General features: G+C 38.7%; 6 protein-coding genes and 1 non-coding gene across 8 annotated transcripts; 1 reads left to right on the top strand and 6 right to left on the bottom strand.

The window, feature by feature from the left end:
- Positions 1-7017: 7017 nt before the first annotated feature.
- On the bottom strand, positions 7018-7097 carry TRNAL-UAG. Its single transcript has one exon. It is a non-coding gene; the product is annotated as a tRNA-Leu (tRNA).
- A 267-nt stretch (positions 7098-7364) lies between these two features.
- On the bottom strand, positions 7365-11187 carry LOC112180859 (serine/threonine/tyrosine-protein kinase HT1). 2 transcript variants are annotated; one of them, XR_005802626.1, is made up of 4 exons: positions 10354-11187; positions 9431-9886; positions 8432-8599; positions 7656-7794 (listed from the first exon to the last, which is right to left on the bottom strand). XR_005802626.1 is itself a non-coding variant. In XM_024319424.2 (3 exons), the coding sequence occupies exons 1-3, from the start codon at positions 10711-10713 to the stop codon at positions 7567-7569; spliced, it is 1044 nt and encodes a 347-aa protein (XP_024175192.1). In that variant the 5' UTR covers positions 10714-11178; the 3' UTR covers positions 7365-7566. The 2 variants fall into 2 exon arrangements, 1 of the variants encoding a protein (XP_024175192.1); XM_024319424.2 differs by lacking the exon at positions 8432-8599 and having other exon boundaries at positions 7365-7794; positions 10354-11178.
- A 6183-nt stretch (positions 11188-17370) lies between these two features.
- LOC112176236 (CASP-like protein 4A3) lies at positions 17371-19642 on the bottom strand. The gene is made up of 3 exons (XM_024314073.2): positions 18931-19642; positions 18440-18575; positions 17371-17774 (listed from the first exon to the last, which is right to left on the bottom strand). Exons 1-3 carry the CDS (start codon positions 19485-19487, stop codon positions 17580-17582), a joined length of 888 nt encoding a protein of 295 aa, XP_024169841.1. The 5' UTR covers positions 19488-19642; the 3' UTR covers positions 17371-17579.
- Positions 19643-20701: 1059 nt separating this feature from the next.
- On the bottom strand, positions 20702-25056 carry LOC112176235 (protein EXECUTER 2, chloroplastic). The gene is made up of 11 exons (XM_024314072.2): positions 24664-25056; positions 24221-24337; positions 24072-24137; positions 23834-23940; positions 23673-23754; positions 22720-23406; positions 22134-22260; positions 21876-22045; positions 21713-21787; positions 21357-21449; positions 20702-21230 (listed from the first exon to the last, which is right to left on the bottom strand). The coding sequence occupies exons 1-11, from the start codon at positions 24994-24996 to the stop codon at positions 21129-21131; spliced, it is 1959 nt and encodes a 652-aa protein (XP_024169840.1). The 5' UTR covers positions 24997-25056; the 3' UTR covers positions 20702-21128.
- An 851-nt stretch (positions 25057-25907) lies between these two features.
- On the bottom strand, positions 25908-29244 carry LOC112180022 (E3 ubiquitin-protein ligase SIS3). The gene is made up of 10 exons (XM_024318512.2): positions 28939-29244; positions 28812-28850; positions 28650-28716; positions 28477-28550; positions 27983-28121; positions 27806-27898; positions 27640-27705; positions 27434-27550; positions 26802-26915; positions 25908-26531 (listed from the first exon to the last, which is right to left on the bottom strand). The coding sequence occupies exons 1-10, from the start codon at positions 28965-28967 to the stop codon at positions 26157-26159; spliced, it is 1113 nt and encodes a 370-aa protein (XP_024174280.1). The 5' UTR covers positions 28968-29244; the 3' UTR covers positions 25908-26156.
- Positions 29245-30397: 1153 nt separating this feature from the next.
- Positions 30398-32495, bottom strand: LOC112178762. The gene is made up of 5 exons (XM_024316975.2): positions 32060-32495; positions 31540-31785; positions 31091-31172; positions 30714-30928; positions 30398-30620 (listed from the first exon to the last, which is right to left on the bottom strand). Exons 1-5 carry the CDS (start codon positions 32419-32421, stop codon positions 30500-30502), a joined length of 1026 nt encoding a protein of 341 aa, XP_024172743.1. The 5' UTR covers positions 32422-32495; the 3' UTR covers positions 30398-30499.
- A 2273-nt stretch (positions 32496-34768) lies between these two features.
- On the top strand, positions 34769-37177 carry LOC112175413 (polygalacturonase 1 beta-like protein 3). Its single transcript, XM_024313087.2, has one exon. It carries the CDS (start codon positions 34989-34991, stop codon positions 36897-36899), a length of 1911 nt encoding a protein of 636 aa, XP_024168855.1. The 5' UTR covers positions 34769-34988; the 3' UTR covers positions 36900-37177.
- The last annotated feature ends 20875 nt before the right edge of the window (positions 37178-58052 follow it).

Genomic DNA, 58052 nt, shown 5'->3' on the forward strand with positions numbered 1-58052 from the left:
TCAACACTTTGGAAATGTAATTGTGTTGAGACAAGCCTAGCACACCTTGTGTTTTGTCCCTTTGAATCTCAATTCCTAAAACATAGGATGCTTCGCCCAAGTCTATCAAAATTATTTGATAAGAAGGCTTTTGTGTCTTTGAGTAACTTCATGTTAGTGCAAGCCAATAAGATGTCATCTACATACAGTATGAGGAAAATAAAATTATTTCGAACTGTCTTAATGTATACACACTCATCTACAATATTTTCAGTGAAACCAAATTTAGAGATTACTGAATCAAACTTCTTATACCATTGCCTAGAAGCTTGTTTAAGTCCATAAATTGATTTCTTGAGTTTTTGCACACTAGATTTTCTTTTCCAGATTTTACAAAACCTTCAGGTTGTTTCATGTAGATGACTTCATCTAATTCCCCATTCAAAAAGGCTGTTTTCACATCCATCTGATGTAATTCCATGTTATAATGTGCTACAAGAGCCATTATAATCCTAAATGAGTCTTTAGTGGAAACTGGGGAAAAGGTTTCTGTATAGTCAATACCCTCTTTTTGTGTAAAACCCTTAGCTACTAACCTGGCTTTATGTCTTTCTATATTACCCTTTATATCCCTTTTGGTCTTAAACACCCATTTACACCCTATAGGTTTGTGGTTTGGATCAGGTTTGACAAGTTCCCAAACTAAGTTTTGACTCATGGATTCTAATTCAGCTTTCATGCCCTTTTTCCATTCTTTAAACTCATTGCTTTCAACAGCTTGTTTAAAGCTTAACGGATCATTGTCTTCTACAAGATTTTCATCAAGTTCTTGCATGTACACAATGTACTCACTGTCTTGCCCTCCAAAGGTAGGTTTCCTAACTCTTTGGGATCTTCTAGGTGGAGGAATTTCTGCATTTTCAACATTATTTTGCACTGCAGGTTGAATTTGAGGTTCTTAGTTGGCTGGTTCAGCTAAATGGTGTGGCGAAGCTACTAGACTTATGACGTTTTGGTTCGAAACTATATTTTCTGTGGCAGTTGCAGTTAAGTCATGATCTTGTATCAAAGGCAGTATCATACCTACATTCACATTTTCTGTAATTTCCTCAAAATCTGAAGAAAGATCTTCAAAATTTGTGTTACATAAATTTTCATCTAGAAATTTTGCTTGATTTGTTTCAAAAATCTAGGTGAATGGTGCGATGCATAAACTTTATAGCCTTTTAATTTCTAACAATAACCAACAAAATTACAACTCACTATTTTTTATTCTAGTTTTTTCACTTGTGCATTTGGAATTTTTGCCTGAGGTGCACATCATGCTCCTCACCATGTTAAGGAGGGTTCTATTTTTCCTTTCTGCAACCCCACTCTGTTGGGGACTGTATGGAGTTGTATACTGGGCCTTAATGCCTTATTCTTGCAAGAACAAAGAAAATGGTCCCTTTTGTTGACCTCCCTTTTGTTGAACAAAGCAAATTGTCCCTTGCTATGATACTAATTTGTAAAGCAACATGATGCAGCAACAACTTTATAGGCACGTCAAGATCAATTCATAAGCACACAAAAACATAATCTGCAGAAGTATAAATATGAGTTCAAGAGCATCCCTAATAGAATTAGAAGTTCACCTACATCCACACTCTTGATCCCATCCAGAATGGTTTGGCCAAAGGAGTACATGTTTGACATTGGATTAGCAACACAGCAACAGATGAAGGAATGGTTCTCAATAGCAAAAGGTAAAGGAAGCCTTCTGCAGCAAATCACCAAAGAAATAGTCTTCTGCCTTCTACCACTGTTTAACCTCACGAATGGAAATGAACTGAATGTTATGGCGTAGTAGAGGCAGGGACTATCTCCTGCTATATATAGGCAAACCTCAAGATGAACTCAAACCATCAAAGAATCCAGATAAAGCCTAAAGCTTATCATTTAGGAGACTAAAGTTTATCACATTAGCCTAATGTTAATCAGGTAAGGTTAACTTGAATTTCCAACTCCTAAAAAGAGACATACAATCTCAATAGGTAACTAGATAGAGATAACTCATGTATTTCTTGTTATTTATCTTAAACTAATTAAATCAATTGTTATTTACTTAATGAATATAGATAATGTAAAGTCCACTTAATTCTAACAATCTGTAGCTAACATAAATCAGTATGATTAAAATCAGTGTGCATTGATTGTTTTGCTAGCAGTGAGAAGTGATATTTTACTGGGTTTGGGTTTATCCCCACCAGCCGTGTCTATAAAGTCCTCGTTATGTTTCCTTATCTCAACGTACTATTCCAGAGAAGCAAACCAAAAGGTTTCAATAGTTGGCTCCGAGATTTGGCAAAGCATTGGAAATTATGAGGTGCCTGCTTGCATGTAGAGAACATATGATTTATCTGAATGGATAATTCATAAAGGCCAAAGTTGTTCTCTTCTGATACATGCCTTTGATGTTGAAGGCGAGCAGTTCCAACAGCTAACACCTTTTGCTTTGTCTAGTCTTTGAACTGGTCTGACCTCGGAGTTGTGAGAGATTGCCTAGCCTCTAGCTTTTATTTCTTAGGAGTGGGATGATTCATTTCTGGGTGATGAAAGATTATGGTGTAAAAAGAGTCTTGGGCCACAGAGTCTACAGTCAGTTACGCATGTAGTTTAAATATGACTCGTCACTCGAATAGTGAAATTTACAGAGGAAGGCGAGCATTGTTGTTAAGTGAAGAAATAGTATTCTTTGATTACACTGGGGAATGGGGCCTTGAGAGGGTTAATATTAAATGGTTCCCATCAGCGTTGTATGAGTGTATATGTCCTTGCTCCTAGCTTCGTTTCTTATAATGATAAGATCAGGTTTAGAACTTGAAGGTACTAAATCACTTAGCTTGCTTAATTATTCCGATCCAACTATCTAACAGTTTAGGACAAGCTAGATTCTATCTTGAACTACTTAGTTTTCTTGTCCACATATAACATGAGCAATTGGACATCAGGTTGCATCTAGATCAACATGTTACTCACAATGAGAGATCTTAAGCTCAATTGGGAGTCATAAGATAAATACATTGCCAAAACCTTGTAATTAACTATTCAAAATGTTGGAATGTAAAGGTCATGGATTCAATTCTCACTGACATATGAAAGAGTGAGGTAGATTAAGAGTTTTTTATTTAAAAAAAAAATTATGCAAAATTAGACGAAGAGTGCTCTTATTCATACCTCCAAAAAATTTATTTGAACCTCCAAATTTTACTTAATGATAGTTGACTTTATCAACTCTATTAAAATTACCAATAAAAACACAAACCATAAGAACAAAAAAAAAAAATTCTCTTCCTGATCATCAAACTCATTCAATTAAGCTCTTTAGTTTTTATCTTCAAACCAGCTTCACCTCAAATCAATCCCTCATGCCAAATGGTACCCCAATTATGTTCAACAATTGATTTGAATCAAAGTTTCTTTTCGGATTAAATATTGTTTAGTCATTAAGTTTTTGACTAAAAAACACTTTAGTTTTTGACTAAAAAACACTTTAGTTTTTTACTAAAAAACACTTTAGTTTCTGACCTTCTAATTTCACATGTTTAGTCCTTGTACTTCAAAATTTTGAACCAAAAGTTCCTTTCCGCACAAAAACTCCGTTAAGTCGCTGATGTGACACTCTTTTTTAGGTGAAATGTCTATTGTACCCTCACTTTTTTAATTAATTAATTATTTTTCTTTCTTTCTGTTTGTTTCTTCATCTATTCGATTCCTCCTTCCTCATATCCCTCCCCCCCTCCCCCCCCCCCCCCCCCTCTCTCTCTCTCTCTCTCTCTCTCTCTCTCTCTCTCTCTCTCTTCCTGGTTCTCAGAAAAGGGAAAAGCAGATTCTCTTCTCCATCTTCCAACCCAACACAGCTAAGACATCTCAATCCCCAATCTCCAAATTTCCCTCAAAATTAACCTAAAGCGGCAAAAGCCCAATTCATTTCAGGGATGAGGCTGAATTGGGGTGAGTCGATTTGGTGGAGTTAGGTGATTCAAAGCCTCAAACAATCAAACTCATCTCGATCTCGATTCAAAACCCAGAAACTCACCTCAAATACACAAACTTTATTAGTGCCTGCCTTCATCCTCCGCACTCTCTCACATTCTCACTCTCGACCTCCAACTTGATAGCTTGCATCAGCGTGTTCTTGTCCAACGACAATCCCTTCTTGCACAAATCAGTAAATTGAGCTATCTTTCTCTCTCTTTCTCTCATTTTTTTTTTCTCTGCGGGTTGTTTTTTATGCTTTGGAGTTGGTTTTTTTGGGTAATGATGCTCTATGTTTCTGGAGGAGAGAAAGAGAAGAAGAGATAAGCCATGCCAAGAGTTGCTCTGGAACAGAGACGAAGAAAGGCTGAAATGGGTTGCCGGAGTTGAATTTAATTCGATCTTTCGTGGCTTTGATGATAGATAATTGCTGTGAAGGCATGGAGGGTGGGTCGGTGACAATTGCGGCGACAGAGGGACATGATTTGATCTTGTTTTTTGGGAGCTGGGTTTTGGGCGGCGGAGCAGTGGCATTGGTGATGGCGGTGGGGATTGGGGCATGGACTTGGAGGCAGCAGTGAGGAAGGTGAGTAGTAAATTTCTGGGTTTGGTTCAAGAGCATGAAAATGCTCAGATTGAAGATGGCAGGTGTTGCCGTTTCAGACAGCATGGTCTCCTATTCCTCCAACCCAAGCCCACCGCATCTTCCACCCCATGTGATGAACGCCATATGGGTAGGAGATTGGGGAGGAGATGCCGGATTGAGTTTGAAGTTGCGGAACTTGACGGCGGAGATTTCGTGGAGCTGGAAGAAGGAAGAAGAAGAGATAAAAAGGAAAAAGAAAAAGAAGAATTAATAGAAAAAAGAGAAGAAAAAAAAATGTATATATATATAAAGAGATAAGGGCATAATAGATATTTTGATGTCAAAAAATTGCCACGTCAGCTATTTAACGGAGGTTTCAAATGGAGAGTAACGGAAAGAACTTATTGGTCTGAAATTTTGATGTACAAGGACTAAACGTGTGAAATTAAAAGGCCAGAGACTAGGGCTGCCACTTGGTTTGGTAATTACTAAACTGACCGAATACCAACCGATACTTTAGGTTTGGTAAACCGACTTTTTAGTAACCAAGACCGATAAAACCGAAATCGAAAATTACTGAAAAAGTTGGTTTGGTTTTGGTAAATACCGAATCTACCGATTATCTAAATATTAGCTTTATATATTATGGTTTTCAATACACATACATCTATATTAAGAAATAAACATAAAAGTTTTCATAATAGTATGAACATTACTCAATATACTACATAATTAATAGTACATGTATTTTGAGTAACCTAGTCCAAAATTGTTAAATAACCTAGTTTTATTGAAAATAGATAAAATTTGATGTCATATATACAAAAGAAAGCTATGATTAGTAGATGAATACAAAGTTTACGGTTATAAAATTGAAAAACCTAATTTTGTTCATTCTAATTTATATTACAAATAATTAGTTGTTCTAAAATTGGTAATATCGAAAACCGAAATACCGAATTTAATAGATGATTAAAAATTGAAAATTTTGGTTGGTAATTGGTAGCTCAATTTTGAAACCGAAAGCTTTGGTTTTGAAGTTGGTAATACCTATAACCGATTCGAACCGACCGAGTGACAGCCATACCAGAGACTGAAGTGTTTTTTGGTCAAAAGCTCAATGACTAAACAATATTTAATCCTTTCTTTTATAATTTTTAGAAGTATAACCACTCATAATTTCTTTTTCCTTCTCTTCAAAAAAAAAATATTGATTATCATTCTTGATTGTTTACTTCATGTTTTAGTTTAGTTCTTTCAGAATCTTTCGTTTGCCTTGCCCTTTCAGTGATGTTCTAACCCAATTCTTTGGCTAAGGAAAAATTGGTTGGGAGAGAATTCTAATTTTGGTTTAAGGCTTTAAGATAAGGGTATTTTAGGGAGATTAGAGAGGTGTAGTTAGCATTTTGTGTATTTGAAAACGTAATTTGGAGGTCTAAAGAGCACATTTAGCAGACTCTCTATCGTGGCTCCTTAGCCATTTTAGAATGCATGTTTAGCTTTTTATCTATTTTAGCAGCTGCCCCAGACTCCTAAGTGGCTCTCTATTATAACTTTTAGCTATTTCGCTCCTAAATAAAGAGAGCGGGATGAGACTCTCTATAATTTAAAACATTAATTTTAAGTTATTTTATATAATTTATAAATACATTTAAACTATTTAATATTCATTTAAAAAATAATATAAATTCAAAACTAGCTAAAATAGAGAGCATTAATGTAGATGTAATTCTAAAGTGACTAGCTAAAATGACTTTTTAGCTACTTTAGCTAAAATTTGACTAAAAAATTGCCAGCGTTGCTAAAGATGCTCTAAATACTGATTTTGGAGGTATGAATAGAAATGGACAAATTGTAAATCTAAACTTTACTCATTAAAAAAGTTAGCAAGAGTCTATTCTAAACAACTTTATTTTTTTGTACGTAAGTTCTTTACCACATATAACATGAACAATTGAGAGTTGATCTTCCTCAGGTTGGATCTAGATCAACATTTTCTCACAATGAGAGATCTTAAGCTAAATTAGGAGTAAAGATGAGTAGATTGCCAAACCTTTATAGTTAACTATGCCGAGGTAGACAAATTGAAAATTTGAACTTCATTTATAAAAAGGTTAACAAGATTCTATTCAATATTACTTTGTTTTCTTGTGCGTGTTTTTACCACATATAACATGAATCATTGGGAGTTGATATTCCATATTCCCCACGTTGGATCTACATCGATAATTCGATATGTTATTTACAGTGAGAGATCTTCAATCAAATTGGGAGTCAAGATGAATAGGTTCCCAAAACCTCTTCAGCTCATTTGGAACTTCATTCATAAAAATTTGTCAATGTCTTCAAAAAAAAAATTGGGAGTCGAGATGAATAGATTCCCAAAACCTCTTCAGCTAAATTGGAACTTCATTCATAAAAATTTGGCAAAACATTGACAGCTGTGGGATTTGAACCCACGCCCTTTCGGACCAGAGCCTAAATCTGGCGCCTTAGACCACTCGGCCAAACTGTCGGATACATACTATTTTATTACTTGGTCCCGATTTCATTCTGTTGAAATGCACTTGTGCTTTTTTTTCAACTACTTGTTAAAGACTTTTAGGATGAAATATGCCACCCTCTCTTTTCAGAAGGACAATGCAATAATCATTATAGATCAAGTTCAATTATGGTGGATAGGATCTAGGTTTAAGAATTGGCTTCTGGACTTTGCGGTATGTCACATCAAAATTGACTAAAGGTAGAGCAATAATAGGAAGATATGCTAGTACAGTAGCTCTAAAACACAGATAGAAGGAAGTGCTTTCATTTCAATATTCTCAGAGGAGATGGTTAACAAGACATAAAGAGAAAGGTTCATAATCATAATCGTAATCAATAATAATTGTATGAAGATGTGAACCTAGACAAGAAAAGCTCATGGTATTTAACATTGATACTTGATTTCTAGAAGAAAGAATTCCCAGTTTTCAATATGCAGATCAGTGGCGACCGATCCATTTTGGAAAGCATCGGGAAAGGGTGTGATCTTGGGGAGACTTGTAGGATGAGAAAAAATCTGGGTCCTGCTCAAGGGACTCTGCATGACCTTCCAAAATGTAAACTATCTCATCGAAGTGCGGTCGCTTCTTCGGACGACTCGACCAACATCGGTTGATGAGATGACTGAATGCCGTTGGGCATGTGGGCGGCAACGGAGGTCTTGCATTCTGCACAATATAGCAGATATACAGCACATAAGAGAAAAAATTGTTGATCAACTTTGAATGCTTGCTCTTTAGTCTTTACTCTATGATCATAGGCACAGTGAAACACTTCACTCATCCAGGTGGATAATAATTTGAATAAAACATTTGACTTTTATGTTAATGAATCATTGGTATCATGACATTTCATTCCAGTGTTTGTTCAAAATAATAAACCAATCAAAGATAATTGAGTGTACAGACTACAGAGATTCATAACCTACATTCTCCGAATAAAGATCTCACTGAAATCATGGGTTGCGACACAGGCACAGATACCACATATTGAAAAAGGTTGGTTGTTTCTCTATCTAATTATGAATTGTCAAAGGAGATATGAGCATCTCCAAAAACACAAAAGCTTTGTGAAAGGTTTTAAATCATAGCTATGAAACCCATTTTACATGGGTGGCAAGTTTGACTTTCAACAGCTTTAAAACAAAGTAGTGCCCATTTGTTCCACAAACTCATAACAGGTGCAAGAAGATGTTGACTGCAAACACTGAAACACAAATTTTAGATGTCAATGTGTTCCTATTTGGTAGAACGTGATTATAAAAATCCTCAAGTTACTCTTCCTATGAGTTAGAAATGTTCATACTTCTGGACTGGAAAGGTAGAACCGTAGAACATGCTTAGTATAATTCTTCGCTTTTGTAAATGATCTGTGGCTTTAGGATATATGGATTTAAGATAATTCTCTGATTTTGGAAATATCATTTCCTGCAAAGATAAGGATGATGACCATAGCAGCAGGTCCCCACATGATCTGCAATATAATACCCCAAGGACAAGCACATAAATGACTGTCGCTCACCCTACTTATGATGCATGTGAGGAACATACAGGTGTAGCAGATGCATCAAGAAGAGTAGAACCACTAAAGCATATGCCAATATGGTACTTGGTATTTTGATACACTTCATTTCCAGTATGGCAATATATACTTTTACTGCATCAAAATTTAAGATTTTTATCACCTTGTTGAAGGACTGATATATAAAATGTTCCAACGCAAATAGAGAGACTACTTCCAGAAACTATTGCTGCTCGTGAGCTATTCGAGCAGTCTGTGAAACAATTAGAAGCTCTTAATAGTTAAATGAGTGACTTACAATATATATGTATTTTAAAGCAGTTAGTAAATTTTATTTAATTTTTATGAAAATACCTCCTATTCAGTTTTCTTAGAAGTTACAATTGTGCAATTTGGGTAAAGGACATATTAGTAGTCATGTTGATCTTAATTTGAAATGAGTTGGGATAACAATCTTGACTTTTACCCTGTTATTAGGTCTCATTTGGCTATAGGTATGCTGAACCTAGTAACTTATTAACAAATAAGGTCTGAATTGTCTGTATCCCTACATCAACATTTGAGTTAGTAGAATAAGAAGAAAGAAACAAAATTATTTTCAAATATATAGTATCTACAGTTATCGAATATAATCTATCTTTATGTTTTGTAGTAATTTTTTTTTATAACACATTTAGCCTTGTTTTCAAACAAATTCTTATTTTGAGATTATTCCTCCCAAATGGAGCCTTTTCATAATATACCATTGACGATACCCTAAATTAAAATGTGAAGAGGAGATACCTTCTGTGACACTGCAAATGCAGCCTGTTCCGGAGTCATGTTGTCAAATGGTGTCAGTGCTGTTAAAAGTTCCCAAAGAACTATGCCAAAACTGTAAACATCAACTTTTTTCGTATGGTGTTTCTCTTTTATCATTTCAGGGGCCATCCAACGGTAAGTCCCGGTGAACCCCTTAGCACTGCCGCACTGTGATTCCAAGCACGAGATACCAAAATCCGCAACTTTCACAGACATATCTTCTCCTAGCAATAGATTTTCCGACTTGAGATCCCTATGAAGTATACCTTGAGAATGAAGATATTGCATTCCGCGTGCAATATCAAGGGCTAATTTGAGAACTAGGCTGAGTGGAAGGGAGTGTGGCTCCTGCTGATGGAGATACTTTCTCAGCGATCCCCCGGATAAATACTCGGTGATTATGCAGAACACAGGAGGCTTCTTACAAGCTCCAACAAACTGCAGAATCAAGTAGCCGTCAACAAACATAAACATCAAAATGTGAAGAACGCACACTCAGTCCAATTGGAAAATTAGATAGACAACTCTGTAAGCAAGGAATCTTTACCAACCATTCAAAACCAATGACATAAGCACTGTATATGGCTCGCGAGATGAGCATATCTCTCTAACACTAGGCAGAACAGTTTCTTTTCTTAAACCGTAATCGAAATTCTTATAGGCCCTTTTTTAGTATTCTCTTCACTACAATCGTGGATGCAAGGTTAAAACGAATCAAGAATCCGGTTTTGATTAGACCAAAGAACACAAAATCGAAAAAGCAGACAGATGACTGCATATCAGACAAAGATCACAAACCAGTGAAACCACACAACCAGGACCACATTTCTTCTTTTCCATAAACCTGAAAAGCCAATAAAAACCGCCACAAACCCACTAAAGAGATGAAGATTGAGAAAGATTACAGTGAGGATATTCGGGTGTTGCAATCGAAACAGCAAAGCCACTTCTGAAGTGAACTGGTTTTCGAGCAAAACAGCCAAGTCGGCATCCTCCTCCGGCTGGCTTATAAGCTTAATCGCTACATCCTTCTGCTTATAAACCCCTCTGTAAATCCTGCTATGTCTCCCTGAAGCAAATTTGCAGCCAATGTACAATTGGGACATGTCAGCACCCCAATCTTCCTCTGCTTCGCCTTTAATCTCAGCCCCTGGAGATACCAAGTACTTGGACCACGAAACCGCCCTATTGTATTCTCCAAGTGACAGCCTCCCCTCTGGTTTGCCATTGTTGGAAATTTGCTTATACCACTGAAAATTCTTCATGGGTTTGAAGCAGTACTCATCAACACCATGAACAAAAAAAAAAACCCAACCCCAAAGTTTCAAGAGGACCCAGTACACTACATTTCAAATAGAGCTGCAAAGATCAAAGCTTTAAGCAGAAGAAGATACAAAGTTCATTTCTTGTGTTTCAAAGTTTCTGGGTCAAAGGAGGAGTCTTTTGTTTTTCAAAGGCTCATAGATGAGTTCAGACAAAAGTAAAGCACCATTTGAGAGAGAAAAGCAGCATTGAAAATACAGGTTTTTTTCATCAGAGAGAAGTAAAAAGGAAGTTGAGAGGTTTGTAATAATGGGGAAGCTAAGAAACAAAACTCAACTCAACTGAGAGAGAAAGAGAGAGGAAGTAATAGGGTTGGGTTGGGTTGGGTCGAGTTGAGTTGAATCGGGTTGTTGTTGTTGTTGGAGCAGTGAAAGCATATAGGGGTAGAGCTGGCGCCTCTTCACTCACTCACTCACTCGATTTCTCTCTTTATACGAGAAACACCACTCATAACGTGCGAAGATCCACATCTGAGGAGACAAACCGGATCCTCCTTCGATTAAGACCTCGACCTATTCGGGTTTCCTATTCTGCCCCCAGCTCCTTCTGTTTATATCCAAAGTGGAATTGCTTTTCAAGCTTTCTGGCTGTCTTGCATACTTTGCCTCTGTTGTGTTCTCTTTGGAATGAAGAAACTAACCTGGAAAATGATTTGACCAAGAATATCCTCTCCTATTCTGAACATTCCTCTGCTCATTAGTAATTTTCTTTTTTCGTGTATAACTGTATATTTACCAAATTTTTGATATAGCCATACACAGTATCGTTTTTCACTTGCAATCAACGTCCGGCAAGAATTATTATTGCATTAATTTTTATTGACATGCTAAGTTTAACTACAAATGTGTCTCTTTATGATTCTGAATGAATGACTGCATGACAAGTTGGGGGACTCATTTTTTTCTCTCTGAAAATAAGATGACTTCATAGATGTTTAAGCCGAACGTATGAAATTCAATTTTAAATTAATTTCATATATCATAAATTTAATTTTAAAGATTGTCATGTGACGTCAACATATTAATTCAAGTTCGTTAAACATAACCGATGTATCCAAACAGTTTCATTGTTAACTTTTAAGAATATAAAACATCCCTCATTTTTCATTGAATGAGTGAGAAAAAGGCATCTGGTCTACATGACTTCATACATTCAAAGACTTTACCAAAGGGTTAAAGAGTAATTCTCTCAAGGTTAAAAAAAAAAAAAAAAGAAGGGCAAGATGCATCAACTCCCGAGACTGTTTAATCTCCCAGAAGGATAGATTAGTCATTCCAAAGGACGGAGGTTACAAACTTACGACAGGAAACAGAGGAATCGAGCTGAAAAAGCAGGTGGGCCCCACGCGCTCAGCAGAGACGGATCCGTGGGCGTGTCGGAGAAGCCGTATGGTCCTCTTCCGTATACGGTCTCTCTCTCCCTCTCTCTCTGTCTTTCTTCTTTTAATCACTCAGCTTTGTTCTAAAAACAACGCAAAAACAAGAATCGAGCCCCACTCCACTCGCACTCGAGGCGCGTGTTCTGCACGCTCCACCAGGGCCGGCTTTGTCGAGGTTGAGACGGACATAGGGAGAGGTACAGCTCAAATTGCACCCGCAAAGGCAAAACAAGGAAGGCTGCAGAGTGTGTGTGCGTGTGTGTGTGTGTGGGGGGGGGGGGTCTTTCTACCAATTACAACTGGGCTGGGTCCGAATTCTCCTGCGGGATCCGACTAGGTTCCCCACCTAATTAAACAAGGTCTGCAAAATATTTTTTCAAATCAACAAAATTAGGTGCTTGTTGTGTGACGTGAAATGATTCATCCCAAACTTATTCGATGCATTTTTAGAATTCTAAATCCCAATCCTCCTGTTATCGAAAAAAATCCCAATCGTATTATTTAGGGTTCTTCATTTTCGTCTAAACGTAATGATTTATTTTCAAAATATATTGACAGTCTAATATATAATCAGATTTTTTGTTCGCTCTAAATTCAAATCCTCCAGTTGTATTAGTATGAGTTATGGACAACTAATAAACTTTGATCAAAATTTGAGACCTGTCATTTCCTTACGACGATCATGATCATTGATATGACATGATATTTTATCTAAGTTTTGAGGCAAATTAGATACTGCTTGGTTAATAGTTTGTAAGGTTTATCATCAAGATCTACCCACTAATATTGTTATATGACTTATATCAAAGGAAAAAGATGTACCCACTATTGAAAGGATCTGCATTATTAATTTGTAGGTTGGCATGCTGTCGTTGACGATTAATTCTCAGTATTAGTTATGATATTGTTAATCAAGTTGGTATTTCTTATAGGTAGAACTTGTTGTCTTCTACATAGCTAAACATATACATGATTAATCCAACAACTTTGGGCATTTTACTATTTTAGGTGTCAACTCACTGTCAAGGACTCAAGGGTCAAATTTCCACAGTGATTACCTATTAATTGCTAATATATATTAGTGTTAGGAGCATTAGAGAATAATATTTGTTTATTTATCGAAGAGATCAGTTTTATAAGATCAAACATGAGGGGCCAAGAAATAAAACAAATGAAGCACAACGAAAAAGCTTCACTCTGCATTATTATTACGAAAGGGTTTGATTAATCATCACCAGAGAAAAGACCAATGAAGGGTTTGATTAATCAGCAATTCAGCACCAGAGAAAAGACGAAGGCATGTATAATATAAGATCTGGGGGGACATGCACATGCATGGGTAAGCTGGTTGATTGATGAAGCCACGTCTTCGTATAGGACCAGCTAAGATTCGATAAGTTTAGCCAAAAACTTATGGTACAGAATATATCCTTACCGTACTGATTAGGGTTGGTGATGATTACTTAAACCATGATTAACGATATTGATTATCGCAAATGACAAAGCTTAAGGAGGTGTAAAGTATGAGAGCATTGCTTTTCGGGTAATAATTATATATGGAGGTAGGGTTTCTGGCATGATATGGAAGCAGAAAGGTAGGGTAAGCTAGTCTTTGCATGAGATGAGATATGTTCGTGGATATTTATGAATCGTGAGGCTGAGGATGGAGTGCATGGGACACTGTGGGTACAGGTCTGGTACTGGAGAGGACAAGTGAATGTGAAGAGAGGCAGGGGAAGAAGAAGAAGATGATGGTGGAACAGAGGGTGGTCGCTGACTGTTTAGTTAGAAAAAGACGATGGGGTGTGATAGATAAGGGCTTGTCATGTAGCTCGTTTTTCAGCTCTAGATCAACATGGCTGATGGAGTATACCACGTGAAACTCTTTTGGTCGTTCCTGGTAAAATGATTTTGTCTTTTATTTTTAGTTGATTTATATAGGGTTTTTGTTGGAACTTGATCGTTCTAGTACTATCAACTCGATTAATGATATGATCGGGATCAAGAAGGAATTGTAAAAACTGAAAATCATGAATGATGAAAAGAAAGATCGAGCCGGGGAGAGTATACCAATAGTTATTAGAAATCGACCTTCTAGATTTAAGCAATGGGAATCTTTAAATCACTGAGATGTATTTTGAATTAATTATAAGTAAACCTCTCTCACTGCGCGGTTTTTTAATTTTATTTTTATTCTTTTATGATTGAAAACATTTTGTCAGTATAGGCACCACGCAACACCCACAACGGTCACAACAGTCATATATATGTCTCAGCTCTGGTTAATGTAATTCCTGCAACCAAGTCATGACGCACACGTATATTAATTGTGATTAAAGTTCTAGCTTATCTTAATCAAGAAAATTTATCTTCGAAATTTCAATTTTGTTTGGATATATAGGCAGGAAATAGCGAAGGAAAGCCAGCATGTGGGTTTTGGTGGCAACTGGCAAGTGCATAGTTTCATACAAAATTACAAATGAACCCCACAGGCCATAGTACACAAATCGTGAAATCGATGGAGCACCAAACCTAGCTTTAGCTAGTTAGGAAGAACATTTGCATGAATAGGTCATCATGGTTGTTGGATTGAGACATGATCGGTCTCAGTCAAACTTTTACTAGAAATATTCGTGTTCCATGTAGAGATTTCACCATCTGCTTTTTTATGAATGGACTAGAGTCACTAGAATAGATGATAACAAACGTAACATGCTTGTTAATCATGCAAAGCATAACATGAACTTGTAAGTGGGGAAATCTGTTGTAGGTTTATGTCAATACCTGATGACACAAACATTAACAATGCAATATCAACAATCATAAATTGCATGGATCAATTAGCGTGACCCTAAGAGTCTAAGACCACCTAAGATATTGAGCGAAAGAAAAAAGAAAAAATCCATATAAGAGGAGCCTTGGTCTAGAGTCTCTAGACTATGGCCTTAAAATGAGTTCCCATGTTTTTCACAGCAATGCTGTTGTTTTTTTAAGTGCTTACAGGCCCATTGGCTCGGCTGTGGCTATGTCTTCACAAGAGAGAGAGGCAAATCGTTCCATCATCATACTCCCAGGTTGGGAGCAGAGCTTTGGGGATCATACAAGACCCGCATAAGAAGAGAGCCTACAGCCAAAGCCCAAAACTAGAATTCTATTGTTTTAAATACCAATGGACTGCCCACTCCTCAGTTAGGAGCCGTAGGCGTTTCAATGGGCTGCCTATAGAGGAAAATCAAAAAACAAGTGAGTAAAATTTATACTTCACATCTTTTTTTAAGTATCTTAAATTTTATATTTTTATAGTGTGGATTGTAAACATATGATGTTAAGATATTATAAAATGAAACATGAAGTGTGGATTGTAAATTAGAGTGTGAATTTCACTAAAAAAAAAAAAGATGATGCAGCAACTGTGAATGGTTTAAGAACTGAATATGGGTCCTACTTGCCCAACCAATTTGAGGCAATAAATCCACACCAAAACCACCAAAATCAAGGGGAGAAGCAAAATCAAATCCAAATCTTAGGCTTAGTTTGGGATTGCTTTTGAAACTGCTTTTGATCTCAAAAGCGCTTCTGAACTTATTTGGTGGTGTTTGGTAAACCATGGAGAATAGGCTTCTGACCCGAAGCACTTCTCCCAACCACGGAATTGAAGAAGCTACAATTCGTAGCTTTTGATTTCAGCTTCTGCGGGAATCAACCCTCGACGCGGAAGATTAAATGAAATTCATCAAAATCCAAATTGTCCTCATGCTTTTCTCAATTTTACATCTTTCTCTCTCGCACTCTTCTCTCTGCAAAGATCTCGATAGCCTCATCTACAACACCTCCGCCTCTTCCTCTTCACTCAAATTCAAGAGAGCAACATCCCACAATTTTGAAGAGGTCAAACATTCGACCCATAATCCCAAGCTCTCAAAATCAATCAGCAAAGTAGACTCAGACCCATATCCATATCTCAAGAGCTCATCAACATCAAATTGAAACCCAAAAAAATCATCTCAAATCCCAGAAAAGAAACTCAGAATGGAACCTGGAAGATTGATAGCTGACTCAAAATCCCCTTCCCATCTGGGAAAACAAAGCATAGATCCAGAATTCATGAGCGAGGGGGGGGGGGGGGGGGGAATGAATATGGGTAAATGAAATTGAGCGAAGAAACGGAGTGGAAAGTGAAGAAAAAGGTAGATCAGGAGAAAAAATGAACAAGATCAAGATGAAATTGGCTATTTGGCTTTTCTTCCATGAGTTCCTTCTACCCAGATCGTTGTGGATTAGATGGGGAATGAGTGATAATGGTCTTCTCTTTTTGTTTACTGTTCGTGTCTTGTTTCTAAGCTTTTTTTTTTTTTTTTTTTGTTAATTCATTTGTTTAAATTATCATCAAAAGTATCTATCTAGATTGTACAATTATAATAATACGTTAGGTTATATTTAGGGTTTAGGTGACTTTGAACCTTATATTTTATGAACTAGAAAGATTATCTTGTTCGAAGGGTCTAGACACCTTTCCAAATCAATAGAAAAATGCACTCCAAAAAAACAAAAGTAAAAAATCAATAGAAAATATAAGAAGAATCAGATGAACATAGTTTTATTTATTTATTTAGTGGTATTTATTTTGGTATTTTTAATATTTATGTCATTTTTAGTAATTATAAACTGTCACAGCACTTTTTATTCATAGTTTACCAAACATTCTGAAATTGCTTTTCATTCTCACAGCACTTTTAAAAACAGTTTACCAAACACTCAGCTGCTTCTTCTCACAGCAAAATCAGAAGTGCTTCATCTCACAGCAAATTTAAAAGTGCTTCCGCTCACAGCACAACAATCCCAAACTAAGTCTTAGACCAGCTTAATCGAGAGTATCACCTCCAATATGACACAAAATATCAGCCATGAGAGTCATCACAGAACTTAAAAGGAGTCCGTTCAAACCACGAGGCCGGAAAGTTGCTGAAGAGGTTCGATATAATGAGATTGACTGGGGATCTCTCACCGCAGGAGACACCAATGCCGAAAGTTTATTTTCATACCCCCGTTTTTATCTTCTGACTCAAGTGAGATGTGAGCGAATCACATTATCCATTACTTGCAGCTCATTAACCAAATGAGCACTGTGACCATTGTTTCCATTATTTTCTTCAAGGTCCATTCAAAGGGAAAAAATGGAACAAAATTAATCTATATCCCCAGTCACCATTATTAAGAAGCCTATACCATAAATACTATGGTATCTGTAAATAACTAAATATGAGATGTTTAAAGCGAGAAAACAATGACCGTGAAATTGCTAGGTATCCTAATATTGTAAACATAGCTAGTTTGAAGCTATACACCACTGGAAAATCAATCATTTTCATTCACATTCTATATATTATTTTCTCACAACATGAAAACTGAGTCTGCAGCTCATTGTAAAGATCACGTAGAATCATGGGTACATAGGTTGTAACCAGAGATCAGGGAGCTTAGTGCAAAGGCAATGAAAGCGAGGAAGGCCATGCTGACTGAAGCAGTAGCCATCTCCGTGAACTCATCTTTTCCCCAATTTGATTGCCAGTCGTCGACCCTGGTGGCTGCCGATGATGATGCTGAAATGAGAAGATATGCCAGTACCTGCAAAAATTTTGGATCAACAAGGCAAAGCATTATTAATCAGCAAAAGCCAATGATTTGATGCAGGTCTAATGATTACTTGGAGTCAAACTAAGACCCCAATACAGACCAATCCATTCAACCCACGAAAAGATAAAAGTTTGAGGCTAGTGGGAGGAGCCAGTCCCCATATTCAGCTGACCCACATACCAGAGAGAAGACCACTTTGAAGTTCAGTGGGATGCCCAGTGCTAAACTAATTTAGTTACTGGGTACTAGGTAGAAACATAAAGAAGATCTTGGAATTGAGGAAATTGGGAAGCACCAAATTTTTATGTAAGAGATACCAGTATAAAAGTATGAACCTTAAACCAACAAGTGATGAACAACAATCCCTTCTGATCATTTGAGTAAGCATTACTGTGATTTTTAGGGGTGCAACTCGGAAAAATGGAGTCACCATCCCAAGATGAATCCAACTATGATTGATTCAATCCTCCAAGTTCCACCCCTATAGTTTTCTCAATCATGTCCAACATTCCAAATGCTTATTACTGCTAGTGTGTGCACTGTATTGAATGTGTTTTTAGTTTTTACTGAACCAACTGATTTTGGTTTGATTTTTTTCCTCTGGAAAAACCAGAATCATACAAAGCCAAACAAGATGGATAGGCTGCATGACTCACCTGATCCATGAAGAAATCAAAGTGGTGACGAAGGTGGTGCCTGATCACATAATTCCCGGTGACTAGCAGGTAGGATAGATTGTATGCTTGAAAAGCAGCATATGCAAATCCAATAACAGTCACGGCTAAACAATACCTGTCAGAACATCATATTGATCATGACCCCATCTCCAAAAATTTAAATTCACAAGTGTAAAAATTGCGTAAAACTTCAAAGAGCTCCAAACTTTAACATTCTATCAATAGACATTACTTTTCATTTTCGCTAATCCAACCATTTGAACTCCCTACCTAAATCAATCAGAGCAATCAAATCGGTTTCAAGTTGTAACTTTTAACAATTAGATTCTAGAATTAAGCAAGCATATACAAAACAAGCACTAATTGGACTACTCAAAGATTACAGAGATTAGAATCCAAATTGAATTGAAATTGTTGGCCAAAACTTGAAATTCCAATTGAGAATTCAAAACTGAGAGAGAGAGAGAGACCTGTATTCCTTGTAGCGATCAAAGGAATCGCCGCTCCAGCCCTGAGTTTTATCAGCGGCCATAACCGAGAACGAAATCAAGCATAGCACCAACTCGCTAACCCGAAACCCTAGCGCCGCCGTCGTCAACACATCGGCTCTCCTCGGCGGCCGCCTCGATCTCCCAACCCCGGCGCCGCCCCCGGCCGGCCAGGGAACGCCGTTAGGAGCGGCCACCTTGGGCACCGAGGGCGGCGGGGGGTCCTCCCCGGCGGCGCGGTTGCTGTTGTAGAGGACGAGCGGCGAGGGCGCCTTCTCGGGCGGTTTCTGAGGCCGCAAGGGGGAGGGGGAGTACTGCGTGAACTTGTCGATGGCCATGATGGCCTTGGAGTTGTCGGGGGGCGGCTGCTTCTGGGGGGAGAGCTCCGGGGAGGCGTAGGGCGGGGATTCGGAGGGGTCGCCGGCGTCGGATCGCATGGGGGAGAGGTAGCGGAGGGGGGAGCCGGCGGTGCAGGCGGAGTCGTCGGAGTTGATGGAGGAGGATTTCTTCATGGCTGGCTTGCCTTTCAGGGCATCCATTTGGTGCTCTATTGGATTCAAAGTGGAGCGACGAAGAAGAAGAAGAAGGAGTGAGTTTTGGGAACTGGTGAAAAGTGAAAGTGGAGGGAAGAGACTTGGGAGTCTTTAACAGGCTCTACGTGGAACTGCTTCTTTCTTGGACAATGAACACTCTACCTACCTACTCTACTCTAAAGTGAGCCCTGATTTTCTTGATGAAGTTACCTTTCACCTCATCATCAACAAATTTGTTGTCCCTCATCGTTTGGTTATTCTTTACTATTGCTATCATTTTCACGACGGCTTACTATAAATTATTTCAAGGTTAATTTGTTACTCACTCTCGATCGAGTTGGGTCAATTATTCATAGAACTCATAGACTTTCACTCATAGACTTTGAATTAATATTTGATGAGATTTGAGTCGTGAGATTGGACTAGGAGAACACCACTGTTTCCTTCATCTTAGTTGTGGCAATGCTGTTGTTATACCTTCGTCGGCTGATCAAAACCCTACACCATTGCCGATGATTAATCTCCAAGTTCTTGACATGAAATTTAGTCGAGGAGAGATTAGGGTCTCAAGCCACATCCTATCCTAGTTGGACAAAAGTGGGAAGTATAATCAGTCCGACGTTATTAAGGAAACAATCACCATTCCTCATCCTACTCAAAAGCCGAGGGAGAGAGTGCGTGGAAAACTATAACACCAAGACCAAGCTGCATTGTTAAGACTAAAGACTTGAGCAAGAGAAAACAAAATACAAGCCTACAAAAATACAAGCGAAGCTTTGAGTGGAAACTTTATATAAAGTTCTTTTGGGTTTCTTTAGTGGTGCGCCATCCTTTCCCAAAAAGCTAAAGGCAAAAATTCCGTCCCTACTTTTTTCATTCTTCCTCATGAATACAGATTCCGCCTGGGTTCAGTAACATTCACAATAATCAATCAATTATAGGATCTTTCAAGCTAATGGACTCCACACGTTTTCCCCCACCGCCTGCATTGTTATGTACCGTGAATCGGAATATCAACGAGCAATCACAATTTGGAAATACACACTCTGTGGTTGACAGTGTGGCGAGAGGCTACTAGGGGGAAAGTATATACCTAACACAACCAAGAAAAGGATCTCCATAAACAATGAAATGCGTTTACTAATCATAACCCCTTTAGAATTTAAATTAACAAAATCTACTTTAAGAAACCACAGATTAGAATCTACTAGTTTCTTAACTTGGTGCTCAATAATCATTCATGACTTGCCATTATGTAATTCACCACTATATTCTCACATGACAAGAAATTATGCCTCTAGTCTGTAGATATATATATTAACATACAACACAAAGGGAGCCTCAGCAATATCTGGAAACGGTTCACGACTTGGGGCTCTCATAGCACTTTCAGTACTTGTCGCATTATATTTTGGTCAATTAGCAAAAATGATATACAGCTCTAGAAGTTAAAGGGGGGGAAAAGGTCGAATTTGGGTGGAAACAAAATGCCAGAAACTAATACATCATATGTGTTACTTCACCAGGGTAAACCAACCTTCTTTGCTTGGATACGGTACATGGGTTCTTTAATTCTCTCACATTGAGTGTGTGATGTCATGCCATATCTAGGTGGGTAAGTATCAAGCCAATGATGATACAATTGGCTCACTCTGGTAGTTTCAGGCGATTGAACAATACCAGGAAACTTTGCTCTGGGACAATGTAAAGAAAACCAAGATCTGCACCTTTGGCATACGGTCCAATACCCTACATTAAAACATCAACCCAGAGAAGGAAAGCGTTAAAAATATAAGCTATCCTTAAATAGTTTGCTGGCCAATTAGGCTTCAGGAAAGAAGTGCTAGTAAAAACATCCTGAACTGGTTTAATCACCTTGGCATTGAGTTGGAGTAGTTCTCCTTCAACCCATTTTGGATTTCGGAAGCCAAATTCTGCTATCCTTCCTTGGCCCTTGTAACTTGCAACCTGAACAAATGAACTCTTAATAAGCATATGTCCAGAATTTCATTTTCATGCAGACAATCTAATAGTTCAATGCAATGAGCTTTAGGCCCCAAATATGCGTGCTACTAAGTTCATTGTAAGGTCTAATAAACTCAAGCTAAAAAAGATGGCATTAAATAGTGTACACGCAAATGAAAAGGTGCGGTTTCAGGACTAGTTTCTATGGTACTGATATAGTCAATGGAGTATTCCTACAGAACATACAGATATGCCAGTATCATTACCACTCCTAATTCATCCGGATACATTCCACGGTTGGAAAGACGACTCCCTCTCCCAATTTTAGCACGAAATGTCACCTGGAATATCCAGAAATCACATGGTTAGTATTAAAAACCCTGATGCATGCATAAAGTGAACATGTGGTTGCACAGAGTAGTGATAAACCTGGCCAGCAGGAACATTTAGATCCCCAGTTAGCTTCACTGCCTCAACATATTCGAAGAACTCCACATCGCCAGAATCGTCTTTGTCATCTGAACCATTCCAGTGCCCATACTTACGCCTGAGTTGCACTACCTCAGTGCCATAAGGACCAAATGCACCAACATACAGACCTATAGTTCAACCAGTAGAATTCATTTGAGGATTGTCCTGCTTAATTCAAGAATAAAAGAAATGAAGGTGGACACTAAGAAAACTCACCTTCAAATGGATCAAGATCCCCTCGTGAGGTGCTGATCCGATTAAATGTTGTGTACTCAGATAATCTACTCCGCTTCTGTGCTTGACTAACAGCAAGTTTCACTATTTCACGCATATTTTTGGTAACCTACATACAATTAAAGAAGAAGGAAAAAAAAAAAAAAACTAAAATTAACATTATCCAAGGAATGCTTAATATTTCAAGCAGATGGTTTTGAACTGTTTAGTATGTTAAACAGTTTACTATGCTTTGACTGAAACAAACTTCCACCAGTTATTTGAAATTCTGGATTAAAAAGGAAACATGGAATCTTACAGAATCGCCATTGATGCAACTTTAAGACATTATATACTGCATTACTATAAGGGCATAGAATAAAAGAAATACAAAAAAGGCATCAAGAATGAATAATCTTTAGAGGTTCCAACTCCAAAATCACTGTAAACCATGAGTCTAACGTCTAAAACCAAAGTATCTAATTAAATCAGTCTATTCAAGAAACCAAGAAAGACCAAGCGGAGTTTTCAATTAAATTTAATTCCGTACTTATTCAGTTATTCCTGATTGCATAAGAGCTCAACTGACCTTTGGAGAAAGCTTGTCGGAGTTCCAAAATGCCTTGGCAACATCAGATGGCATAAGCTCAGAGACACTTTTAGCTGCTTGAGCTGCCACTTTTATCTTGGATGCTTTACTTTCTCTAGTATCATGATCTAGGCTTCTCCCCGGAATATGCAGCACAAAAGATTCTCTCTCCATATCTTTGATTTCAGCAGGTCGACGAACATACTCATCCTTGGTGGCAGTATCCTCATTATGTACAATTCCCCCAATAAAAAGTTTCATGTCCAAATCTTTTTCATCATCTATGGTATCACCACTCTCTCCTAGAGTGACCTCATCAGGCTGAATTTCGTCCAAAGTATCAACTTCATCTTCAGAATTTTCATCAGATTCAGAGTTTTCACTATTTTCTTGCATCAGCTGGTTTACCGAATTGTCGTCCTCCATTATTTCCTTAGCAACATCAACATTCATAACTTTAACTTTCAGTCCTGGAAGTTTTTTCTTCAGAAAATTTATCACACTTTTTATACCCTCCTCAGTTGCTCCCTCAATATTAAGTCCTTTCTCTTCGCTACTCTCTACCTTATCTTCATTTTTCTGAACATCTACTACAGTTGCATTCTTAACTTCAGGAGTAGATGAGCCTTTTTCAGGTTTGGATGGTGCAACAGTGGAGTTGGCTTTGGCTTGTTGCAAGTACACCACCTGATAACAGATCCAATATCAGAGTCATGCTCTAGACTACTAGACTTGAAGTGAACTTAACCCACACTGAGTGCTTTTTAAAATGGAGCTATGAGGTAGGAACATGTTGGTGCAAATTAACTTCTCCAATAATTTAATAAAGTTTAAGCAAAGTATCATCAGCCAAATTAGAGCCATGCCATATTCTACAGTAATAAACTTGAGGTGCAAGCCCATAGATAAAATCAAATATTACTATCAGAAGCATCTGTAAATTTTTACATCACCTGCATAACATATGTCCCATCTGCATTTTTAACGACAAAAATTTCGAATAGGGGACTCCCCGAAGATGCTGTAACCAACTGCCTGCATACAAATAATGATCACTGTAATGTTCACCCGCATATGTCACCTAAATCCAAACCCAAAGACCAAAGTATCTTACCTTGGACTGTAAGTCCTGCCAACAAATCTACCAACACCAGGAGTTATTCGTATGAGTCTTCCAAAGGGATCATCTGAATCTTTTGGGTAGCCAACCCACCAGCCTACCTGCTCATTTACAGAGAACAGTTTACGAACATAACAAAAAAGTTCACCTCAAAGCACACTAAACTGATAAGCTCATTAGAAACTGCGAGATACACACACAGAGAAGCGAGTAGTAATTAGATAAGATTTACCAGTCCACTGCCTGTGTGTTTACACAATTTTGAAGCATCATGGTAGCGCTCCTCCTCAATTGCAATCTGCAAACATATCACCGCCCATTGTCAACAAACAAGTTCTTATAAGCAGGTCCCGGTTACAGTGACACAAATGCTTATCTCACCTTCAACTGAGACATGATCTTAGCAACCGTGTCCTTTGATGTAGCTTCTGCAATAGCCATTTTCAGTTTCATAGCTTCTTGGAAGTCTTGCTTCTCAATTGCATCTTCTAGTTGAAACTAGAAAAAGCACAACACCATCAAGTCAAAAAAAAAAACGAAAAAGGTGATTTGACATGTTCTTGATTGAGCTCTAATCTTTCAATTTTAAATGCTAAACCTCTGAAAGACTAGAAGAACACAAGGTCCAAAAATCTCTTTTCAACAGTCTCGGGGCTATTTCGAAAAAGAATCCAAAAGGTTGGTTACGCTTTTATCCAATCAATCAAAAATAGATAAGCACCAAAAGCTAAACTGAGCAACCATGCATTTTCACGATTGAAGTATTGAACGAAAATTCGATAGGATTGAGCATCCGGATGAAGAAGAAGGAGAATTCGACAAACCTTGAGCACAGAGGCAAAGCTCTCTGCTTGTTCAATCTCAGAAAAATGGCGGCTCCACTGGTTCCAATCCCATTCCAAAGAAGACCCGGTACAGTCAACACTAGTGCTGTTATTCTCGCCACCACAACTGCAACACAGTTTTCTATTCCTACTCGAACCAGACGAAGGCTTGGATTGGACGGAGAAAGTGAGAAGGCAGCCGAGATTTTTATTGGCGTGGTTGAATTTGATGGACTTATTATTGGATAGGAGACCGGAGCAAGAGAAGGGTCCGAATTGGGCTACCGGGATTGCTGCCTGACCCGCCGCGACCCAGGAATTGGCCACCGCCATCGCTTCTGGTTCTCAGTGTCTCTGAGCTGGTGGTTTAACGGAGCATTTGATGACAAAGAGAAAGAGATATATGGATAGAATCAACTCGTGTGAGACTTTTCTACATGCAAAGGCCTGGCCCAAAATCTTTCTTGGGTATTCTTTACCAATTGGATTTTTTTTTTACCAAAATTGATTTACCCTTAGAAAAAAGTTAACAAAAACGTGTGGGACTTGTAATTTAAGCAGTGCATAGTCACCAAGCTATCAAAAGCGTAAGACACTGTGCATTGAAGCACAGTTAGAGTATTTCACATATGCGTTAAGATATTAGTCTTTAGGCCTGAAAAGCGTTGGTGATACACTAGTAACACTGTAAAGAAGAAGAAGAAGAAAAAAAATGCTCTTGAGCAAAATCTAGACCTTTGAGGTGTGGTTGTTTTTGGTTTTATCATTTTAATGAAGTCTAGACACCTTGAATCCTCGGGTTAAAGGAATTCTTTCCAAGATATGTTTTTATATTTCAATTCCAAAATTAATTTTGCACTAACACATCTGAAAATTGAAAATTCTAAAAACAAAAGAGATTATTGACGAGCACATGAGAATGAAAATGAAACAAAATTAATCTTGCACTAACACATGTTTATATATACACACACTTGCACTATGAGAATGAAATCGAGAATTTAGTCTAATTTTAACGGGAGGGAAACTACTAAAGAATGCTATTGAAGTTTAACCACACTTCACTGAAGCTTAATAATAGCTACCATACTCGGGCAGCCAGGCTTGCTTTAAAGGTTGGATTATGGTTGGGTCAAGTCTCAATCTTTGATTTTGATTTGAGCTTTCTTCTTCTCTCATTCACTCGTTCAATGTCTACATGGAAATAAAAAACTTCCGGAAACAGCCAGCAAAGAAGAGGACCATTGACAATGAAACCACAAGTATCTTACCATGAGTTGAGTATCTAATCTGCATTTGTTAAACCATGAATCCGTATATCATTACAAAGAAAACCGTGGCAAAAGCTTTTTAGTACAGGTATTACAAAAGAATGCCAAGCAATGATGGCCTGGTACAGATTAATAACACCAATAAAGCCTTCCTTGGCATGAGGGTTAGAAACCGCAGTTATATGAACAGTCTATTATTGCCGTTGTGGAGTGGAGGTGGGCTCAACAACTATTAACATGTCCAACAGAAGGGACCTGTCCTGGGCTTGATGGATCCCGGATAGACATGGCAACACCCCCATTCTCAGCAGTTTCCAAAGCAGTGTCCGCCCCATTGCTTGCAGTTTCTGTATGGACTGGGTGGAGCAAACCCTGCAATCTCAGCATATAGCTCTGACTTGATGGTTGGGTTCTCACATACCGGTTGGCAGTTAACATGACAGATGACCGTTCAGACTCAGCTCGGAGAGTGGAAATAGCACTGAGGTCGAGATTCGGAAAGACTGAGCAACGGCACCGAGGACATTTCACATTCAATCGAAGCCACTCATCGATGCATTCCACATGGAAATTGTGAGCGCAAGGTAGGCCGCGAACCTGCACCATCATTTCCGTTAAGAATCCTTACCATCCTAAAATATATATAGATAAGTATGCGTGAGTGGGTGCAATGGTCTGCAAAGTTGTGATGCAGTTTTCCCCTAATTATTTTTTCCCAAGTCCATTGACATTGCACGGACAGCCCCAGAAAGAGTCCATCTATGCAATTCATATATTAAGATCTAAATAGTGAACATACAAAATTTTGGTTTAAAACTTGAGATTATGGTGGTTTTTAAAAGTAAGATAGATAATTATAAGATTTACCTCATTGCCTTCATAGAACTCTTCTAAGCAGATTGGACATTCACTGCAATCAGTTGGAACAGCCTTCAACCTGAACTTTGGAAGCTCCTGAATGAGTGCCTCCACTGCTTCTCTCTGCAACCATCAGAAAATATAGTCAGTCATCATACAGAACAAAAGATTTTAAGGAGAGGAAACCAGAATTTTTCTTTCTCCTCTCAATTGATCACTAGTAAAGCACAATAACAATACATTATTGAAAGAGAAAAAAAGAATCTAATAACAGGCCTCTGAAGGGAGACAGTATGTTTGAGACAGAGTGACCAGTTTCCAACGAGACTATATGCATATGCACACAAGCATGCTCGTGACAAACACCCTTTAAAATCCCCAAATCTCTGTTTCCTAGGCACTGCTTTCAAATATTAGTTTTGAGTACAGGAATCAGTTAAACTACTGATACATAAATAGCTTGACTAGCCTAAGACCAATATTCCAACCAAGTGCTTAAGAAAAAAAATATGTTATAGACTTATGGATATAAGTTTAGGGCTTAAAAGGAGCAAAGGACACAATCATTAGACTCAAAACAGAAAAATGTTTCAAATCATGGACATAGGCAATTTCCTTATCAATAGAATGGGGGGATTGACCTGTGCTGTTGTCAAGTAAAGTCCAGGTTGGTATGCAGCTTCTTGACCCATTCCTCTTGCCTCTTGACCTGCAGCTTCAAATGCCCAATCTGGCACCCGGATCATATCAACCAAAACCTTGAACGGTAAAAGAAACCAATAACATGAGTATGACACAGGGTCTGGAAATACGATTAGGCAATACAAACAAATGTTTAAGGATTTACCCCATACTCTGATACAGGAATCCCTTGTTGAGCACGCACTAAGTGTGCCTGTCTTCGTGTCAACCACTGTAAAGAGGAGTCAATGAGGCACATTGAAAAATGAAAGTATTTATAACAAAGTCCTGGTTTATTCTAAAAAATGTACAACTACAAAGGCACCACTAACCTTCCCAAGTGACATGCACGAAATGCAAAGTAGTGCACAGTAACTAAAAAGCAACCAAATAAGAAAGCCCCATTTCTGTCCATCTTCAGGCAACTGCAAGCGAATAGATCCATCAGCTCCATTATTAAGCTTATTTGCATATTATTAATCTGCCGAGAACAAAGAATATCAACTTACACAGTCCTTCGAGCTTCTAAACCACAGAGTCCCAATGACCGTCCAAGCCCAAAGAAATGGATAGAGTAGCAGAGAAAGAATTGAAAGAACCACTACTCTCCCACAGAAACGAGCATATCTTTGCTGCCACCCAAAATCCCTACAAGCATAATGATTTGAAGGGACTCAGCTACACAGATTACCACCCCAGATAAAAAAAAAACCAGGGCAATATTACACAGAATCTGAGGTGAGTCGAGACTATCAAGGGCTCTCTTATTATTATTATTTTTTTTTTCCCAATCTTTGTAATCAAACTCTATCATCCCCAATATCGAAAACCACAGCTAAATCCAGGATACACTGAAAACTCTAACATACAACTACTTCACTTATGATGTACACAAAGGAAACCCTGTTGGAGGCTAATTAATAGTGTCATTACATTCTTGTTGTTTCTATATAAGAAAATTAAGCAAGTGCAAAGATGTACATTCACTAAGAAATGGACTTACAAACCCATTCCAGCTGCCAGCCCATTATCAACAAACATCAACAAGCGAAATACAAACACTGTAGTGTAATCAACCTGAAGATACCAGTAAAAATTAATGATAATAATCACCACAGATGAAATTAAAAGCATATATTATCCAAAACAAGCGCAAATTAACAATCCAGAACCTACCACAATCCATATATGCAACGGATATGTACAAGTATGGTACCGCTTCCAATTAATCGCAACAATTACTCTTATCAGAAAACCTATTAAGGAAAACCACACAAACAGATAATCCAGAACGAAAAACGAATTGCAGAGATTGAAATTGAAACCCTAATAGGATACACACTGGTCGCGAGCATGGACAAGAAGAATCCATCGTACCTGCAAAGCAAACAAAAAAAATTCACAATTCGAAATCAAAAAACCTGGCAGAGTTAACCTAGGCGGAGCATAAGAGAAAGGTACTGACCACTTGAAATCGACGCCTCTGATGGCCATGGAGGTCAAGCTATGAGCGAATCGCTGCGAGTGAGGCACAGGATCCGACGATACTCATTTCAGGAAGGAAATGTTTGAATCGGACTCCGATCTTTCGCGGAAGGAGAGGGATTTCGGAGAGAACAAAGCTCGCCGGAAAAAGAGAGAGAGGCGGTGAGGGAGTGAACGGTGAACCACCACTGAGTCGGCGAGTCGCAGTCTATGGACTCTGAGATGGACTTGATCTTTTGGAAGTTTGGAAACTCGAAAATGCTGACCGTATCTTTTTGCTCATTACTCCACGCCGTTACGGAGTTATGACTCAGAAGTTCCACTTTTTTATTTTTTATTTATTTATTTATTCATCAGAAATTGTTTGTGGTAATTACGCATGCGTGCCCAAACTGTAGGGATTTGTTAATGATTGAAATACCTGTTATATTTTCGATATATCTGCCAATATCTCTATTGTTGGATGAGTTGATATATCTTAAGGGGTTAATATCTTATCTTATACCGTTTTCTCTAAAATTTCTTTGACATCGTCAAAAATCCCCGATATATTAGATATTTAGGATATATTCCCAATAAAGTGAAGAATTTTGGGATATATCCCACTCTATTGGAAGAAATCTCCTCAAAGCGAATATGGGTGAGGAGAAATCTCCTCAAAGCGAATTTAGATGAAAAGTATTCCCTTCGAAGAAAATCATAGTGAGGAGAAATTCCATGTAGACGAATTTGGACAAGGAGAATTCATGATGAAACAATTTCAAAAAGTAACTCATTCTCTTCATCTTTCTCAATTATATGGGATTGACCTCAATTATATTAAAGATTCAGACAAGGAGAACAAACTATTGGGTTATTATCCTTTTATAGGGGAAACAATCGGCAACTTTAAAGAGATCTATGACTATCATATTCATCACTACAATTCGTACTATATAAGTCATATGTCTTATTCTGATTATTGCATTTTCATAGACCAGCCAGCCGCTTTTCAACCAAATCTCTTTTTGGATGTAGAACAAGTTAACATTCATATGTATTTATATGTAATTCCAATAAATTGACTCTTTCAAAAACAATATATTTTCTCCTATATTCCCAATATCTCCCTTTTTCAAAGTTCCGATAAATATGTAAATACAAATATTTTAATCCTTATTTCAAACTATAAAGAATTGTAAAAAACTACAACGTCATATGAGGCATCGTTCAATTCACGGATTAAAACAGTACTTTCGGCACCGTTGGTGGAATTTTTTATAGCACTCACAGAACTACTCATCTCATAAGTGGGATTACTCATATTGGTAGTGGAAGTACGAGTAAAATGTGTAACGCCTTAAACAAATTTCTTCCGGTAGTGTTCATTTGGTGGATAACACTTGTATATTTTCATGCCTCTTTTCCTCGTTCATGAGAATAGAAATAAATCATGGAAAATTGGAAACCGAACAAGGAGCCAGCAATATATTGACGATGATTATAAACAAGCGAGATGATCACTTCACTAGTCTTTACATAGTTAAAGACAGAAATGATGTTCAGGTACAATTTGGTGGATTCAAACACTTATATATAGCTGATGCGGGTTGCTTGTAAGCAGGTACACTATCGGTATCAACAAATCTGACTTCTCCTGGTGCAAAAGAAAGTTCTCTGTGCCTGAAATTTAGAAATACGCTTCTTATTTATCTCAAACTAAAAAGACATGGGTCTCGCCGAGAATAATACTGGGGTTTAAGTGTGTCAAATTACCTTCGCAAGTCAAGTCCAACTATACCAGCTTGTAGGATTGTTAAATTGTCTGAATCTGGCGAGACAATTATTACTGTGTCTTCAGAGTATTGAGTCTCGAGTATGGACATGAGCTGTACCACCCGAACAAACACATCGGAGACACTCTCATTCGGGGTTCCATCATCAATTGGAGGAGGCTTGATTCTTGGAGAAATAGTATCAGATGCATATACCTGTGTAGGAACACAAATGTTATTGACTTGATGTCAATGAGCAGTAGTATTGCACTTGGTTGAGTCACAGGAGAATTGTAGATTACAAGTCTCTACTATTTAGAAGGGTATTCAAGATTCAATCCGAAAGTTCAAAAAAGTGAAAGCAGATGGAAATGCTACTTCTGAAACAGCTTCTAGGTTCTTTCCTTCATAAGCTCCCAAGCCACGGGCATCTAGAAAGCTATACTCTGGGACAATGTTACTGCAGCAGAACAGAAAAAGAAAAAGGGATTATCGCAGCAAGCGAACATATATGGACAGTTATCATATGAAGTTGTACTTGAACAGCAGGTTTCTATCATAGCAATGTGATTCCAGATTGGCCTCTAAAATCATCATTATAATTCAGGTTAAAGGATTTAGGCTTCAATTGCTAACCAAGAGAGCAGGAAACACAATAACAAACCATATATTCTGATGTTCTGGATTTGAAACAAACCAAAATTCAAGCAAGGTTTAATCGAGTAAGCATTTAGTACTCATTGTGTCAAAACTCAAAAGGCATGATCTTCTTCTACTCCTATACATGCTTAGAAGTCTCAAAACCAATGGAATATTAACTTGCATACCTTCGAGTGACCCCGTTAACCAATGCAATGATCTCTGCAGTCTGGTAAGCTCTCTGAGTGATAGAAGGCCAAATCCAACAGCTTGTGTCACAAGCCCCCATTTCCTTCAAGTCGAAAGCTACCCTCACCGCCTGCTTCTTCCCTCTCTCTGACAACCCGCTATCAACAGAAGTTTTCGCAACCGGGTTCGTGTTAATCACCCCCCAGCTCTCATATTCAGACTCCCCAGCCCTCACCAGAAAATACCTTCCCACAAACACCAACCCAACAACAGTTAGCAACAACTCCACAACTAATGCACAACAATTGAAAGTTGAAACACATTAAACCTCCAACCATTACTCAATCCAATCACATATATCACTAAAATGCTGTCAAAACTATCAATTTAAACATAGAGCAAACAACATAAACCTAAAATCCACATAAACCCCATTTTCCATTTCATTGAATTTCTGAGCAACCAAAGAGCAATCCAACAAGAAAAGATGGAAAAAAAGTTATGGGTTTAGTGAATTACCTGTTGCTGAGTCTAACTGGGGGCATCTGGAAGAGGCCACGAGCAAAAGCTATCTCTTGTACGGACATGGGGTCGAGGGCAAAAGGGGCTGCGGTGAGGGTGAGGGCAGCAAGGAGGTTGCGGCGGCTGATGGGTAGGAATGCATTGTTAGGGTTTTTGGAGGTTGTTGATGGAGTTGGAAGAGGAAGATGAGGGGGGTTTGCAAGGGAGGAAGAAGATGTTACTATCATTTTTGGCGGGTGTTTGTGGGCTGAGTCTTCTGGGCTCTGGGTTTGGTTTTGCTCTTCTCCTTTGACCTCATCTCCCTCCAAATCCCAACTGATGGACCAAACGGAATGCCGTTTGATTATGTGGCACAACATGTTGTTTATGATTTTTTTTTTTTTTTTTGATACAATAGAACGCAAAATAGCAAAACTAAATTACCCTCCCCCTCCCGACCTAATCCAATTGGAACGCTAGGGACAGATAAAGGGAGGCAATTGAACCAGACCAAAGTAGTAGGGACAAAATAATCAAGGTAAGCAAAATGATCTGATACCAAATTAGCTTCTCTATAGAATTGTCTAAAAACTATAGAAGAAAACTAAAGAGACATAGTTTTGATATCAGCCACAAGCCACAAGAGCTTGAATTCTCCAAGGAATCTTCATCTTACCAACAATACAATGGATAACAATTTTTGAGTCACTTTCAGTTATGAAAGATTGGTGGGGATGTCGTTTATGAATTTGAAGACTACAAGTCTACAACTACTTCAGAATAGACCTCTAGCTAACATAGTTGAGGACTAAAAAGTCTTCACGTCTATGATTGTCTTGAGGCCAAAGAGTGTTTTAATTTAGTCAAACAAACAATCAGCAAATTTACTTCTAACAAGAATACGAGGAATGAATTTATTCAATGGAAGAGGCAAGTGAACAAAATCTCTCCAAAGAAAGAGGTAAGGTGTTTGATGTCTGTCAAAGAATGTGCAATTGATTAACAGTTCAACAGTTTTGAATCTGCTTCAACATGCACTTTCTCAAAACTAAATTTATCAGGACAAATTACAAATTTAGTTTTTTTTTTTTTTATAGGAGAAACGAAAACACTTTTATTAATCGGACCCAAGCACAAGCAGTAGTAACCGTTACAAGAAGCCAGCCACGAACTGGAAACAAACTCCTACAAAGTAACACACTCCAACTTCAAGAGCCCTACATATACAGAACAAAAGTGGGGATGCCAAGCCGACTACGACCATTCTCAAAAAGCACACCCCACCAGTTCCACATGTGAAAACTAAAAAAAAGAAAAACCTACCCCCAATGTGTTAGACGTGGCATGTCACTTCCAAGCCCAACAACAAAAGGGAAAAGAAAATAAAATAAAAATAAAAATATAATGGGTTAGGCCCACATTCAGATCCCAACAAACCCTAGACCTGAATCAAACCCTAGCCATCCTAGAAGCAGATAGCTGCCAGCGGCCGGCGCATCATCTTCACCATGGCAAAACAGCACAGCCACCACCACCATTGTCGCACCTAGGAGAGGAAGCAAAGCCATGGACAAGGGGAAAGACCTTACCTCGCCGTGACTCATGGGGAAAGACAAAGCCTCGCTATCACCATCACCAACCTTACCACCGCCCGCATCTCAGCCACTAGCAGCGCCGCCGGAAACCATGATGCCTCCGCCACCAGGGTAAAAAAACCAAGGCCAAAACACCAAGCTGAGCACAGATACCAACCAGAGAGAAACAATTTGAGCTTTGAAGCAATTCAGGACCACCACCATCAACGCTGTCAAGACGTGCCAAAGAAACACCGGTGCCTCCATAACCGGTTGATGCGGATCATCATCACGTTTTTTTTTTACCTCATTTGATAAATTATTCAAAAATCAAGTATGATTTGTGACAAAATAGAATTGCAAAATTTGGGAGATCTTTCCTTTCAAACATATTATTAGCCTCCTTGCCAAATTTCAAACAAAAAATATGAGAATCATACCTAAAAACTATATACAAAGTTGGTTGGTGATCTACATCTTTGTCCACCAGTGACTTCCTAGATAGCAGGGACTAGTAACTCTTTTAACTGAAATGCACGCCGCACTAAATTAGTGGGCTACTTAAGCCAAAAATGAAGCATCTTTGATTTTGGATTTTTCTAATTCGAAGCTGATCTGGGATTTAACAACTCCATGGACTAAAGTCCAAGTCTCGAACATTAGCTTCGGGTTCCTAACATATATTTATACACACTGCTACCCTTTCGATATCAGTGTCCCCTTAGAATATGCTCGATAAAATCTGACTTCTGTTTTCCATAACTCATCTGAGAACACAAACTGACCATCTCACTGAAAAGCAACCCACTCCCCTGCTTAATTTATGCCCTTGATTTCCTAACCCTCAAATAAACTAGGCCATCATTTCTCCAAGGTTTTACTAAATCAAAACCGAACCTTTTTAACTTGGGTAAAGTTCTATAATGTCGACGAGATATTGAAACTATGAGCTGTTACTAGTTTCGTTTGAGATGTGTCTATCTCAAACAATAAGCTAATCATATAATTTCGGACTCTAGTGTTTCACTATTCCGAAGCACTAAAAATCACCATGTTAGGTAGTAGTCTAGTACTCCTTCATTACTTCTATAATCTCGATGAAGATAATATAACCTCAAAGTTCAAACTCCAGGGAGGACCGTAGAACACGTGCTAGCTAATAGTAGTATAGTACTCCTTCATTACTACTTGTTTATGCAGAGAGCTAGACAGTTACACTACAAGACCCGGCATATTTGCTTTTTATAAAAGCAACCTATGGCAAAAGAAAAGAAAGCAACACAACATTCATAAGAAAAAAGCTCTATGCTATTCTGAAACTAGGCTAATTTTCTCAGTCCTCATCTGTCTCTCTCTGTTTCCAGCTGAACACGATGAGCATTTTCTTCTTCTTCTTGCTCCTCCTATCACTCTCATCCTCTGTTTCACTGGGCAGCTCAAGTAGCAGCAATCAAGCTACAACTAAGCAACCCAACCCATTCACACATAAAGCCTCACTGATCCGCTACTGGGACACCCACATTTCCAACCATCTCCCAAAGCCCACTTTCCTCTTCTCCAAAGCCTCAAACCTAAACCCAATCGACTCCGCGATTCTCACCAAACTCGCCGCCCAGAACTCACTCTCCTCCCACTTCTCCTCCTTCTGTTCCCTCGCCAACCTCTACTGCTCCTTTGACGCATTTTCACAGACACCTGGTGAGCAACTCGCCGCCGCCCGATCCAAAGACGCAAACTTCACCGGTTATGCGAACAAGGACTTCGCCAACTACGGCACCTCCCGGCTCGGCGGCGCCGACTCGTTCAAGAACTACTCCGCCGAGCTGAACTCGCCGCAAGACTCGTTCACCAAGTACAGCAAAGCCTCCCGCTCGCACAGCGAACACTTCACCAGCTACGCCCACGACGCCAATGTAGCCAACGACAGCTTCACCAACTACGCCGCCGGCGCCGTTTCCGGATCCGGCGATTTCAACAGCTACCACGACCGGGTCAACGTCCCCAATCTCCGATTCGCTTCCTACGACTCGAGCTCCAACAACCACAAGCTCTCCTTCACCAGCTACAGCGACGACACCAACGCCGGCTCCGAAACGTTCATCAGCTACGGCAAGAAAGGCAATGCCAACCGGAACGAGTTCAACAGCTACGCCGGAGACGCCAACATAGTCGGGTCGGGTTTCACGGGTTACGGAGAGTCCGGGAACGCAGCAAACGACTCGTTTAAAGGGTACGGTCTCTCCGGTAATAACCCGCACAACAATTTCAAGAGCTACGGAGCCGGCGGGAAGTCCGGGATCGACAGCTTCTCGAGTTACCGGAACGGAGCCAACGTCGGCGACGATTCCTTCCAGTCTTACGCCAGGAACTCGAACTCCGGGAAAGTGACTTTCTCGAACTACGGCAAGTCGTTTAATCTCGGAAATGATTCGTTTAAGGAGTACGGAGCCGGGTCGACGGGCCGGACCACTGTCGGGTTCAAATCTTACAGCCTGGGCCGCTCGTTCAAAGACTATGCCAAAAACGGTGTTGCTTTTGCTGAGTACAGCAACTCCACCACTGTTGCAACTGATTCTGAAGAAAACAGAGCGAGTGGTGGCAGTTCTGTAAATAGATGGGTTGAGCCGGGCAAGTTCTTTAGAGAATATTTGTTGAAGCAGGGGAATGTAATGGTGATGCCCGACATTAACGACAAAATGCCGGAAAGGTCGTTTCTGCCCCGGCCTATTTTGTCAAAATTACCGTTTTCCACGGCGAGGATGTCGGAGCTAAGGGAGTTATTTCACGCTGGCGACAACTCCGCCGCGGAACGCGTGATAATCAACGCGCTGACGGAGTGCGAAAGGGCCCCGAGTCCCGGTGAGACGAAGCGGTGCGTGGGCTCAGTGGAAGACATGATTGACTTCTCTGTGTCGGTCCTCGGCCGCAATGTGGTGGTTAGGACCACGGAGAATGTGAGCGGGTCTAAGCAGAAGGTGATGATCGGAAAGGTCAGCGGAATCAACGGCGGACGAGTGACGGAATCGGTTTCGTGTCATCAGAGCTTGTACCCGTACTTACTGTATTACTGCCACTCTGTACCCAAGGTTAGGGTTTACGAGGCTGATATTGTCGATGTGGCGAGCCGAAACAAGATCAATCGCGGTGTTGCGATTTGTCATCTTGACACGTCATCGTGGAGCCCGGGACATGGTGCGTTCGTGGCACTGGGGTCCAGTCCCGGAAATACTGAAGTGTGCCACTGGATTTTTGAAAACGACATGACTTGGACAGTAGCGGATTAAAGGACCGTAAAATGCAGTAGCTTGGTTTTGTCTTACATATTAATTTACATAGCCGGATTGATCTGTTGTCGTCTCAAGCCCTTTTGATTTGGCAATTTGATTGCTTCTATGGAATTGCCTTCATTTGCTTTCCCCTGATTTTTCTTCCAGAATTTCTGTTCTCTGAGATGATCTCAAACTAGCTTATTAGGTACGTGTAATTCAACCAAGAAAAACCTTAGCAGCGTATCTAATTAAGTACGATATATGTGATTTACGCATATTTAAACGTTTCTGTGCTTGTGTGTATAAAGCACTTTTAACTGTTTCTACAAAGCCAATTAAAAGGGTGCTCGAGTATCTCCCAAATACTTCTGGAAGCAATGCTAGCTTTAACCGCAGGCATTGATCAATCCATCAAAAACATATGCAATCTCTCTGCGTATATTGTGTCTGATCCTCCACTAATATTATTATTACTAGTCAAAAAGTAGCTAGATATGATGCTGAAAGGCAAAAAGAGGGATGGACAAAAATGTCCCAGAAGGGACTAGCTCTTGTGCAAAAGATAGCACGGAGATCGAGCATTCAAATGAACTTGAATCTAGCTTGGAGCTAAGAATTTCGGCGCCGCTGGCCGAAAATCGCTGTTTGAGCCTAACATAATTCTCCAAGGCGTCAAACGGAAGGATGTTGTTAGTCCATCATCACTATGTACTGGAAGTGATGATTCAATCTACTGCTGGTAATAGCCAGCTAGTAGTGCGCGTGTTGTGGGGGAAAACTGTGTTTGTACACACTAGGTAGTAATGTAGTCAAAAAGGGATCCAAATCGAAAGCATGCACCATTTTTTTGCTGTTTAGAGTGCATAGTGTAGCGTGTAGTGCACCCAAATTAAAGCCAAAGCGAAAGAAGTGACAAGATTGCACTCGATCACTTGCATGCCCCCATATATATTGCATCAATGAGGATCAAAGTGTGCTGCAAGGACTTTATGGCATGGTACGTTAGGCATAGGAATGCATAATGTTTTCGGGACCAGCAAACTATTTTCATGCTTACAAGTTACAACTAGCTCCTCTTCTTCTTCTTCTTCTTCTTCTTCTTGTCTCTCTCTCTCTCTCTCTCTCTCTCTCTCTCTCCTCTCTCCCCTTTTTGGGCAGAAGGGATCATAGCGCATAGTAATATAGTATGTATGAGTTGATTCCGAATAGGTAGTGCTCACCACATTGAACTCGCGCACTCTAATCTCGCTTATGTGTCGTTTTTAGTTTCTTTGGAAATTAATCAAGGAAAATTTTCACGACCTAATTTCTGTTTTGATTCGATATTCAAAACTACAAATATCATCAAGTATGCTCAAATGTTTATCTATATTTTAATTTTATAAAAATAAATAAATAAAATCCTCCCATCTTGCAAGTTTAACGATTCAATAAGAACCGCAAAAAAAAATCAAATATTTATCAAAACTTAAACTAATTGCTAATATCAACTATGTGTCGTCGACTCCAGTGACTCTTATCCTTTTCTTTCTGTCATCAATTGTATATATGCTCATTCAAGCTCTGGTCAAAGAGCTAGAGCACATAAATCCATTTAGGGCGGTGCAACAAGGGACTGAACACTCTCTCGGTGCCTATCCCTACTATCCTTAATTTTGTGGATCTCTCATATTTTTCTTTTATTTTGTTTTGTGTTTGTGGATCTCTCATATTTTTCATTTATTCTGTTTTCTTGTTGGCGGAAGATGTTCTCCAATACAAAGAAGGTTTGGGATATTTGGTTCTTATTTCAGTAACTAGAATATTTAATATTAAGGGGGGTGTATTGTATTTGAATTTGTGCAGACTTTTTTTTTTTTTGAGAATAAGGAAATTTATTAATAATCAAACATATTACAAAGACCAGGAGTACCCATATGTGGTATCAAACCACAACACCCCTCCCAAACTAGAACCATAGTGGCGGATCTGCCAACAAGACCGACCTCAGTGAGCCAAACAAGCCCAACCTCCAACCACCTAATTCGCCCATACATGCGGGCTACCATGGGTAGCAGCCAAACTCTAGTGTAAAGATACAGCCCTGCCACCAATATGAAGATGAATCGTAACACCCTTTCAAGCACCGTGTCCCAAAACCGCCAGACCACGTGCAAGGGTAATTCATCATCACATTGATAAACAGCCGGCACGGCCAACAGACCGAGCCATAGAGATGGCACTACAGTACAAACAAGATACCAAAACAATGGCATCGACGCAACCTGAGAACACCCAAACCCCCGCTCAATAGAGGGGGGACTTATTCTGAACCAAACAACAACAGAAACCAAATAACAACAAACCAAATTGAAAAACAAGAATAAACACCACAGAGGACCGAGAACAGTGGCCCGGCCCAAGACCCCCATCCCCCCGCAAAGGCCAAATACTGCAGACAACCACACACGCCGCCAGCAAGCCCCATCGCCACCAAAACGCCACCCTGCAGCAACAAGCCGCCGCGCCGAAGCCTTCCATTGCAGCATAGCCATGTCGCTCCAGAACCAGCCCCAACACCAGGTAGCCCACCTCAGAACGAATCGAGACCAGATCGGAGCCCGAACCCTTTCGAGAGTGCATACTTTTTTTAAATGACAGACTTTTTGAAAAGTTCATAGACTCTTTAAAAAGTTGATAGACTGTTATGGATTTCTTAAAACCATTGATTTTGGCAACAGACTGTTATTGATTCATGAAAATCTATATACTTTATTATGAATGACTTCTACAGATTTCCTAGGATGTACAAAATAAAATAAAATTAAAAACAAAAAACAAAAAAAAACAAAAACAAAAATAAAAAAATAAAACAAATGCAGCCCAAACACAAAACAAAATAATAACTTGTTGTATCTTCAATGCTACAGTATCTTCTAATAGAAATTGACTCAAATAAATGATTGTTAGTCTGTCTAGCGAGTTTGTTCTCATTTCTAATCTCCCAACAACATAAATATACAATATAGATCACTTGATGTTTATGGTTAATTATTCTCATCAATTTTGTTTTCGCCGATTAACATATATTGTAGCAATATTCATCAATGTCTTGATCTATAATCAATCAATTTAAATTCAATTGTTCAACCTTTTTTTGAACCATAATATAAATTTAAATTAATTAGAATAATTAATTAATAAAATAAAATTTAGTATGGTTCAAGGTCTTAGGGTTAGACCACAATATTTGAGTTTTAGGGTTTCATAAATCATTTTTATTGCTATTAGGGTTCGAAGTATCACAATTGAAAAAAAAAAATCACATTCAATAACTACAATGAACATGTTGGGTATCAAAAAGGTTGATATCATAAAAGATTAGAGAAAAAACAAAAAATTAAGAGAGGGATGAGGAAGGACAAACATGTTGGGTATCAAAAAAGGTTGATATCATAAAAGATTATAGAAAAGATAAAAAATTAAGAGAGGGATGATGAATGACAAACTTCTTCGTGCGTAGAGAGAAGAACTTTGATAAACTTTTTTTTTTTTTTTTGAAGAGGAAACTTTGATAGACTTTTTGAAATCTTTGGTCTGGAAGTTGGAAAATTATTGGAGTTTGGTATATATGTATAGTTAACACTACAAAGTCCATGATTATCCATGATTTTTTAATTCCATAAGTATGAATGATATTTTGAATACCTCTGTACTTTTATTCATTTTTAAAAATCCTAATTGAATACCCCTAGATTTCGGTGGAATTCATGAAGTCTTTAAAAATCCTAATTGAATACCTCAAGACTTTTATGGACTATTAAAAGTCTATATTGAATACACCCAAACTTTTAAATTCCATAGATTTCTTTAAAAGTTCCACTAATTCCATATACAATACACCCCTAGGTGTATTTGATTGGAACTGTCATCAGTTTTTCCCAATTCTCTCGATCTTGTCGGATCATGATTTGGTTACAAACAACCTTTCTTCATGGCAGTGCTGCTATTGCTATTGTGTTATTCTCACTTTATTTGAGTTGTTGCTTGGGTTGTGGGCTTGCCGGTTTGAGCCTACTTAGTTTACTTTCCTTTTTTTTTTTCTTCCTTTTTTCTTTTTTGAGCTAAAGCATCTCCAGGAGACCAGGATATATCATTAATAATAAAAGGTAAGGCTAGAATGACCATTACATATTCTTCCGCTACCATCTACAGATAGACAAGAAGTTGTAGTAAAGAAACACTATGGTGATACATAGGACATTAGGATGAGACCATTCATTCAACGTTCATGCTCACTTATTCAAAGCAAGCATATTAAACTATGACCAAGTAACGCATAGTAATAGGCTAGTAAAGGAAAACTAACTAAATAATGGGTATAGAAACCCAATAGCTTTCTGGACCAGCGGATCCCAAAGAACTGACCCCTTCAAAGCTCCAGATCCAATCAAGAGCTTGGCTCAGATTTGAGCCCAGAAAAAGGCCCAAATGGCCTTTAGATCTTGAAAAACCAAGCCCAAAGATATTTAGGGCTCTAAATCCAGATGGAGAGATCTAGTCTAAGAAGAAGTGGGCCCAACTGAAGCCCAAACTCATGAAGAACAAGTTTGATGTGGACGCCCATCGCGGGGAACGTAAAGGCCTTCTTTGCTGGACCATCGGTGTCTTCTTGACCTAACACAATCACCAGAAAATATGTCGTTGGATTTTGGTGTTGGTGTTGGGATTGATATATCAGTCAAAGAGTTCCAAAAACTTGATGACTATCGCAGCCGCGTTGTTCTTCGTCGTGCTCAACAACGACCACCTTGTTCTGTTTGCGTCGCCGCATACTAGCAGGGCACCTTTACCTGCCTCAACAAATTCCAGTCCCAATCGCTCTTGCGCCCAAGCAGATTTAGGAGGAAATTAGGTCGCCTCCATAAATGAAGCGTTGAGCACCAATCAAAAATCCATTACAGCCGCCATGGTTTTCGCAACCCAAATCAGAGCTCCATCACCGCCATGACAAACACTGCCTATGACAGGCTTCGAATCCAACAAAAGTAGACAGTATCTACTAATTGGGTCAAAGGAAGGGCGGAAGGGCCCGGAGATTGGGAATTGGCTGGAGCCGCTGTGGGCATCACAGGCAAGAAGCGGCCGCGCTAGTGTCAGCGTGAGGAGACAAGCCGCTAGAGAGACTAGGGTTTTCATTGTAGTGTAGAACTATGCTAGTAACTAAGTTAGAGATAATAATCTTTGTAGTTAGTTTTCTTTTCTTCGCTTTGTCTTGTTTTAGATTTATTTGTTTTATGTGGCTTAGTTGGGTTCTTCTTGTGTGTAATTCTTGTTTTTTATTAATATAAATTCTTCTTCTCGCTAAAAAAACAAAACAAAAAACTAGAAGCGCAAAGGCTTGCACACGTTGTTTATTCAAATATTTGTTAGAGTTGTTATCCTTTTTACATTAGTATTAAGCGATGAAGTGAACCACTCTCTAGACTTTTAGATCCACTAAGAGCATCTCCAACCCTTCTGTCAAATGACTGGGTAGAGGCTCAACAGTAGGAAATGAAATACGAAAGCACTCCAGTAGATCGGTTAAATCCTAAGTGGATTTAGCGTTCCAATTCTCTATCAAATTTGAAAGATCTCCCAAATTTGTCAATTTATTTGTTTTCACTTTTTAATACCTTGAATCCTTCCCTTCTTCTCCCTTATTTTCTTCTCTCTCTCTCTCTCTCTCTCTCTCTCTTCCTAGCCATAACAAAATCATTCATGGCAGACCTTCAAATTTAATTTTCATTCGAAAATAGAGAAAGAGAGTTAGAGTTGCAGTTAGAATGAAAAACTAATAAATTAGATTGAAGAAGATCTGATGAGATCAAGCCGACGCACTCATACCATAGTAGTGTCGCAATGGTTGATTGTAGTGTTGAAGGATCAATTGCGGTGTTGGGATGATGCTCGAGATTGGTGGAGAATTAGTGGCGGATTCAAGATTTAAAATTGGGGTGGGTTGGAATAATTTTTATTTTTTTATTTTTTTATGAAAGTAATAAGAGAATTTAGCACAACACCAATATTTAACTAAAATATATAATAGCTGTGAAATTTAGAAAAAAAAAGTCCCTCCTCTCAGAGTTAGGGTTAGAGTGGTTTAGGGTTTTTGACGAAGTCCAATAACAAAGTACCACCGTTTCTGCACCTTGAGAATTCCCCGATCGTCTGAGGTGCATGTGGGGGTTTCTTCATGTCGTACAGAAGGTGTGGTTGATTTTTGAGAAAGTTCTTTCGCGCATGGAGGAAGTAGTGGGCGAGTTCTCTCATCATCTCGCTATTCAAGATGATGATGACCTAAAGGTGATTACAGTAGATGACATGAAATCGCTGATGGCTGAGAGGTTCTAGCTAGTAGGGAAGGTCTTTACCTGTAAGAAGATCAATATTGAATCTTTCAGATTTATCATTAGGAAAATTTGGTTAATGAAGGAGGAATTCTCAATTTTGGAATGGGAAGAGTCAGAGTGTCTTATTTTATCCTTTAAGTCCGAAGGTGATCGACTTTGGGTTTTACAGGGGAGCCCTTGGTCTTTCGACAATTTGTTGCTGGTACTAGTTCCCACTGATGGGATGATTGATCCAGAGGCTATTCCTCTGACTAATCAGGAGCTTTGGATTAGAGTGAAGGGATTGCCTCCAGCATTTCTGACTAATAAGATGGGGAGGAAAATTGGTGGAAGTATAGGGAGATTTATTATGACAGATCCAAAACGTTTGGAGATGGTAATGGAAGCTTTCTTAGGTTGCGACTGGAAATTTGACTTTCGGATCTATTGAGGAAAGGTCTGAGGTTGCAGTTGGATCCGAGAGATACACAGTTAAGTACGGTAGCTTTTGAATATGAGCACTTGCCTCACTTTTACTTGTTTTGTGGCATGCTTAATCATATAGGTGCTAATTGCACGACAAGATTAGAAGAGAAGATAATGGAGGAACGTTTTGGCAGGTGGAAGACACTTTCGAAGGATGTCTTTTCTATTGATCTAAATGGTCAGTTGCATGGAAGGTCTTTCGAGCTATTTCCGAGTAAGAAGATATGGTCTATGAATGCTCTAGACATTGGTGTTTGTGGAGTAGTGCGAGAGCGAGAAGAGATGACTGATTTGGATGGTGCAGATGTGATGACCTGGATTTTCGTTATTTAATTTGATATTTAATAATGGACCAATTGTACGAATATTTGGTATTGTGCTTTATTCGTAAGTTGTATGTGAGGTGGAATGGTTTTCGTACGTATAAATATTCGAATTTCACAGTTTAGGGGGTCGTGTGAAGTTTTACCTTTTATATGTTGGAACTCTCGGAAAACTTCATTCACAAAAGTTGTAAAGCGCGTCGATACGAGTTCTCGGACATGTGGAACGTAGAAATCGAAGTTCGTATGAAGAAGTTATGGCTATTGGAAGAAGTTTCCATTTTGGTATAAATAGAAGTTTCCCAAGTTGGAAACCTACTATTTTCATTTTTTCCTTTTCCGGAAACCATCTTCCCTCTCTCTCTTCTCTCTCGGCTGCTACCCTTATAATCGAAGAAACTCGTCTGACCCGACCCGCCTTTTCCGGCGAACTGCGGCTGTCTCCGGTGACTAAACTTTCCAGATAGGATCGTCTCCTCCATCTGGTCGTCCCTCTGGTGTCCTCTAGCGCCGATTCTCCTCCACGGCGGTGCAGTTGGGTGATTTCGGACCCGGTTGAAAATCCTTGTTCCGACGTCGGCGAGGCTTCAAGTCTTCTTGGTTGAGCTTAGAGCATTCTCTTTGAATGATCCTTGGTGGTTGTTTGGATCGATTCACGTAAAACTTTGTTCAACTCGGTTTGGATTACTGTTCACGGCTTGTGAGGTAGTTTTCGACCTTTTATGCTTGTTTTTTTTACTTTGAGCTTGTTATGAAAGTTCACAAGCATGCTTAGATGAAGAACTTTGATGTTGGGAGTTTTGTGAAATATTGAGTTTTGGTCAGCGGCGGTGCGCCACTGCCTGTGGCAGCCTTCCAACTATGTTCCGGCCATGTATAGGGCTGTTATTGGTATTATATATGTTCTACTCGTTGATACGAGCGTTTTGATATATAATACGCATATTTTGGAGTTCGTATGAAATTGTTATGATTTTTACGGTTTCATACCGGTTGATTTATTGATCCGTGAGGATAATAGTATCCGATCGACTTGTAGTTTGGTCATATCGATCGTGGACGTATTCTAGAGATTTTGGGAGGTCTCGGATATGGTTTTTCCTCGATTGGCGCCACTTTGGGGGATTTTAGTTCAAAACAGGGGTTTCAGACTTAAATCGGTTGTGAATTGTTACTGAGTGGAAACCGTATGTGATTAGGTACTTGGCTGCTTTGTTCTTGGTTGAAAACGCAGCGGGAGTTTCGAGGTGAGTAATCTCACAAGGTTCATTAATGAACGGAATACCTTTATTTTGAGAGTTATTTAGTAACTGCAAACTATAGTTTGTATTAGTAGGCATTCCGGAGCGGATGACTACATATAGATATATATTTACGTGAAATATATATGTTTTGGTGGTTTGTGGATTTATGAAAACAATAGGCATGAAATGATGCTTTTTATTGTTTTGTGGCTTTTCGGAAAACAATGATTATGGAAATGTTGATTTCGATTGTTTTCAAAAAGCGTTGAGATTTGTTTATGAAAACAATAGGCATGAAATGATGCTTTTTATTGTTTTGTGGCTTTTCGGAAAACAATGATTATGAAAATGTTGATTTTGATTGGTTTCAAAAAGCGTTGAGATTTGTATATGAAAACAATAGGCATGAAATGATGCTTTTTATTGTTTTGTGGCTTTTCGGAAAACAATGATTATGGAAATGTTGATTTTGATTGTTTTCAAAAGCGTTGAGATTTGTGTAATGATTTTGAGTCCAGTGCGACTGCTTAATGATTTGCTCCAAGGGACTGTGCGGCCCGAGGAACGAAGGTCTATGACCTTGGGCAGAATATCAGGTAATCACGTCTTTGGCCGGACGAGTGGTTACGTTTCAGTTAGAGCTCGAGTCTGTCTGCCATATAGGTAATTCATGGGGTAACAAGAATTGGTTATTGATAACTCATGACATTACGTGTTTTTAGAGAACAGGATGTGAGTTGCTTCCTTATTAACAGGTTTTAAGGGGACAAGGTGCAAGTTGTTTTCCTTATTAACGATTTGGTACGATTGATAGAAATCAAGGTGTGAGTTGCTTTCTATGTTATATTGATAGAATTCAAGTGTGAGTTGCTTTCTATGTCATATTGGTAGAATTCAAGTGTGAGTTGCTTTCTATGGTACGATTTGGTACGATTGATAGAAATCAAAAAGTGAGTTGTTTTCTATGTTTCGATTTGAAAGAAACTAAGGTTTAAGTTGCTTTCTTTTATTTCAATTTTGAAGGAAATTAAAGTGTGAGTTGTTCTCCTTTATTTCGTGCTTTAAGAGAATAAAATGTGATTGGTTCCTCAATTGAAATGTGCGGGGTTCATCCCGTGATTTTGGTGTGAGTTGTTTTGAGTTACTCATACGGGCTTGCAAAAGCTTACCGGGTTTGTTGTGTGATAACCCGGTGCACCATTCAAATGGTGTAGGGGTTAATCCTGCAGGTCAGGATAATCGTGGTTGAAGTTGGGGTTGCATACTTGCAGCTAAACGGTAGGAAGCAAATTTTGTGACTTTACCGTTATTTGGACTTCCGTTGTAGTAAGCTCCGAGGAGAATTTACGTTTTATCTTATTGTTGACAATTTAATTCGTAAGCTTATGTAATATATGACTCTGTAGTGTGGGTCAATATTGACATAGTAGGTTCAGGGGATCAATATGTGTGTAGTTAAAGGGAAAAAGATTTCAGGTATTTTGTATTGATGACTAAACGTTCACGCATGTATAATTATGGGATTATATATATATCGATTTTCATGTGTGTAAAATTAGGGGCGTGACAACAGAAGCTGAGAAGGGGGAGGCAAACCAGGATTATTTGAGCAATGCAATGTATTCAAGCATCAGAAACTTATTTGGGAGTAACCTATAGAGGAGGTGACAATGGTCGAGCCTGGTTTCGATGGCATGATTGAATGGGGAAGTAATGAGAAAAACGGGCTGGTTTTGGAGAAAGCCTCTGACACACTAAAACTATTCAACGTTTCAGTGTCTACTAGTACTTTTGGAATGAAAGTTTATACCAGAAGTGCTACTGCTGGGAAGGGAGTTAAGGGATGCGTGAAGGAACTGTGTACATACCTCCACTATTATGGAGGATTTTCTATGTCACCAAGCATGTGTAACACCCTTTTTGGGGGGCCCACAAGCCATGGTGGGATCTAACCGAGACATGCATCTCATACCTCGACACTTAAGCTACCCTGCGGTAGTCGAAAGTCGCCAAGAGCTTGTCGAGAAGCCACCTTCCCAGCCTTGCCAAGATGCCTCCATGATAAGCTTTCTACACTAGAATAGAGACTTCTTGTCCCACATTGGAAAACATGTAAAGGAAGGAGTCTCCCTCCCCTAGAAAATGAGACTCTTTCCCACTTACTCAACATCCCATTACAACATCTCTTGTAATCATGTTTGGGCCGCAAGGTCGAAACACATACAGTACAATATTGAAGTGGACATAGTTACTCGCTAAGGCGGGAGACGAACCACTATACATCGTGTGTCCCTCTTTCTCTCTCATTCTCTACGTTAATTAGACCTCTCTCGATCACCTACATTAACATTGGCGTCGTCTGTGGGAAGCCGATGCAAAGACTTCGTCACGTACCATGAACTTCCCGTTAGCGAATCAACGCTCGGTCAACATCAAATCAAGCATGGGCAACGTCGAGCAAGGCTGGTCAACACCCATCATGGTTGGTCAACGCCGAGCAAGGCTGGTCAACACTCATAAGGGTTGGTCAACGCTGATCAGAGCTGGTCATCTTCAAATCATAGCTAGCAAACCCAAAAAAAAATTGCCCAATTCATCCTTGGCGGCAACACTTAGCGGTAACAAAAAAAAAATAGAATTGAAACAACAACAATTTGGCTCCCAACACTTAGCGGTAACAATTTGCAACATAATCATCCATGTCTCCGCTAACCTCCATGTCTGCACGACCGCTGGCCACCCTCCTCTAGCTTGCACAGCGACATGCCATCTATCATCTTCCACTAGGCCTACTTCCAGCGTCAACCAGAAACCGCTGGGCAGCCTCCGCTAGGCCACATCACAGTTGGGCAGCATAACTGCTAAAGAATCTCAGCTGAGCACCAAAACTCCGCCACCGCAGGCCAAAGCTAACATTTTGCCAAACAACCTTTGCTTAGTGGTCAGCATTGCCAAGTTACCTCGATCATCATCCCACCGCTGTAACTTGTGCTTAAACACACTGCATGCTTTACTTGCATGATCAACCATAGCGGAACTTCAGATTGACACGACCAACGCTAATCCATCATCAAGCAGCAAACGCCAGCGTTCACTCTGGGCCCTTCAATCTACATCGTTGTCGCTGCCCATCCTAACTTCACCAGCACAATTTTTGATCACTGCTAGCGAACGTATCACCAATGATCTCTACCTCCAGCGACCCTTACAGCTAGTGTTCAAAATGTCGACAACAAAGCTCCGCTAAGCTCCATCAACGGCAACCACCAGCGATCTTCCTGATCAAACACCAGTCCTGACGGAGCAGCACCATTGATGTCGCTCGAAGCGAGCGCACAATTTAACCCTGAAAATATCGTTAGTAGTAGAAGCAAATAGGGATCGTTCTATCCGGGGATTGAGGGTACACTTGTAATTGTGAAACAAATAAAGAAAAGTATTATTTACAAAAATAAAATAAAGAATAAATATATACAAGTAAACACAAATAAGGGGGGGATTAGGATTCTTAAAATTAAAATTAAAATAAATAAAATAAAGAAAATGTAAAAACATATATACAAGGGTGAAACATAAGGAACAAAGATCAAAATTAATTCCATGTGATCAAATTCGATTCAAACCCTATAATTGTTCTTCCAAGTCATGAGAGAGGAGTTGATCATGTGAAACATTCGAAAGCAAATGATTTCCCATATTTTACTTTTCAATGCTAATTAACCTAAGCGAAAGCACCTAGATTAATCCTATCAAACATGCAATCAAGCCCTAGAAAGCTAGTCAATCATGACATGTTCAACGCATTAGACATAGAGAAAGGCTATCAACTCAAGTGTACAACTTAGTTATGGAAAAGTCCACCTAATTGCAATCCTCTTCAATTAAGTTCGATTCTTGTCCAGAACCTTTACTACTTTTGATTCAAGTTACACAAAACGAAAAGTCGATTTCATGTTCTTAAACCTAGCACCAATTGCATGCAAATCCTATAAGTGTCGACCCAAATAAGATAAACATATAAAAGTTTTCTGTAAAGCAAATTTAATCGAACAAACTCACATAAGCAACTTAGAATCACAATTATAGAATTCGAAAACTTTATTTAAACATAGAAATTGGGCTTAAACTTTGCCCTAAACATTATTGTTAACTAGAAACAAGTTCATACGAAATCAAACAAGGAAACCAAAAAGGTTACAAGGAAAAGGAACGAATTACACCGTGAGTGGAGATGGAGATGGAGATGGAGAGCTAGATGGTTGGATCTTGAATCTTGGAAGCAAGCCTTCAAGGTGGATGATGGAGGATATGATCTTCACGGCTCCTTCTTCTTCTTCCTCTCCTTGCTTGAAAATGCAGAACTTTGCAACTAGAGAATGGAGAAGGAAAATGGAAAGGAAATGGAGAGACAAAGAAGATGAGATGGATGAAGGAATTGGTGTATAGAAAAATGGAAAGGAAATGGTGAGACAAAGAAGATGGAATGGATGAAGGAATTGGTATATTGAGAGTGAGAGGAGAAGTGTATTTATAGCCCAAAAAATGATGAATGGAGGGTGGAGATGAACATAAATGAAGGGCTAGATATGTTAGACAAATTTGTAAAAAATATCTTCCCACTTGTTTATCACTTGTTCAACTTGAATTGATTTTCCTCCTCAAGATTTTCCACTTGGTTGCAACTTTGATTTTCCTCCTCAAGATTTTCCACTTAGTTGCAACTTTGATTTTCCTCCTCAAGATTTTCCACTTGGTTGCAACTTTGATTTTCCTCCTCAAGATTTTCCACTTTGGTTGCAACTTTGATTTTCCTCCTCAAGATTTTCCACTTGCTTGGAGGTCCTAAAAATAGAAACTAATAAGAAAAATAGAAACTTTCCTAAAATGAAAAATGGCAACTTACTAAAAATGATAAATAGAAACTACAAAAATATAAACTTTCTACAAATAGGAACTTTCCCAATCAAAGAATGGAAACTTTCCTAAACAGGATTTTAATAAGGAAATAACGTAAGAAATGTAGGGAAATGCAGTTAAAACGTCGCATTAAAATGCTCCTATCAACCATCTTGACGCTGCATTCAATAGTAGCCCACCGTACACCAAAATCTTCTCTGCACACCCTCTATCTTAGGCTTTCACCCATTGGTTACAGGTCGTGATCAAATTGAATGAGCAGTTTGGGCGTTATCTGATAATCGTCTTCAATTTTTTGATCAATTTCATACCAAGTGTTGGGCCATCTCTCTCCCTTTGCTGAACGCTGGCCACCACCATCACACACCAAGCCAAGATCATCATCTGCTATGGACACCCAAGTTCAATCTATCTTCTCTGGGCACCATATTTGCTCTCCCGCAAAGACCCGTTCAATTATCTGAAGCTTATGCTCCCAAACCAGACCATGGTATAGAGGAATCACCAAGCCCAGATAAGTTCTATCATGCTTCTCACTCAGCTGTGGTATCAATTATCATATAAATGATCACATATACTTACTGCATGAGACAGAGCCATGATTTACACTTGGTAATCTCCTATGTTGTTGATCAAATACCTTGGATACACGTGTATATTCATGCAAACCGCCATACTCTTATTCATATGTAGTTGTGCTGCACATATCTACTAAATTAATCTTACGCCACGTACATAAACTCTCAGCTAGACAGCTCATGTATGCACACAACTATAACTAAACTGATAGACACATGCTACCATGCATGCTCATAATACTATCGACACATGCCAATGGGTTTAGCTTATTTCTCCCATACAATGGAGCTATTCACTTGATCATACAATAACTTAAACTTTGACTTCAATTAGTAAAGACATACATGTCTACATATATGCGCACATGACCTGCTATTCTGCTAAGCATGCTTTGCCATATCTCATTTTTCAACTCCTTATACTCCACGAGCAAAGTGCCACGCACTAACGGCATGAGCACTTGCCTGCCTATACACATGAACAACGTACACCTACTCAGTTGCTTATCACATGCATCATGATTTACATATCCATTATCATGGCCTACAACATTCCAATGTACAGTTAGTGTTAGCCAAATAGCCACCCTCAAGTATAAGGGCCAAATTATAGTGTAGGGATTATGAGTAGGGGATATCGTACCTAAGGAATTGGAAAAACTCACTCTAGCTAAGGAAAACCTAAAGGATGCTAGATGAATATGCAAATGTACAAGTTACAAACAAGGGCTCACAAATGAACCAAAGTTTATAGTGATTATATGCAAGATGGGGTAGTGTTTTGATTTTGGTTCTGGAGATGATTTGATTCGGAAATAGCTAAATGAATACTTAAAATGTAAACTAGCCTAAGTAAAATTAGATGTAATAAAATGGATGAGAGTTAGGACTTAAAGTTTTCACCTCTAGCCTTTCTTGCAAACAATGATGCTTTTATAATGAATGTTGCCATTTTAATTAGCCAATTTCTCTCCTTACATTCCTCTCGGGTACGACAAGGGACATGTTTCTTTGATGATATCAAGCAGGGGTAGTACCTAACTACTTGATTAAGTCATTGATAGGAGCATTTTAATGCAACGTTTTACTTGCTTTTCCCTACATTTCTTGCGTTATTTCCTTATTAAAACCCTGTTTAGGAAAGTTTTCATTATTTGATTGGGAAAGTTCCTATTTGTAGAAAGTTTCTATTTTTATAGTTTCTATTTATCATTTTTAGTAAGTTTCCATTTTCGGTAGTTGCCATTTTTCATTTTAGGAAAGTTTCTATTTTTCTTATTAGTTTCTATTTTTAGGACCTCCAAGCAAGTGGAAAATCTTGAGGAGGAAAATCAAAGTTGCAACCAAGTGGAACATCTTGAGGAGGAAAATCAAAGTTGCAACCAAGTGGAAAATCTTGAGGAGGAAAATCAAAGTTGCAAGCAAGTGGAAAATCTTGAGGAGGAAAATCAAAGTTGCAAGCAAGTGGAAAATCTTGAGGAGGAAAATCAATTCAAGTTGAACAAGTGATAAACAAGTGGGAAGATATTTTTTACAAATTTGTCTAACATATCTAGCCCTTCATTTATGTTCATCTCCACCCTCCATTCTTCATTTTTTGGGCTATAAATACACTTCTCCTCTCACTCTCAAAATACAAATTCCTTCATCCATTTCATCTTCTTTGTCTCTCCATTTCCTCTCCATATTTCTTTTTCATTCTCTAGTTTTCTTGTTCTTCATTTTCAAGCCAAGAGAAAGAGAAGCCATGCAATACATCAATTTCCTAACCGCCATCCACCCTTGTGTCGTCCCTAGAAGATTGCTTGCTTTCAAGGATCTTCAAGTTCTTCGTCTCAAGGCTTTATCATTCATCTTCCAAGGTGTATTATATCCTTTCTCTTGTTTTCTTTGTTTGATTTTGTAAAACTATGAATTCTAGTTAACAAATAATGTTAAGGGCAAAGTTTAAAGCCCGTTTATATGTTTTGAGATAAAGTTGTGATTTCTATATGTTGATTTTTATGTTGCTTATGTGGGTTTGTTTAATTAAATTTGCATGATAGAAAACTTTTGTATTTTAATCTTATGTGGTTGCAAACACTTAGGGTTTTGATATAATTGGTGCTAGGTTTAAGAACATGAAATCGACTTTTCGTTTTGTGTAAACTTGAATCAAAGTAGTAAAGGTTTTGTGCAAAGACCGAATTTAATTAAAGAGGATTGCAATTAGGTGGACTTTTCCATACTAAGTTGTACACTTGAGTTGATAGCCTTTCTCTATGTCTAATGCGTTGAACATGTCATGATTGACTAGCTTTCTAGGGCTTGATTGCATGTTTGATAGGATTAATCTAGGTGCTTTCGCTTAGGTTAATTAGCATTGAAAAGTAAAATATGGGAAATCATTTGCTTTCGAATGTTTCACATGATCAACTCCTCTCTCATGACATTTAAAATCAACTATAGGAATTGTAATTGGATTTCTTGCATATGGATGTGGTTTTGATCTTTGTTCCTTGCGATCCACCCTTGTATATATATGTTTTTACATTTTCTTTATTTTATTTATCTTAATTTTCAATTCTATAATTCTTAAAACCCCTCCCTTTTTATTTTGTTACTTGTATATATTTCTATTCTTTATTTTATTTTTGTAAATAATACTTTATTATTTTAATTCTTTATTTGTTTATACAATTGTATATATTTATATTCTTTATTTTATTTTTGTAAATAATACTTTTCTTTATTTGTTTCACAATTACAAGTGTACCCTCAATCCCCGGATAGAACGATCCCTATTTGCTTCTACTACTAACGATATTTTAGGGTTAAATTATGCGCTTCCTTACAGCGCATCAATTTTTGGCGCCGTTGCCGGGGATTGAAAAATCACTTGCTAAATTGTATCATTTATTGTATATATTTTTTGTATATAAATTGTTTAAAACTTAGTTTAAATTTTTATTTATATTATTGAACACGAATTTTAATTGTAGGTTGTAAATTGAGAGGAATAGGTGAAGTCTCTTTTGTTAATATTGGCCTAAACCCCTTATTGGTACCTAGCTCAGGTCCCTTAAGGTTGAGGGCGACCTTTATTAACACTTGTTGAACTGTCTTCACACTTATGAACTTTTTCATCTTAGTAAGAAAGCCTATGTGAAATGGTGTCTAGGAAGGGGACAACGTTCATGACGGGTTTTTGAATCCAGAAGTGCTTGCAAATGGGCCTAAACCACAATGTGGGAGTAACTCATGCCAAAATGGATTTTTCCTCTCGTGTTCGCCCTCCCCCACCTGGCCATTTCAGTAAGGTTGCCCAAACGATTTGAAAGGGAGTTTGTGTCTAGGCGACTATACTTGGGCCGCACGTTCACTTGATTTACCGCTTGGAATTTAATTCGATATCAATAATGTTTATAATAAAAGAAATACTTGTGAATACTCTATACGTGTAAATTATTTTGTTGTTTCACACTTTAAACTTGTAAAAATACTTTTCACGTTTTGTACTCACTTGTATAGTTAACTTGTGTCTTATGTACAATATACTTGTTAATTATACTTGTAGTTTGTAATTAATAGTTATACTTGTTTTTATTTTTTTAATTATAGTTACTAACTTTATTTAATGTAGGTACCGTCTGGCTGCAAGACGTAAAATACAAGCGCTACTTGGGAGGCAACCCAATTCAGAATATAATCAGATTTGCTTTCTCTTTCCCTATTTCTTTTTATTTTTCAATTTTTCTCTATAGTTTTTATTTTAGGATTTGTTTTCGTAAATGTCTTCTATCTATGCTTACTTATTTCATTGCATGCTTTTAATTGATTACATTGAAGATAATGCAATATTTAAGTGTGGGGGAAGGGATTTATATTTTTGTCTTTCATTTTGAGTCCTATATATATTTATATTTGTCTTTTATTTTTTTAGTCCTTTATATATATAAAAAAATATTTAAAAAAAAAAAACTGCATTCATTCAGTCTTATTAAATTCAGCTATTTACAAAAAAAAAAAAAAAAAAAATAGAAAAAAAAAAATAATAATAATAATAAAAATACTCTATACTAAGCTATGTCTGCATTTCCGTAGGAGTTCAGGCTGAGCTCAAGGGAAATGCGAGAGCCACCGCCATAACCGCTACCTCCCTCGGAAGTAGTCTTCATGTTGCCAAAGATGTCCTCACCATGCATGGGAATAGTGGAAGGGTTTCAATCTCCTGGTGATCTCCTCCTCGTTGTTCCATGAAAGATTGTCCTCCTGTTGTGCCAAAGGAGGCAGTACTGGTATTAGTGTTGAAGGGTGAGGAGGAATATGGGTCAACACCATAGCCGACACGTGACCCAAAGTTTAGATCAATGGATCTACCATCATCAGTAGAACTAGTGGATCCAAAATTGAGATCGAGAGATCCACCAACCGGAACGTTCCGAAATTCCTTCAACTTCTGCCTCTCACGAGCCTTGAGGTTCTGGAACCAAAAGAAGACGTTTTTGTCCTCGATCTGCCCATACTGTTTCAGATGAAGGCAGATCTCTTGAATCTGCTCTGGAGTTGGGTACTTAAAACCCTTATCATAGTAAAGGCCCTTGAGGATTCTTAGTTGAGGCGGTGTGGGAGCCCACCGGTTATTAGTCCCGGCTGCTTGGTTGTTTCCTCCATCCTCGATTTGTTGCTAGGTCTGTTGCTCCATTAGTTGCAGAGTTCGTGGTTCCATGTTGATGAAGAAAGGATTTGAGTTTCGAAAGAAAGGCTGAAGGGTTGAGAGAGAAAGGCTGGAACTCGGAAGAATTTTCTTTTGGAGTGAATAGTCGCTCCCTCAGAATGCACCTATTTATAGAACGAGTGAGCGGATCTCCACCGTTGGATGGACGATCTCTGAGATTAAATCTACGCGTTGGATTAAAGTCACCCGAAATCACGGAAAAGCTGTTGGTGCATGGAAGACACGTGGGGGAACCAAACGAATCTCGATGAGCTGTGACAGACAAGCTACAGCTGAAAGCAGGTTTAATTTCCGTGAATCAAGGAAAAGAAAGGACGCTTGGGGGAATCAAACAAATCTTGAGGATCCGTGACAGACAAGCTATAGCCGAAAGCATGCCATAAATCCAGGAAAAGAAAGGAATATTTACACGTGGGGGAGTTTCTTGGGCCGTGAACTATCATAACTCTTCTCCTTCCCGGAGAAGCTTTGTTAAAACCGTGTGCCTGTTGAGATTTCTACCCTATTTTGTGCTTTACATATACATCCTTTTTTGTCTCCTCCAGATTTTACTAAGGTTTGTCTAAGCGTGCAGTTTCAAATTCATTCTACTTCCTCATGGCTCGAACCAAGGTTACCTCTCGCAGGGGCGTCAATCAACGCCGTGTTCTCTCTTTGGAAGAAGAAGGTCGTCAAGCGGCCACTAGAGCTGGGCTTACTGGTCCAGGGGACCATCATCCTATCCGTGAGCGTACCCGCAGTCCCCCTCCTCTGCCTCGTCGCTCTCCCAGACTGCATCCCGGAGAGTCTTCTTCCTCACCAGCTGCTAGTGCTCCTCGGCCTATAGCCACCCTGGAAAGCTTGTCGGATTCGATTGATGATTTGCGCTCCTCTCTCCGCGATGGTATTATGGTGACAGATTGGAGAGTCACATGCATGATCGATCACATCTCTGAGATGAACTTGTCTTTGATCCGCTGTCACACTGCAATAAACAAGCTTGCTCAGGAAGTCAATAACTTGCAGAGTTATCCTCCTGGGTTTCCTCGCAAGGACACTACTACATCACACCATGAGGACCCTCCTCAGGAAGCTGAAACCAGCAAGAGGGCTGCCACTCGCCCGCATACCGCTCCTCCAAAGGAGTAAATGGAGGTACAAGTCTAGGCTGAAAGACTTTAAACATTAAGCGCTGCATGGGAGGCAACCCATTTCAACCGTATCTGTGGAGGAGCCATCAAACGCAGATTTGCTTTCTTGAACTATTCCTTCTATTTTATTTTCATGAATTTTAAGTTGTTTTAGGTTTCGTTGTGTTCATTTTCTCTTCTATGCTTGATTTATGCTTTGCATGATTTATATTTGTTTATACATTGAGGACAATGAATGAATTAAGTATGGGGAATGGTTATTGCTTTATTGTGTTTTTAGTAGTTAGTATATAAAAAAAAAAAAAAAAAAGTTGATGTTGGATTGTGTTTTTTGTGTTTTTAATTGATGTTGTGATACACTAAGGTATATTGGATTAAACATAGTCTTGAAAAAGGGTAGCTGTTTCAGTCCCATTGCACATCGAGACTCCCTGTTCCCGTACCTAAGTGTTGAAATTAAATTAATTTAAAAAAATATATATATTTTTTGGTTACTTTTGTTTTTGTTTTTGAGTCTTAGAATGCCCTTTCAACTGTCTAAGATGATTCTATATCTCTGAAATCATGATTAAAAGAGGATCACAAAATTGAGATGATTTTTAAAATGGTATTCTTTGGTTAATTGAGATATATGAAAAATGCATGCATGTGTAGTGGATATGGATTTCGTAACCTTGGTACAGAATATGAGCATGTTAGGATGAGTTTTGATTCATAAAAGCCCATGTGAGATATTTGAGCCATGTCCCTTTTTCTTGGAGTGATAATTGAAAAATATATTCTTCATTTCTTGGCGATGTTTTGATGATCTCATTATTCTTTCATTTGATTGATTGCTTGCCATAGATTAAGTTTGATGGACTAGAAAATGCTAGAATTCGCTCTTGTGCTTGTTGAGACGTTTGTCAATACATGGCCCTGATTCTGGAAGGGATAGAGGCAACCTAGGAATTACCACCATTGCTAAATAAGCATGTGTCCCTATTTGTGCCCGTCGTGGGACTCCCTTAGATAAACCCCTTTGAGCTTACATTAAGCCTTTTCTTTCATCACCCTTAAATCCTTAACCCTGAACCTTAGTATAGCTACACTCCTACCCTTTGTTCTAAAAACTTAGCGGAGCTATATTTTGGGACTTTACTTGAGGATTTGGCATTGAGAAAGAAGATTGAGAAGAGGTGAAAGTTCAAGTGTGGGGGTAGACTTGTCCATGAGAAAAAAAAATTATGTGAAAGCCGTGAAAAAAAAAAAAAATTGTGTACGGCTAGAAAAGAAAAGAAAGAAAAATGTTTATGGATTTTAGTCCCCCATACTTAGTGATTTTGGAGTTTACTTTGAACTGAAGGCCCACTACATAAAAATTTGGCATTTGTCCATTCCACTATAGTTCTAGGGAAGTTTACAATGAAGATTTGGCCCA

The sequence above is a fragment of the Rosa chinensis genome, chromosome 7 (genome assembly GCF_002994745.2).
Source record: "Rosa chinensis cultivar Old Blush chromosome 7, RchiOBHm-V2, whole genome shotgun sequence".
Classification (NCBI taxonomy): domain Eukaryota; kingdom Viridiplantae; phylum Streptophyta; class Magnoliopsida; order Rosales; family Rosaceae; genus Rosa; species Rosa chinensis.

Coding starts and splice junctions, on each gene's coding strand:
- LOC112180859 (XM_024319424.2), bottom strand. CDS start 10,713: ATGAAGAATTTTCAGTGGTATAAGCAAATTTCCAACAATGGCAAACCA. Junction 9,887..10,353: donor AACACCCGAATATCCTCACT/GTAATCTTTCTC, acceptor TTGATTCTGCAG/TTTGTTGGAGCTTGTAAGAA. Junction 7,795..9,430: donor CATTTGCAGTGTCACAGAAG/GTATCTCCTCTT, acceptor TATATTGTGCAG/AATGCAAGACCTCCGTTGCC.
- LOC112176236 (XM_024314073.2), bottom strand. CDS start 19,487: ATGGATGCCCTGAAAGGCAAGCCAGCCATGAAGAAATCCTCCTCCATC. Junction 18,576..18,930: donor GATCGCTACAAGGAATACAG/GTCTCTCTCTCT, acceptor ATGTTCTGACAG/GTATTGTTTAGCCGTGACTG. Junction 17,775..18,439: donor TTGATTTCTTCATGGATCAG/GTGAGTCATGCA, acceptor AAATTTTTGCAG/GTACTGGCATATCTTCTCAT.
- LOC112176235 (XM_024314072.2), bottom strand. CDS start 24,996: ATGGCGGTGGCCAATTCCTGGGTCGCGGCGGGTCAGGCAGCAATCCCG. Junction 24,338..24,663: donor GCTTTGCCTCTGTGCTCAAG/GTTTGTCGAATT, acceptor TGCTTTTTCTAG/TTTCAACTAGAAGATGCAAT. Junction 23,407..23,672: donor ATGGGACATATGTTATGCAG/GTGATGTAAAAA, acceptor ATCTGTTATCAG/GTGGTGTACTTGCAACAAGC.
- LOC112180022 (XM_024318512.2), bottom strand. CDS start 28,967: ATGGCCATCAGAGGCGTCGATTTCAAGTG. Junction 28,122..28,476: donor CTGGCAGCTGGAATGGGTTT/GTAAGTCCATTT, acceptor TTATGCTTGTAG/GGATTTTGGGTGGCAGCAAA. Junction 26,916..27,433: donor TTTACTTGACAACAGCACAG/GTCAATCCCCCC, acceptor TGATGGTTGCAG/AGAGAAGCAGTGGAGGCACT.
- LOC112178762 (XM_024316975.2), bottom strand. CDS start 32,421: ATGTTGTGCCACATAATCAAACGGCATTCCGTTTGGTCCATCAGTTGG. Junction 31,173..31,539: donor GTTAACGGGGTCACTCGAAG/GTATGCAAGTTA, acceptor GTTCTGCTGCAG/TAACATTGTCCCAGAGTATA. Junction 30,621..30,713: donor GTTGGACTTGACTTGCGAAG/GTAATTTGACAC, acceptor TCTAAATTTCAG/GCACAGAGAACTTTCTTTTG.
- LOC112175413 (XM_024313087.2), top strand. CDS start 34,989: ATGAGCATTTTCTTCTTCTTCTTGCTCCTCCTATCACTCTCATCCTCT.